We start from the raw sequence: 72089 nt of genomic DNA, 5'->3' as shown, positions 1-72089 counted from the left end.
AGCCATAGGCAGTAGGTGTTCTGTCTGTCCTTGACTGTGATTTCATGTGGGTTGTTCCACGACTATTACCTGTCCTGAGCTGAGTCAGCACTCCCCTATCACATGCACTTTACCATTGTAGCTCTAGACCGTTTTCCAGACCCTCATTTTAGCCCAAGAGTGAAAGCAGGGCTGCAGTCTGAGGTGAGTGAGCATACTGCTGCACTGTTTCACCAATGCCTCTTGGTATTCAGAGGCAGCAGTTTATCATGCTCTGTCTGATCTGAGTCACTGTCTTCAGGCAAAAGTAGTACCCTCAAGTACAGCCTGAATCCCCAGCAGCTTAGTCTAGGCTGGTACTCTGGCCAAGAAATCAAAGACCATGCGTTCCTTTCCTAATCCTACAAGTTGGCTGGTCCCCTTACCAAAGAGGCCTTTAGAACAATACTTACACACCAAGGTGATTTTGTCTTTTTTGAAACCTTCATAAATTCTCTGACCTTTTTCTATTTTGTAAAATATCCCTGAGTGTAGTTTACTGTACATTGATTTTAATAAGCATTCTCTACAGACCAATATGTATAATGTTGGAAATGGTATAATACAATTTTCCCCCACTGAAATGCTACAGAAAATTGCGCATTTTATACTGACATGTGCCACATCAATAATACAGTTTTTATATCTTATTTGTAGCTATTGATCTCAACAACATAATGAAAAATTGATTGCAATGAAGTGCACTACTTCTTAAGTGTAAATTTCAATGTCAAATTATTTTTATCTATGCTTCCCAATTATAGATGAAGCTTATACATTTATATATGTTTGCTTTTACAAAACTCTGGATCAGTAAATTAGATATGACAAGAATCTACTAGGTCAATAGAAACCTTGTTGCTCTCACTAAAATATGATTCCAAAATTAAATACACTAGTTCCCTTTCTTCATTATAAAAAGAATTAAAGTTTCTGTATGTGGTATCACCTTCTGGGGCAATTTAGCAATTTGAAATAGGGTCCTAAATCCTAAGGGGATATGGGCACACACAGTATTTTATTGTGTGAGAAAACACTGAAATTCACACACTCACTCTGGAACCTACGTGGCAAAGTAAAAAAGGAACAACATATTCTTTTGTTATCTCTTGAGACCTTATTATTTTTGAAGAAAATGTTTGTGTTTGGGAAAACCTGATGTTATTAGAACTGACAAAAAGTGTGAATGGCTTCCATACTGGGCAAAGGGAAGGCACTGGTTTCTATTTCCTACACTATAAAGACAGCGTAACTAATTCTGAACCTCCTTCCTACCCTTTTGGGAAGACTGGGAAATTCAGACTATTCTTCTACTGGGTTACAAGCAGAGGCTATCTCCAGAGAAAGACCCCTTACTCACTCTGTGTTCTGGGGTCTGGGGCACTTAGCGCAAAATTACCTTTGCTTGTAGAACTGCTTAGAAAAATAGCAAGACCACTGCTGATTTAATTAAAAACACTTCATATTTCATAATCAACAAAAGAATTAGGTGTCCATCTAAGCTAGTCTGCCTGTTTTTTTCTGCTCAGTGAATAGGCATGGTAACTTATGAGATAGTAAAACTGGTCTCTTCCTAAGGTGATGAGATTGAATTACCTTTCAAAGTGTCTGTCTCTTTGCACTGATGATACAGGCAGCAGAGAGGATTAGTCCAGACTACAGGCCTTTAGGGCCTATGGTTGGAGAGGATGGATCTCACCATAAGGGCCATGTAGTGGCAAGCAAATGTTGGCTTGCGATGATGCCATAGCATTTTTCAACCATGATAACATAATCAGTAAGTTCAGTTATCTTACTGTCATAAAGGTCCTATTGGAAACATCATATTGGAAATGTTTGTAGGACTTCAGGTGCAAAAAGGAGATGAGTGGTTTTGAGTGGTTTTTTGGATACCATTGAATAGTGTCCCAGTTCTTCAGTTTCTCAGTGCAGAAAGAAAAGTGTCTTCCCAAGATGGCTGTAGATGTAATACTGAGTGTGGAATGAAGATGGCAGATAATTTATAGCAATCTGCCTTTTTTAGCACTGCCAATAAAAGGAATTTGCCCAATACCCGGAGATCATCTCAGTCATAATCCAGTGTTCAATTCAAGATCTTTTTTTTTTATGTCCCTAGGAAACAATCTCCTCTCTCTTCTTCCGTATTTGTTTCTCTTACAGGGGATTTGCCTTTCTCAGAACAGGATAGTTGGTTACCTTTGTTATGACCAGTTGCTGTAAAGGGAGGAGTAAAAAGCCATTTCACATGCCATGGTACAAAGAAAACCCATTTTCTCATTTATTTGTGCTTTGTACATCTCCAAATAAAATGTTTGACAGTTAGGACATCAACAGTACTGCTCTACTATAAAGAATGTTTCGTTTTCATAAAGGTTGAATTCATGCTGAAGTCTGTTTTATAGTGGTAGTATTTATAAGGTCTCCTCCTGTTCAGCTGCCTATGTTCATGACATTTGTTGACATTTGATCCTATCCATCTTTCAAATTTGGTTTATATCTGTCACAGGTTCAAAATTGATTGGAAATCAAGTTGAAAATATGACTTGAGCATGGTGGCTATTGTTTGCAGGAAGGGCCTACATAAATATCTGGTCTGAGATGATGAGAGCTATTTTCCCCCTTCACTGCACAAGCCAAATTTTGCTATGAGCTGACACTGATGAAGTGACCACGCTCTCCCATGCTAGACAAGTATTCACTTTGACCCTGGCCTCAGGCCGGCAGCTGGTCCACAACTGTAGGATCTGCTGACAAAGAAAATGTCAAGCACTATTTAAATAAAGGCTGGATTTTATTGTTTCCCTGAATTTGTTTGAGAATGGAGTTTTACAACTTTGCAAATTCACTTCAGAACATACTGAAGAAAATGTCCTGAGAATTTGCATATTTCATGACTGATTTTTAAACACTGCCCACATAGGAACTTAAAAGCTATGCACATCTTTAAAGAGAAGATGATACTCTTACAAATTAGATAATTATTGTTATTATAGTTACGGACTAGCAATCAATGAAGGCTTCAGTGTGAGCTGGACTACATGAAGGATGCAGCAGCATACCCATGTAGAAAGAGAACTTTTTCATGCTACTTAGAGTCCTGTTCTTCATCTAATTCCAGGACATGAATAGGCTCTGTGCACCTAAAAATCTTCCCAAGAAGTTAGTCTGAGCTGCATCACCACCCACAAATATATCAGCCAATAGGGAAAACTCAAAATAAATCACAATAATCATATAGTGAAAGCCAAGATAATTTTCACATGACTCTTTGAAACCTAAGTGTGTCATACTGAGACCAGGCTGAACAGTATTTTCATCACCCTAATTAACTTACTGATGTTTCAAAGCAAAGAGCATGTCAACACAGCTGTATGAGGGATGAGCACACATGAGTAGTTGAAAGAACTATAAATATTAAAACCAAATAAACTGAGGTGGAAACTGGAAAGCTCCAGAAAGAGGCTGAAGAAAAGCTACTAAACTAAACTGGGGAGGTGTCTTTTGTAATACTGCTCCATTGTCAGAAGGAGGCCTAGAAATTATCTAAAGCAAAATAAAAACAAGCCATCAAATAGTGAAATAACTGTTGAGATAACAGACATGATAAAATCATGTTTGTAAGAAGGTAATTATTTAAAGGGATGTTCCCCAATACAGGAAGTTTTAAAAGAGCCATTTTATTTAATTACTTATTATTTATTATTTAATGCAATTTACTTGCAGACTGAATCTTTCATTGGTGTCCTGCATTGCTTGGCCAACTGAGATCGACCAAAGCCCAGCCACAAGGCCAACAACTGCAGCATCCAGATCCTCTGAAAAGACTTGCCCATGTAAGCCATGTAAGGTAAAAAGAAATAAGGAAAGACATATCCAAACCCTGTTAAACTCACGGTAAACCCTGTCAAAGAGAAAAAACTTGCTAATTTATGCTTCTGAGAGAAGGTCTCATTTTAACTCCCTTAACATTTTTCTAAGATAAAAATATTGATAGTATGATACATGTCTCCTCACACTTTCTATTGTATGCCAAAAGCTAGTGACATAAAATGACCCACTAGAAGGGGTATAAAAGGTGTTGCCTTGCACATCATCAGACTGCTTAGAGTTTGAGTTCAGTTCTCAATGAACACAGAAAAAATATACAGACAATTACTCTATTTCATCCACAGAAAAATATATTTGGCATACCCTGTCAGACACCAAAGAATTCAATTCCCTGTGCCCAGATCCTTAATGAAAAAAAAGATGTAATTCCTACTAGAAAAAAATCAAAGCTTTGTTGGTGCTTTTATTTCATGGATAACTGGGAATAGTACTGAGAAGTCTACAAACATTTTTTTAGCCTTCAAGAAATAACTGGGACAAGTTCACCAGAGAGGTTTTGGAGTCTCCTTTGCTGGAGATATTCAAAAGCTGTCTGGACACAATCCTATGCAACATGCTCTAGGGGACCCTGCTTGAGCAGAAAGGCTGGACTAGATTATCTCCAGTGGTCTCTTCCAGCCTTACCAGTTCTGTGATTGTGTGATTCTGTGTAATTAGAGTACTCTCAGTGTCCGATGGAGCAAGAAAGAGAAGGAATAACTATTTTGTTAACTGTGATCTTGAGTTGGACATTTCAATTAGCTGCTTTTTCATTCTTTCCATGAATCCTTTTCAGTCCCTAAGGAGCATATTTACAACAATAAATTAAAAAATCAGTTAGAGGGAGTGCACCAGCTAGCAGTGGCGAGTGACAACTAGACCAGCATTTTGCACATTTAGGCAGACTGTACATTGCTCATATATTGGTTTATTGCACCATTTTACACAGATAACCACAGGGACTTGCTGATATATTTTGAATGTAGCCATGCTTCATTCTGCTTTCTTAATAGAAGCAGTTAATCTGTCCATGAAGTGATGTAGCTCAAGCAGAGGCTGTGGCATAGGAGGACTGAGAAAATTATGTTGTGATGACTGAAAAAATGGAATGATTCTTTACCCAACTAGGGTATCCAGTAGTTACAGCAGAGTTGGTCTACACCAAATGTCTATAGCAACCTGTACGGCCAAGGGATGGAAAGCCTTAAAAATCATCCTATTTGTCACAAAGGGCTTCTCGATAGGTATTTGAGACTAGACACCTCATTATACCTATGCTTTAAGAAGCTGGACTCAGGCTTTGATAAAGGATATTAATAGCCTTGATTTGAGATATGAATGATACTTCTAGGCTGGAAAATGGAAGTAAAATGTTATTTTTCACTGGCCTTACCTTTAACATTCACTGATGTGATCTATACAGCATGAATAGAGTTCTACTAGTTCTCTGCTGCTTCAATAGTACCAAGGAAACCTTTTGGCATCATTGTTTCCCACTGACTTATTAAACCATTCAGAAATTCTTTTGTCTTTCCACATCAACATAAGTAGCAGGATAAGGGAAATATAGCAAGTTTCCAGTTTTAGGTTGTACATATAGGACTTGGTGAAAATTATTTCTGTTCTCTCTTGCTTCAATACATTCTTTAGAAGAGGGACTGTGTTGCTTTGTGGGACTGTGTGCAACTGTAGAAGGAAGCATTCAGTGATTTTATAGTTGTGTATCTGACCTAACTTGACTTAATTTAACTTGAAGAAATAGGAAGTCACATAATGGCCTTCTATCCTTATCCATAATTTGTTAAACAGGATTAAAAAGAGTCGTCTTTCTTCACAGAATGCTACAAAAACTAATTCATATTTCACAGAACTTTTAGCTGAACTTCCTACTTTTACTTCTAGAATTTCAGATCTCTCTTCACTTGTCCATTAACTGTCTTTCTGCCATACATTTTGACGTAGCAAATGCCATGCAAGTAAAAGAAAATGGACACTTTATTAAGGTGGCCTGGAAACATGACCAAGTATGTATCGGGAAAACACCTGTGAGTCTCTGAAGCCTCGTGCAACTCAAAAGCACTTTTTCCTCCCCTTGGGAATTCTCTTTAGCACCATTTTGTTTAGTCTGTAGAAGTTCAAGTTTCATCAAAGTAGTATTTATTTGTATAAAACTGTATACCAGATGTCTGCAACCACGAAGCCTATAAAGTATTTTGTTGCCAATGTGACCCTGATGGTTTCAACAATTATAAACTGAAGCAGGTCTGTTTACACAAGGCTTTAGTGTTAAACTATATGCAAACATAACTATGTGGACTCAGAGTCTCTAAGACAGACACATCGAGTTTCACAAATATTCCAGCAAATGAAATCTTGGAACTTGTAATCTACTAAGTATAGCACAAAGAACATGAAAATCACGATGCAGTAGTACTTAGCACTTATATATAGCACTTTACATCTTCAAAGTACTGTGCTAACAATATCTAATTAATCCTCCTCAACTAATTAATCCTTTCCAGATCAGGAAGCTGAGACACATTAATTACAATTATTATTTATGTACTTATATAGCACCATAGGTGTGCATGCCACTTTGCAGACTTATAGACCAGTCCCTCACTATTATAAGCAGCTAAAATTTGTCTTTAATACTAATAGGAGAAACTTTGCGGCATGCAATATTTGGAGGGAAGACTTTCCCTGGAAAAATTTACAGCTGTGTACCATATTCTGCCATCAGATTTTTGCATAAGAAAACATGGTAAAAGACAGCGGGATGTAAAGAGCTATGTTGACATTTTGGTTTTGGTGCCTTTTAAAGAATGTTTTTAATGAAAAAAATACTGTCATGTGGGAATTCGTTTTCAAGGGGTTCAGAACATGTCCAAGCCTCTCAACTCATGAATTATCAACAGCATCAACCATTACCAATGGTATGTATGATGTTGGTAGATTTTTATGTTGTGTGTCTTATCCGTTATGAAGGATGGAGAAAATCCTGAAATAATGAATGGATCCATTTTGTGGATAAAATATCTAAATGCTTATATTTGCAATTCCTTTTTAGAAGATAGTCTCAATTGTCTCAGATTTTGGGTTATTGTATTGAAGGCCTAGTTTTATTCATAGTGGATAATTTCCCAGTGCAGTACAAAACAGAGTTTATAAAACAGATTATTAATCATGATGTTAAAAATTACTTAATCTCTAGCACTATTTCTTTAGCAGAACTAAGTCTAAAATTAATGATACCCTGGTTTCCAGCCCTTAGATGAAGGAATGTTATGGGGAAAATAGAGAATATTTTAATAATGATCAGAGTGTGACCTATATCCCAATTCAGCTTCTATCTTATCCAGACAGTCCTTTTTAATAGCAGGACACCACTCCAAGAAATTCAAGGCCTTTGTAAGGAATAAGCTCTAGTAACAAAAACTTACTCAGGGAAAAATAATTGTTAGCAGCTTGCAAGCTGGATCAAATCTGAGCAGATTGCTTCTTGTGGAGCAATAGTTGTTCCATTAAATGTAGAGCAACATAGGACAATCTCCCTTCAATGTATTATAGATGGTCTAGAAATATCTTCAAAAACAGACAGAAAAATACATGTAATGGAAAGTGGTTTTCAGTCTGAATATGTGTGCTTTTTTCATATCCTATGATATTTGCTGCATTTTAATCTCAGACTTCAAGTCTGTATTTGATGTTGTTCTATGAAATTCTTCATATCAAGTGGATGGATTAAATCTTCTCTTTTACAATTTCCTAGACTGAAGGCCTTAGAAAGTATATGTCTCATTCCTCAGAGAATAAGTTGTAGCAAAAAACCAAAACTGGAAAAACTTTGGATTTTTATGTTTTTGTATTGAATATTCACTATTCTAAAATCTTCACTGCAGTTCTTCTGACAACAATTCAGAAGCCACACATTTTGAATATAGATAAATGAGATTCAACTTTTGAGCCAGTTTGCTTAGCTGGGACTAGATATACGGCTTCTATGTTATAGCTCTTGACCAGAAGTGAAGAACATATTTTGTCAGTTTTTTTCCCCACAGTTGAAGCTATAAAGCTTATTTAGGTAAGGAGAATGTAATTTCCTGAATTGGCATTTGTCCAGTACATGTGGTTTGACCTCCTTCTAATGAAGATTTGTTTATTTAAAGTAGCAGGCCACAATCAAAGACCGAGTGTATTTTCAGAGAAGGAGTTGAGGAAGTGAAAACAGGGAGCAACAGTAAAGAATTCTAATCAGAAATAAAACACCTAAAAGTGTATTGAAACAGTGTTCTGCAGTGCTTCAATTAATCCCAGGCTGTTTTACCTCATGCAACTGGTACTTACAAGACAAATAATATGACCTGACGCCAACCAGTCTCATGTTTTCATTAGGATAAGCCATTATTATGGAGTGCTTCAGATGTATTGAGTGACGGTGAACTTTCTGCTCTCATGGTGTTGTGGTGCAGCTCTTAGTCTTCCCATGGGCTCAGGCACCCAGGATTAAGCCTTGCTTTTGGTTTGTGTGGAATCTCTACTAGTCAAGTGATGCCGAATGAGTAGCAGTTTACTGAGGCTGGGAGTAAGTGTTGCTACTTCCTTTCTATCTTCTTTTCTGTGTTGCTGGCTAGTTAAGTAAGAATGCCTTAAGTATTAGAGTGTAATTGGCAGCTTAGAGCTGGACTGAAGTTGACCTCTTCTCTAGGCTTCTAAAGGACCCAGTTTGGGGAGAAAAAACTCAATGCCTGTGCTTTTACAGCTACTACTTTAAACCCTAATGTTTCAACAGCCTCAGGTGGACCCTACCTTCCTCTGGCTTTTCATGGACCTAATTCAAAGATCAGGGATGCTTTTACTTTCACAAACTTTCTGAATGACTGAAAAATCCAATGCTAAGGAATGCACAAATGCTCCATCCCTACTTCTCTGCCCCCAGGAGCTGAACATACAAATAAGTTTCATCATCGGGAATGAAAGTCCTTATTATTTCCTTGAGTGTACATGTATTACTGCTATTGCACGCCATTACTGATGGTATTTGAATGTAGAATTCTCACCAGTCCTCATCATTGATCAGATTAATCTAGCTCTGAACTAATTATTGCTTTGTTATTTACATCTTCTGAAAGCAACCACCTAACACAGGATTAATTTCTCTGCAAAAATCTGAACAACCTGAAAGACAGACACAAAAGCAAATGTTGAATATAGATCAGTGCAGGAACTGAGAGACAGCTTCACCATAGTCACTGATTATCCAGGTACCTATCGTGAATTTGGAGCAGTGTATCTAATAAAATGTGGAAATGGAAGAATTATATGGAGCATGACTGGAATTTTTAGGGGTCTGGAGGCCAAAGGAGTGTGCAGAAACAGGTATTGCACTGAGATTAAGGCCAGCGACTGAAGGAAGGATGCAGAAAACTGGGAGATGGAAAGTACAAGTGACCAATTTAGAATTGCAAGGAAGAGAAAAGCCACTACTGATTTGTATAATTAAAGGGGACCATCAGAGAAGGAAGAAGTCCCTAGCCATATGTTTAGGGTTATGTAAGATTGATGGAATGAAAAGAAAAAGGCACATAAAGACAGGTCAGCTATAACTTATTCTTTGGACCAGCACGTTGTTACGTTTCAAGACAAAATACCTGAAAGTGAACCTCTCTTGCCACAAGTCAAATGTCTGAATGAAGGCAATGCATTCATTTCAAAGGAGGATTTTATATCAATGAAAAAGGAGAAATGATGAAAGAAAAGGAATTTCTGAGGATTGGATCTATTTTCTGAGAATCTGCTTGTTTTTTTCAGCTGTCAGTCATGAGCTATAGATGAGAATTTTAAGAATATATGGGCAAGATGACCCTCTGAAGATGTCAAATGGAAGCTGGGGTTTAAGTGGTTGCTTTCTGCTTCCTTTTTCTCTCCTCTCTTCACATTTCCATTCTTCCCTTTCTCCCCCTTCCTCCCTCTTCCCTTCTTGTCTTCCTTGTTTCCTTTCTCTTCCTCTCACTATAGGTTCACACCGTAGAGTTTTTGAACAGCATGGCAACACATCAAGAGCAGGAAGCTCAGAGACAGTGCTCAGGTCATTCTCCCAACCTGCTCCATGAAACCAGCTAGTTCCTGTGCACTGCTGGCTGATTGTAGCTGATTCTTTGTTGATGAAGAAGGGTCAACATATACAATCAGATTTGTGCTATTCCTTCCCATGATCAAAAGGAAGAGGTTCCATCTTCCCTCATTTGAAATCTTTGCTGAAGTACACAGTCAGCAAACCTCCCTACTCAGTGCCTCTACAATTATTACAGGTTTGCAGATTTTTTTCTTTCCTCACTCACCTCTGCCACCCTTGATAAAAACAGAAACTGTGGATTTCTATCAAAGCTCATGAAGGAATGTAGCTGAAAGGAAAAATCTTTCTCTGCATAATTCCAATATTGATGAATTAAGGCCTAAAATGCCTTTTTGTATTTCAAAAAACACTCAGAGTCCATGCTTAAAATTGAGATTAGCTCTGTCAAGAAGCAGTAAATTCAGCAATAAGATTTAATCTCTGTGACACTCAAAAGACAAGATTCAATTATATTCTGTGATCTTAATTGAATTACAAAACCCCCCTCAAAAGTAATGACATTATTTTATATTTTCCCCAAGCCCAGTTTACTTGGATTGTAAAGAATTAAATAAGCCATGGTTTGAGAAAAATATGTTTGTTTTTGCTGTCTAATAATTCACAGCTTTGAGGAGAAGCTAATATCCTTTAAGTAAAAGACTAATATCTATCTCTGGAAGTGCTTTTTTTGACCCATCTGGTTTGTCAGAAAAGTCTCCTACCTCTGATATTTATACAATATCATGCAAATGTCAAAATCTGAATGTCATCTTCAAAGACCCTTTTATGTCAGGCAACCCCTTTATAGGGAAAAAATAAACAATTTTATGTATGCATGCTTGATGCCAGTCCAATTAATAAAAGCCTTTTTTGCTATGCTTGGCTACAAGCAAGTTTCTCTTTTGAAAATGAACAGAGGGAGAATGAGATAAAAGGTCTGTATTGTTTCCTTGCAAATTTTACAGTTTCATTTTTAATTTGTGTTTGGATGTGAGGATCTTGGTGCAGATGGTGTGATAGTCCACAGTATGTTCTGAGAACCTGAAATGATAACAAAGATATGCAAATTGAGAGGGTGCTTTGGATGAAAGCCAGGATATCCAATTTCACAATAGCTGAAAACAAATTGATGTGCCCAGCAAACTACACAGAGTAGCACTAGGAAATGTAACAGTGCCAAAACAAATTATATTAATGACCTGAGCAGTTTGTTGAACTCTATTGGCTAGCTTAATGTTGGTTACATTTGTCTGCGTTGGCACTTCATTTACTGCACAAAACAACTTTTGTAAATGAAAAAATAAAAAAACCCAACAACAAAAAAGCACTTAATGAAAAATCAATCTTGGTAATTGCAAAATAAAGTTATACAGGAATTATTTTTGCATCTGAGAAATGTCCACCATAGTTCATGTGAAACAAATTGAAAAAAGTAGATACTCTTGAAATTCAGAAATAAGATTTGAAATTATTTCTATGAGGAAACACAAATCTCATCCTATTTAATGTTTCAATCTAGATCAACATTACATTTAATATTAACAAAACAAATTATAACATTTATATTGTTTGATAGCAAAACATAAAGGAGTTGCCTTCAAAGAGAATATATCGGTGTAAAGCCACTGTCTGAAGTAATTCTTAAACAGTAACATGATTCACATTATTGCCAATGTTAAAATGAGAACCTGAGCCCTTGGCTGTCATTTCTGTCTTCCCCTCCTCTCTCCTTTAAATGAAAGATTCCTGTCTTCAAGTGAATCACATTAAACAGACTTTAAAAAATTGTTCTTCCCCTAAACTATGCTTAAATAGATGAGAAAAAAAATTCTGCCATGAATAGTTGTAGATTGACTGTCCCTTAACAGTTCATATATTTTTACGTGAATATCTTTCTTCCATTTAGAATAGAAAGTCAAAGACACTTTCAGTTTTCATAAAATCATACATTCACAATGCAGTGAATTGAATGCACCTTTCATATATTTCACTACTCCATATTGAATAACATATTTGAACTACTCAGATCTATAATCTGAATCTTTCTAAAGCCTAATTTTGAACTCTGTTCTAAAGAGAAAAAAAAAATTTATTTACAAATACCATAACTAAGTTGGGCCTACTAGTGGATAAAGTAAACTGAGTTTTGCTGTGCTGCCCCTGCAGTCAATAGGCTGCCTCCCCAGCTGGAATAAGAATACTAGAGTTTCAGTAGGGAGATACCAGTCTAAGGCCCTCAGACTCCAGTGAACTGCATATTTTGTTTTAACTTCCAGAAATACCAATGATCCTTTGTCCATCTAAAAAAGTAAGAACATTTTATAACATACTAAATAAAAATAGTGGTAGATGCACATCCCATCTCCCCCACTTTGTGTACAACTGTAAGTTAGAGTTGTTGTAAATTAGTGTCATATATTAAAATGAGAAACTGTTAATTATTGCTTGTAACTGTATTTTAATCTCTTACAAGAATGAAAAGAAATACTGGCAGGGAATTCATCGACCATTCAGTATGAAGACAATGTGCCTCAACTTTTAAATGCCTCCTATTGCAGATACACTTAGATTTGTCCTACTGCCACAAAACTGTTCTTGCAAAAAGCACTTGCAGTTGTATTTTGCACTTTTGTTGACTTTAGCCTTCCCTGTAATGAAAAAGTAGGTAGTTCAAGATAATGTCAATACCCTAATTTCAGTTATTGCAATTTCATAGATAAGCATAAAACAGATCTGCAAAAAAACAAACCCGTAAACAAAGACCCCCAATCTTCCACCCCCTCAAAAAAAAAGTCCCAATGCCCCAAGACCCTTTGCTGCAAGTTTTTTTCTCTCATATTTTGTTTCTTCTTCAAAGATCTTGACCTTGAATCCAGAAGGATCCTTCTCCACAAATGAATTTGCCCTGGCTATCAGATAGCAATGTCTCACTAAGTCCTGCACCACCACTCCTGCACTGGTCCTGAGTCTAGAGGTGCTTCCCATGGGTGATTTGCCATGGGAGAAAATTGATGGGGAGTTATAGTAATTTGAAGGGGATTGAGGTGGATTGGGTAAATAGAACAGAGAAAAAGGGAGAAGAGCAAGTAATCTTCTCTGTCTTGGTCCTGAGTGACTTAGAAAATGTAGCCCAGATGTACAGCTCCTAGATCAACACTTTCGGGGAATCTGTGGTTGAAGTTGATAGTTACAGGTTGAATGCCTCTTTTTACATGAAAAAACAACACGCTTAAAAGGCTTCATGACCTCCCCCTCAGAAAACAAACCCCATCCCTTTGACAGGGTAGCAGTCACATACGTCTTCAAAAAAACGTGGGAACGACCCACACCATTCCTTAAGCCTTCTCCTCTGCTTGTGATAACAGGAGGAGGTGATCTGGCTCTGTGGTTTTTACCTCATCCAGCATTCAGAATGATTCATTGAGTGAACACGGAAGATTTAAAAGGTAGGATAAAGGTTTCTTTACTTGGTGGTATGCACTGCATGAAAATGTAAAAGTTTCCTCAGCTGGTTGGATGGAGGGAGATAACACAAGTCAGCCTGGGAAGTCCCTATAGGCTCACACGACTGATCTGGAGAGATGAAAGATAAATTAAGGTCTGTGGTTTTTTTGAAAACCACCTCAAGAAAAATTCCCATACTCTATTTAGAATTTTTTTGCTTTTTTAAGGCCCATGTCTCCATTTATTTTGCTTTTCCCCTTATCACACCTGAGTGTGATAGCCTGTTGAGAGCCTGGATTCTCCTGAATGTATCTGTGCAAAAGAAGACATGGAATAAAGGGAATAGAAAGGTAAGAGACTTGTGGAGTTTATAAGCTTTGATGTTTTTCACCACTTTTTATATGAATTGTGGGTTTTAGTTAAGAAAGTCCCAAAGTGTAAATTTACTCCTTGCTTACAAAAGTAGTGGGGTTTCCTGGCAGTGGCACCAATGCAGTGAGTTCCACGTGCTGCTCCAGGATCGGTTTGGTAAAGTGGGGCTGCACTGAAGCTGTAGGCTCTGCCTGGAGGGAAGGTCTGCAAGACCTCCCCGTGCAGCAGGTTACATCTAAGTGCTACTGGGACCTGCCCTTGTTGCAGAAGGTGCACATCAATGGGCAGGTCCCACCACAGCTAGTGGAGAAATGTCTGCTCCCCACCACAGGCATGAAATGAGGTCAGAGAGTGACAACCCCAGCTGAGACAGTCCTTGCTCTGCAGCGGTGGGTTGCAAAACCTAGACTTTCAGTGGAAAACTGGGATCAGCTCCTTCTTGCATGAAATGTGTAATGTCTCTTTTTAGCCGTGTGCTCTCAAGCTTGAGGTGCTTGTTCCAAACACTCTCATCTCCCACTGACTTCATTCCTCTGCGTTACTCCCACACTCCCCTCAGTAGGTGTGCAGTGCTGTGCCATTTATATGTTGCATACAATGTGTCTGAGAGAAGTTTAGCTTTTCTAATTAGGCACCGTGCTATTTTAAAAACCTTTTTTTCATAGCAAGTTGAAGGTGTAAGTGCAAATTTGACACACATTTGTCAAAGGAAATAATAATAATAATAATAAAATCCTCACAAAGCAATTAATAGCTTTTATTAACTGATGTATCTATGTAAAAGCAAAGTATAGGTTTTAGATGAGCCTGAAAAATGACCCTTGGTAAAGAGCTTGCTAAAAGGAATACCTTCGAGCTGTCCATCAGTTGCACAGACGCACACAAATCCTGAGCAGCGAGGCAATGTACTCTCTGTCTTCATGCATAATACATACAAAATAGGTGAAGTGGTATGTAAAGTGAATTTTAATTGGTTATAATTGTCATTTCATTTAGTAAAGTATTGTCTGGAGACCAGGATATCAATTAGCACTCTATGGACTCTGTTACTTATGAAAATATGCATATATAGAGATGATGTGCTCTAGCAGCAGATATACTTTAATTAAGAAAGTGGTACAGTAAATTAAAGACCTTTAAAGTATTAATTAATTGGTGTATAGATCAGTTCTGAGTTTCAACTTGGTAAAGTTAGATAACTGTATCTGATTTAAATGAGATAAGGAATAAATGTGCATTCTGTGTTGTTACTAGCTTTTTAAAGGTGTTTGTTGCCACAACCATGTTAGCTTAAAGATGAAATAAATGTACCACTTCCCTATATGGCACCTAAGTTTTATCATAAACTGGAGATGCTTAAAGTTATCATTTTTTCACACTAAAACATCAACATGAAGTGTTTTGTCAGGAGTCTTTATCCTGCTCTTTGTGTATATGTCCTTCATATCCCTTGGTATTAATAAACATCCCAGCATTAATAATCTAAAGAGAAGTGACTGATGTATTCCACACTATTATTAAGTTGTTGGTAACCAAGGCAGGTATGTTGGTTAGGATTTTTTACCTTCTTCTTCTTTTCCATGGGGGATGAAGAGGGACCTGTCCCTTTTTAACCACTTGCTCTGAATGACTTTTATACCCAATATAAGTGAGAAAAGAGGATGAATGTCACCTCTCTTCTCTTTCTCCTCCTGTCGATGCATACTCCTTCTTTTGATTGACAGCTACTAATAACCTTCCTGCCCTAAGTGCCATGGAGACACTTTATTAGGACAAACAGCCAAGGAAATCTAGGAATGAAGCCAAGCCTGCAGTGAGTTATTATCGGGCTTGTATTTATCTCAGCTTTGTAATTTTTTTCAGTGATATGCAAATCCTGAAATAGATCTTCTTCTGTTGAAGGACAGGTCCCTCTGTTAATTGATCCACTGAGATTCAGCTTAACCTCTTTTAGCTATCAGCCAGGGAAACAGGCTACATAAAAGAGTCTCAGCGCTGTATACAGTTCACATAAATTCACTGTGCATTCTACAAGGAAAACTTGCACACAGAAAATGCATTTTTAGCTCCTGAACATATTTTACATATCAGTGTTATCTGCATAACAGATCAAACTGATTTGTTTATTTGTTTATTAGATATGTATGAGGGTACATACTCATAATCAAATGCGATTTTAGATGGATTTTCCTTTCTTTCTGGAATGATACACCACAAACATGTATTGTAAAAACACATTAAATGAAATTCAGACATAATGAAAATGCATTTGTTCAAAATCACCATTAAAAAAAGAAAAGCTACATTATAGAAACACTTTATTACTGAGCAATTTGACTGTTTGGGAATTAGCAACACAGGTGCATCTCCCACATGCCTTAAGATTCTGCAAACATTTTTTGTTTGTGTGTGGAGATTTGCAGCAAAGAGGTAACATTGATTCAAATAGGTTTTTAATAGCATATTAATAACAGCAGCAGGATAGATTTACTTCTGTTTTGTCTTTCTATAGGGATAGGTTCATTTAGTAAGCAATCTATTTGAGTAAACAATCTATTTGACAGAGAACAGAACTGGTAACAACGGAAAATATCCATGGAAACACCAATAATAATAATCATTACAATCACAGTGATATCAAAGAGTCCAGAATGAAAAGGGATCAGCACTAGAAGTAGCATTATTTTTAGATTTACATAGCATATCTTGTCCATATGATGATCTTCATCAAGCCCTAGTGTACTGGCGTCAGTACAAGTGCGGCTATTGCTGAGACAGGAAAGATAGCCCAAGAGGGGGCAAATTGGGAGCTGAGTTCAAACTCTGCTGAAGAGTGAACAGGAGTCAATAATGCTCACACAGTGTGGACCAGCTTTCATTCTGACACCTCATCTAAACCATGAAAACATGAAGTACACGGGAAATCTATTACCAAAACCTTCCTGGTTTCTCAACCTGAGAGACAGAACGATGTGCAGTAATGAGGTGTGAGGCATGAAAGCCTGCGCTCTAATCCCAGTTCTGCCCGCCAAATTATGTCATGGCCTTGAGCAAGTCATTTCACCTCTACTACTTTAAAATGAGGATGATAAGCCTTACAAGGCTCAGTCTATGATTCTAACTCAGCACATGTTTGTAAAATGCTTTCAATATGAGAAATACATATGCAGGTATGAATAATTTTTGTGAGTAAAACAATACTACCTGGAGTGAGGAGCTCCTGAAGAGGCAGAATTATTAATGTTGGCAAGGATGCAAGAGAATCTGAACTTCAGCTTAGATTAGAACACAGACCTCCTAACACTGAAAATTATAAATTCCATAGACAAATTTCATGCCTCGTTCTTGTGTCTCCAGTAAGGTAATGGTAGAACCTGGACAGGAATTCTTTCACATGTTTGGGAGCTGAGATCTAGAACTAATGTGCAACTACAGCACTTTTGGACAGGTTTGATTCCTGCTAATTTTAGTCACATTATGACCCATGTTTATAGCCGATGTATTTAGGGCTGACAATCGTGAAAATCAAAATTGAACTTCTAAATTAACTGGGTTGTTTTGTGGATTTCAGATGCAATGTATCTTTGAACTTTAACATGCTGTTGAAAATCTAGCTTTTCTGAATGAGGTGATTTAGAGATGGATTTTACAAGTTGAGCTAGCTTCTACTCAAGTCCTTTATTCTTTCCATCTGTCCTCAAAGAATTCTTCATCAATTATTGTGTAGAAGTCAATTCACCAGGCAAACCTTTGGTTCTCAAAGCTCATTGCATGTTGCTCGTATATCTCATGGTGCCTTGGCAGTCCTAGATAAAATGTCTGTGTTACATTAAACATGGCACTACAGCTTGAGAGATTTTAATAATGGATTGTGCAGATGACTACCAAACTGACATTGCAGGAGTTTATTCCTTTGTATTTTTCTGGCTGAGGTCATTCCTGAGTAATGAAGATGTGAAATAAAGTTATTGCTCAGCCCTCTTCAGATTTCTTCCTCTTTTTCTTCTCTGCAATTTCACTCTTCCATTTCCTCTCTGGTCGTTTGCACGCTGGTGTGTTAATAGCTTGAAGGAAACGTCTAGCAAATTATATCAGTTGAGGGGCTAGGGCTCTGCAGAGGAGTAAATACATCAATAGGAGATTTTATAAGATTTTTTTAAAAAGTGTAGAGGGGGGTATTTCAGTAAAAATTTTGTGTGACATTAATCACTATGTATAAAGATTTAAGGGATTTTATCTTCAAGAAAAAACAGGAGTCTTGAAAGCAGATTTTCAATCTACTGGTTTTAACAGAAAAATTAAATCTAGAGAAGAGAGCACAGAATTTCTGTGAAGAAGTGTGTTTTGAAAACAAACTTTTCTTTCTGTGACTTCTGTTTTGTTTGAGTGAAATTTTACCAGCTGAAATTAGCAATGTTTTTGTGCCTAAACCCAGAAATTTCACAGAATTTTTTGGAAGCAATTCTTTTTCAAGAATGAGATGACAGTAAAAGGCAAGCATCTCACATTCCAAAGAATTTATAATGTAACTGGAGGGTTCTGTACAGATACATGAGGACAAGTGAATAAGAAAAAGGGTATGCAACTAGAAAGTCGGCAACTTAGTATACAAAGACATTATAGTCTATGTACTAAAACAGCACTAAAAGTGAACATATACTTCGTTATGTTAGACACTAGAAAAACAAGGAATTAATTAGTAGACTTTACTAACCTGATTCTCTGGGAAAGGTGATTTTTGTATGGAATCCTTGTGAGAGTGAGTAGGGCTTATTCCTGTATTTCTCTTTTTAGTATTTGATTTGTTGTAAACTAAGCCACATAACCCGTGATAGTTTTAAAGGACAGAGAGTAATTTTCTCCTTCCTTCCCTCCCTCTCCATTTTGTATATAAAATGACCTTCTCTATATACACATATACACATATATATGCATTTATTTGTATATAAACACACATATTTGTGCAGATTATATTTACTAGCTTATTGCCAATATCAACTGGGAAGCATATTTGGTCTTTAATAATACAGTGAGGTTTTCTTGAAAACAATTGGCAAGGCTCTCCTTACTTCTCTGGGATCACAATTAAGCCAGTGGTTAAGTGTTTCGGGAACAGCTTCTTAAGTAGTGAATAAATGAAAGAATATTATGACAAAACAGTGCTGTCTTTCGAAACCTACTAATAAATAAGACATCCTAATTTTGATTAATCAGGTCAGTTAGAAGCTGTAAGTATAACAACTTTTAGGAGAGATTAAAATCTGAGAATCCCTTTTTCTGGAAATGATAAGCCTCACTAATTTTACATTTATTTTAGTTGACACATAGACAGCCGGGCAGGAATCCATCATAACACCATCTGAACAGGCCTGTGAGGGTAGTTTTATTGGTATTGGTTTCAAACCAAAGGCAGTGCTAAAAGGTAGCACAATTTAATCCAACCAATGCAAAACATAGTGGGATTTTTTTATTGATACTGCCTTTTAGTTTTTATCTACTCACAATAGTCTGAGAACAAAGAAACTGACAAAAAAAAAAGGCTCTTTTAAAACCTGGGACATCAGAATAAGGCTAGTCAGCTTTCCATAGTGGACAAAGTGAAAGAGAATGTTCTATTCCTTAAAGTGTGAGGAAGTAAAGGTTTCTCAAAGTCAGGGCAATACAGCAGGTGACAGAGAGCACATAGCCTACAGGCACGTCTACAGGCCATTCACGTTTTCCTCACACATGCTGTTAAAAGGATGTTTTGTCCTGAGGCAAAGTTACACTGAAAGAGTTAAAAACCACTTTAGAACATCATGTGTCATGTCACAGTGCTTCAGAAAAACTGCTGAAGTGTTGCAATGCATATAATTCTTTTTCTTCATTTCGTTTATTTTACCTAAGAAATTGTGCTTAAGCCTGAGCCAATGCTTGGTCGATCCTCAGCACTTTTTTTGTTGTATTTTATTTTTTTGTATTATTTTCTTTTATCACTTATATCAACAAACTGTAGACTAAGCCAAATAAATTTAGTATCCCAAGCTGAAAAACATTGAAAATATTAAAATTGCCCCCCAGGTTAGGAATAACTTTGGCCAGTTATCTAGCAGCTGAAGATTGGCATAGGTCCATGAAACCAACAGTACTACACTGATTTACTTCATTTGAGATGCTGTCAAAAGTTATTTGGGGGATAAAGAAAGAAAAAACTAAACCTAAAAAATAAGCACATAAGGCAAAACGAAAATGACCAGCACTTTCACAAAATTTATAATGTATAAAAAGACAGATTCTCATGATTTGAAACAGCAGGGAAATTACAAACATTAACGTTCAAGCTGCTATAACCGATGACAGTGCTAAAAAAAGAAAGTGAACAAAAAATCTTGTTTATATCAGGATAGTATGACCCCAGACCTTTCTCTGCCCTTTGAGAGCATCTCTGTGTGAGCAGCTAGTCAGGAGTCCAGCTGAAAGACTTGTGAGGAAACAGGCTACTGTTATAGACCGTTTCTCACAAATAGGCAGAAACAAGTTTTGGATCTAAAATACAATAGAATCTGTCAGAGGGGAAACTAAAAAAAAAAACATTTAGTCTCTGTTTGCACATGCATTTTACAATCTCATGCAAGCTGGCAAAGAAAAAAGCAGTGTTCTAACTGTCTGAGTCTGGGAGCAGGCTTAGGGGGAGTTGCTCTTGCAAGAAAAAGGCAGTACTGAGTGCTGTCACTGTTCACCATCTGAGAACAGAGGAAATCAGGTTGCGAGAGGACAGGCTGTGTAGAAAAGGCTATCTGAAGTGACTGCTCTTGTTTAGACCTGACCCCGAACAAATTAGGACTCTTTCCAGGCTGAGTGGTCCCTGACCCTAAAGATTTTTTTTGAGGTAGTCCAGAGCTTGTAGATATGTATAGAATGCACTATCATACCTACTTAACCAAATCACAGTGGTCAAGCCGAACCCTTCTGGGCAAAGAGCCTGTCTATTTGTTACCTTATGGCTTTTGCCACTCAGAGCTTTCAGCCCGGAGAGGAGAAAGGAGGAACATCCACCCTTAGCTATGTGGCCTTTGGCGTCATGGAATCATTCAGGGTAGAAAAGGCTTATAAGACCTTTGAGCTGAACTGTAAACCTAACAGTGTATGGGAGTTGTATTCACCAGAGGTTATTCAATATTTCCTCTTTAGTCTTTGTGCACAGGTCCTCTAGTTGCCTTTATACAGACAGAAAATGAGCACAAGGATCTTTGAAAATATTTGAAGGTGGTCTTAGATAAATATTGTTATCTTTGCTGACACCACCAACATAGTTAATGTCCGCTCTAAAAGCCCTGTTTAATGCGAACATCTGGCAACATTATGCAGATGTTAACTGGAGTGAAACCATCATGCATGTTCTGTATAAATGGCTACCTTTTCACCTAATAACAACATTTGACTCTTAATAGTGTGTGTGCTTTCAAGCTGACCCTTATCTCAGAACTTTTTCCCAAATATTAACAACCCCTTTGGCTTGTACAGTTCCCAAGAGTATCTCTTTTGTATGGTATATAGCTTGTTTAGTTTAAGTTTTTGCACTCTACACAGCAACCTTAAATTGCTTTCTCATCTGCTGCTGAACCCATCTTTTTCATCTCAGTGGCCAGAAACAACATAAACTGTAATACAAGTGTGTTTCTACAGAAAAGTAAGAATCCCTCTGGCTAATCTGACGTTCCATGCTGGATCATCCTAGATATCTTGTACTGAAACTGTCAGAAATTACAGTTACGGCCCAAATATATACAGCTTCTCCTATGCTGGACCGCTTATCAAGCCATGATTACTGTTTTGACTTGGATGAGTAATAGGAAAGAGGAAGGGTTGTTGGGTTTTGTTACAAATAACATACCTGTCAGTGAAGTGAAAGGCATGCCACATCCAAAAATGTAATGTATGACATGCTTTTCACTTCACCAGGAGGGATAGAGGAACAAATAAACTACATGTTCCAAATGTCTCATCTTCCACTCACAATTTGTCTAAGCAATTTCCTTGCTATTGTTTTCCACAAAGTGCTTCAATCAACAAAGAAATTGTGTTTTAGTCTATTTAAAAAATGCAATGTGTTGACTGATATGCAGTTCTCACCTTTGAAAAATACAAGTGAGTAAAAGCCAATATAAACAAATGCACCTGTTCTTGGTAATGGTCTACAATGAAGTCCAACCCTAAAGCTGAGCACTGCAAATCTGCATGAGGAACCTGGAGTTTTTGGAAGATTGAAGCATGGTTGGGCATTGCAGACACTGCAGGCAGCAGAAAAAAATCTCTGAGTCCTCTGATGAGAAAGCTGTGTTGTCTCAAGGGCTGCTACATATATGGACAGTTTCTTCACAGCTCACCATCTCCCCTTCATTTCCACCTTCCTTAACACAGTTTGCATTGTTTTCTTTTAACTGCTGCTATAATTCTATGAAAAACAATTTGGTTAACTTCAGTACCTTAGGTGTGTTACTAAATTCCGCAAAATATTCTGTACAATTGTGTTCATAATTGAATAATCTAGATTTTACTTGAGGTGACCAGAAACAGATGGTTTGTTTTTAAATCCTTCCTGAGATACAAATGCTACTGTGAATAGAGAGCTATGATTCAGAAGCTGCAGAAACCCAGTTCTGATCCCTGGTTTGTCTGCTCTCTTTGGTAACTGTCTTGCTGTTCGCTGCAGCATATTAATTCTGAAAGTGATATAGTGCTTTCCAGTCAAAGGAAGTTAGAAAATGATCCGGAAATGTAGCAGCTCAATAATACCTCCATAATAAATGTTTCACACTGGATTCCATTATAAGTGTCATATTCAGTCTTACGGCTCTGCACAGGAACAAATTTCATGATTACTGCCAGGGTACAAGGAGAAAATTTTCTGGCAAACATGCCAAGCCATTTATCACAGCATACTCAAGGTATGGAGGACTAAAAAACTGTGACACAACTCTGGGTTGCTAATTATTAGAAAAGATTTAAAAGCAAGGAAAGAAAAAAACTGATTTCGAAAAAAATATATATTTTAGAAGTATTGTCCTTATAGGTAGCTTTTCCTAGATAATTATTTTGATCATCCATCAACCCAGGCATGCTTTTTTTTATAGGGGAATTTATTTAACTGAACACTATAAAAGTTCAATGTGAGGTCTTTAATCTTCAAGCACATTAAAAAGAACTAGGAATCCAAGATATGCAATTCATCTAATCCCAAGGCAGACGTCTACAACAGGTCAGATGACTCACCACACCCATCTCTAATCTGGGTAGCCAGATCAATTCAACAGCGATTTCTGCCCCAAGGTAGTACCAGGTGAGAGCGTTTGGTGCATACAGCTATGGAGAGCCCCCATGTCCATGGGGGCTTTCCTCACCACAGTACAAATCAGCCTATAATATAATAACCACTATAATACTATTACTATAATAATATAATAACCACTATAATAACCACTACATTTTTCTCCCTTCATCACCCTACAATTTCTATGCACCTGCACTTCAAATATCTAATCATCATTTATGGTCAAACATCGTCAGTGCAACAGGTACCAGGAGAACCTTGTACATGGCAGGGAACTCCCAACAGGCAGCCAAAAAAGACAAAGGAGCACATATGAGGTATGAGAAATCTGTTGCCTTGGGAGCAATCAGTACTAGAAAGTTTGAAGTTACCAGATCTGTGTCATTTATTCCCTTTCTCACACCCCCAGGCTAGGAAATAACTAGTAGTGTTGGCAACACTCCTGAAAACTGCTGGCTGATTAGTGATGATTTCTGTGTTTTAAGCATCAGTTTCTGCTTAATGAGTGTCCAGTTACTCTAGTTGCACCTGGTAACTATGTAAAAACGCCTGTATTCAGCCAGAATGAATTAAATCTGCCTGCTTTAGACAAGTACGTCTTAGGCATTTCAGGTAGGATTCATATGCCCATCTGTAGACACCTAGTGTACACAGACTCAGTGCGTAGCAACTTTACCCTCCTTCATCTATAAGTGGAGTGAGAGATAAAGAGATTTTTAGTGCTTGATTTGTTATCCTAGAAAACCACCTTGATATGGGATAAATTGCCTTCGTGTCATTGACAGTAAAAAGGACTTGGATACTCACTTCAGCTGGTGCCTGCAGCTGGCCACAAATCAGAGGCCAGTGTCAGAGAGTATGAATCCCACCCCAGAAATGCTGATGACCTCTCAAAACTCTTAGGAAGACAAAGGATTTCCACAGAAAATAATATTGCCTCCTAGAGCTATTTTCTCATTTAAAATGAAGCAGCATGTGCCAAAAAAAAAATATTTTTTTACCCTACTGTGCACAAACCTGATAATTTTCATTAAAATATAACCCTGATCAAGGTTATTATTAACCTGTGTAACACATGTAAGTAGTGGTCAAAAAAGTTAGCTTAACCTAATCACCTCAAGTCTCAAAAGGATCTATTAGTCATTGCATTTTTTCATAACTCTCAGTTTTTATGCTTTCTTCATTTTTACTATTTTTACATTTTATTTTGTCATTGTCTTGTTTGCATTTTCTCCCTTCCATGCAGCAGTCATTTACAAGCTGATACCTGTGGGTTTGAATAGCACCTCTTAATATAAGTTATATGAATAAGATGTACTGCATGATTTGTCAGTGTACCTTACTCAATAATTGACCTCCCATAGATTATCAGTTATTCATGGCCCTTTGCCTTAAAAAGGGTCCTAAACAATCAGTCACAATTTAAAACCATATTTTTCTGCCTTAAACACATCTATTCACAGCATCTTTCACAAGTTATTGGCTATTTTCTTTCTCAGAATTAAGGATTATAGAAGCTTTTGCAATGAGAACTTTGTTCTTCATAACTCATCCTCTTGCTTATGCAATGAAGCATTATAATGTGCAGGTAGTTGTTTCAAAGGAGTTAGGACTTCACTAGCTGTATAAAGGGGAGGACAAAGGCAAGTCAAGAGGAAGGAAAACATTTACAACACAATGAGAAGGTAAATCAACTTACATTTGCTGCAAATAGGTTGATGGAAAATACCAGTAATGTTCCTTTCCAGCTGTGAAGATGAAGTGCTTCTACTGGTCCTTTTTAAATTATAATACAGTACTTTATGTGGTCTTTTTGTTTAGGTTGGAGAGTGAAGACTTTGCATACATCTTTCCTTATCTTTGGACAAATGTTAGAAGTTGAAAAAAAACCAGGGTAGGGAATGGACTTAATGAGAATTCCTCGTAGAGCTGTGGAGGGCTCCACCACTAGAAACTTTGGAGGTTGAAAACTCTGCAGACCATCTGCTAACGTTCCTGGAGTTATGCATATCATTGTTTTGCATCCTATTTTCCTAATGGAAGAGAGTGGAAACAGTACCAACATTCTATGGGCATATGCAGGATGGCAAAGGAGGTGTGAAGCAATAGACTACATTTGGGGAATCATCCTTGTCCAGTCAAAAATAGTGTTGGTTTTGCCATCAGAACATTTCTGACATCTCCCAGCTAAAAAAAGGCATGAGAAATTGCAGTGCACATTGATATGTTCTGGAGTCAACACTCAGTATGCTTATTAATTTCATCCCACTTACTCCCTTGTGTTTATGGGCTTTTTCATCCTGGGCTTTAGTAGAGCTCTTTGAGATCTGCAAAAGGAAAGGAGCAAGAACTGCTAATTATTATTGTTACTATGGAAGATTGCAATAGGCTTTAGAAATTTTTGGATCAAGAGTTGAATTACTGAGTATACTTTAAAGTTTTTTTTCACTCTCTCTCAATTTAGAAGTATATGCATGCATACATAAACAACTCCACAAAGACAAAGGTATGAACTAAAGCCTGAGCAAAACTAGCAACTTCTCTTGTTGTGTGTGTCTCATATCCTTGGCTTTTTTTGTTTAAATGACCCTTGTGTGGTAGGATAAGAAAGAATAATATATGATTAATTTCTATTCTGAAGCCTTGTTTGAAAGGTGCTTTATTTGCATTAGCATTCATAATTACTTAATGACAAATCAGATATGGTTCATTGCTAGTAAGTGTAGAAACATGTTGTCTGAAGGATGTAGTTTAATTAGTATACTCCTAAAAACATGTCCCTCATGACCATTGGATGTAATCATTATTTTATGTATTTAACTGTGAAATTTATGTTTACTCAGCAGGCTCGAAACCATCCTTTTTTTTTTTTCCCAAAGCCATTTAATGCAATACATTTAGACTTTAAAGAAACCCAGAAAATTTCCCCAGCAGCAGGTGCCAAATAAACAAAAAAAAAATTAAAACAACTATTATTGCAATGAAGCTGATATATTTTTTTTAAAAAATATAACCCACATAATATTGCATCCATAAAACATACCAGGAGGAATAAATATGCAGAGAAACTCATTTTAATTCCTCAGTTAATAACTTAGATGGAGGAGATGCACAGTCTCCTAGATCAATGAGACAATTTGGGCATTCTTTTATTGTTGATTAGTGAACGTGAAAATGACCTCATTTCAAGGGCATCGAGCGATTTCTTTTTCTCTGCACTGGTATAACACAAACGAATGCTGTGAGGACTTTTCCTACCCAGACTGCTATAGATGCACCTTTCCTCTGTGACACACAAACAGTGACATCAATCAGAAATCATCAGGACTTTGTGAAGAGGTCTCTAAAAGTTACATAGACTCTTTAACAATAATCTCATTTTTCTTTAAAACTCACCCTGGAAAAGACCTTGTTCACTGAACATTTCCAGTGAGCTACTGGAAAGCAGTTAGGGAGTCAGGTGTTACTCAAGCTGGAATCAGTCTCACTTTCACCTGCAAAGAGGCTACAGTTGAAAGAATAATTTTCTTCCACTCCCCTGCAATGCATATTTCTAGAATATTCATATTTTTAGTATAATTTGTATAATTTAAGGATTTTAGCATACAACTATTCATAGTTTAAAATACTTACTATCCAATACAATTTCTACTTTATTATTTCTACTCTGATTATTCATTGACTTGAGGCTACGACTGTTGACAGAGATAGGTGCCTTTTGCTCCTGTAAGTACCAGACTGTTAGGTTTTAAAGTCCTTTACCTTTACTAGGGTTTGCCTGTTTGACTAGGCACAGACATCGTAACAGGGTTAGGGGTGTCTCTGTGCTTCTGCTACCCCAGCTTCCCAACTGCAGCGCTCACAGCATCTGGCTGTGAGTGCAGTGCCTGCAGTAATCTTCGCATTGTTATTATCACTTGCCTAGGAAAAGCATGGGTGCTAGGCAGGGGTGAGAAGCAAGAGCCTCCTACCTGAACATCCCCCACAGCTGGAATAACTGTGCACCCCTTGACAAGTTACGAGATATGAAAAGAGGAGAAATATGGTTCCTCTCCTTTGCAGATTGTCACTGTGTCTGTGGCTGCACTTATTTTTACATTAATTTTTTACATTAAAAAAGCAAGTAATAAATGGACCCATTAAGCTTGGGTGGCAGTGAAGAACACAGAAAACTTTTGAAGCAATAATATTGTAAACATGACAGGATGTTTTAGTAGTTCCTTGGTCCATGGTGACCTGCTTCTCTAGGGTTTGCTGGAAGATGCGGAATGCTTTTCTTCCCCATTCTCCAAGCAGGCCCTGCACCCATCTGTGTCTCCCAGAGGATATAGATGTTCTCCCAGAGGGTATAGAGGTTCTCCCAGATTATTCAGTAGTTCAGACCAAGGCAGAAATGCATGTGTTTTCTAATGCCAACAAACAACAAATATGATAAATGAAATATAAATGAAAACTAATGTAAGGATTCCCTCAAAATCACTCCAACTGAAAAATGTAAAACACAGTCATAATCCAAAATAAAAGGTGCTCTGTTATTTTGTTTTCCTTTTTAATGTTCAGGAAATGTGTCCTTTTGCTTTGCTTTTTACAATATGTACCTGAAGTATCGTGTAGCAAAATAGGGCATCTTAAACAAAATCTCCCCAAAGAAAAATCTTTTGGGAATGACACTTGGGCATTTTCTGAAGGACACTTCTTTTTATGAAGAAAACAGAATTTAAAATGCAAGAAAGAGCATTTCCCTAACTGAAAAACAGATTGAATAGCTGAAGCAGGGGTGTGTGGATGAAGACTGTAGCTAGGAATGTACAGAGAGCCTGTTGAAGGGGTGGAGGGCAGGTGGTACAGATTGGCAAGATTGTTGGATGTGGGCTGGTAGAAATGTGTATTGGGACTAGTCATGAAGGAGACAAGAAGTGTTGCTCACACCAGAAAAACTTTTTGAGGTACAGGATGAATATCATGAAGATTCAGAGAAATATTTTGCCATAAAACTTCGTGCTTTTATCTCAGCACTCAGGACATTTTCATATTCATTCATTCCTCCTTTCTTTTTTCTTTTAGCTTACTAAAATAAAACCAAAAAAGTAAGCTTTAACAAGTCCTCTTTTTTTCAGGAGAAAAATTAGGAGAAAAAATAGAAGTGTGCTGAAAGGCACTTAACCTTGTGTCTTTCTTTGTGTTCCTACATGTTTTGTTTTTCTTTACTTCTGAAGTAGAGGAGTAGGGTTCATCCCACACAACAGGAAATGTACATTGAAACTTATATGAGTCTGTATGTCATATGAGTTCAACAAGTCCAAATCCTTAATGACAAAGCATCAGCTGCCTTGCTGTGGAAAATTGCCTGTTGTTGCAACTGCAGGTTGCTTTTCGTTATTTAAAGAAGAAAACATTTTGTTTTCGAACTTCTCATATGTCACTAACAATGAGGGAAATATTTTAAAGACAACAACCAAAATAAAATTAACACAATAACACAGCTTTATGCCACTCAGGGTTTCATAGCAAAGAACAGCGAAAGACATATTTTTAACAAATAAAAATTCAGAACTCAGTATTAATACCATGTTATCTGTTCAGAATTATATGGTTGTATTGAGGAAAACAAACTAACTTAGATCAAGGACTGTATTTAATACTATATTGAATATGAAATAGAAAATTTCTAAGACAAATTACCAGACAATGAAGGCATTACATACATTGCAAAGTTTTTATCAATATTGATGGATACTGAATACCCTGTCAAATTAACCCAAAGCTGTCATATGACTGATAACATTTGCAAAATAAACTAATGTAATTATAGTCAGTCTTTTATTTAATGAAAACCTCAAATCCTCCATAATCTATCAATAGGATATTCTGTTTAGCTTCATCAGAGGTGCCTGTTCTAAAGATGAACTCCCTGAAACTGAAAATCATCCACAAATTTCACAGATTTTATCCTCTGTCAACACTGAAAGCTAGAAAGGTGTCTGTTGTACAAAACAGATATGGTTGCCAGCCATGGTCCTGCCACTGCCATGTAATGAGATGAGCTTCAGGAACATAAAGGAATTGTATTTTTTCCTACTACTGCTGAAGACAATCAGCATACACCAATGCAAAAACCATGCAAAAGAAGAGATTTGGGGTTGTAGGTTACACGAAAATTCTGTGCAGTCTCACCTTGGCTGGTGGCCAATAGCAGATCCAACAGGAAAATTTCACAAATGATACTTCTGCTCCTAAATCTCCATACATGCAGCAACTTGTGTTTTGGGCATCTCCTGACAGAGATTGCATTTTCAGCCTGTATTTAATGGCTCCTCACAGCCTTTTCCACCATTAAATTAAATTCAATTTGTATCCCTATGATGTTAATACCTGTGACACAAGTAGCATGACGCACTGCCTGTTCATTGTTCTGACCAACCCAGGCAACATGTCCACTCATTCATGTTGTTTCCTGTTCATCATTAGTTCCAACAAGGTAATTATCTGTAGAGTTTTGTGGGACCCAGATGGGATCCAGTGCCTTTTAGGATTGTTGTTCTTTCAGATCAGGGATTTAGGTGCAAAATATGAAGGGAAGGCCTTGTATAGTTGTACAGCTCCTAGTACAATGATAGTAAGTAGCATGAACAGCCTCTGGCAGTGATTTCACTCTCCTTTGGTTTGCAAGAGCTTGTATCCCTTACCAACTTGTTCTACCTAGTTCCACTGCAGATGCTATTTTTATTAACATAATTGCTTTATCTTTCTTGAAATTTTCCAAGCAGCCCTCAATTATTATTCAATAATAACATACAGTGGTCAGTTCAACAGGCTAATTATAAGATGCAATGCCATAAAAAGTTTTTCATTTTATCACTTCTACATTTGTTGCCTTTTCCTTTCACTCAATGCCCTCTGTGTCTTACTGTAGAACAGAGTAGTGAGGACTACCCACTGTTTTCTCCGTACCACTCATTATTATATATGTCATCTCCTATTCTTTTTGCTTCACACTAAATAATCTTTTCAATTTCTTTTCATATGAATACTCCCTCTCCAACTAATATGTATTTTCTGCCCTTTTTCAGACCTTTCTTCTTCTACTGTATCATTCTGAAATGTGACTGAAACCCGGTAGAGTATTCAACATGAGTATGAAACCTCCAGTTATAGAATGACATTATAATAATTCCTGTATTAGTCTCCATCCCCTTCTTAATATAGCCTAACATCTGAGAACCTTATCAAAAAGTGAAATGTGAAGCAATTAAATCTACAATATGTAAATCTGAACCTGACAGGCCTATAAGAAAGATATCCTTTATGTGAAAAAAATAAAACTCACTCTGAATTAAGGGAACAAACAAAAGATGATGCATGGGGAGTGTTAAAGAGGATTAATAACAAGAAATGGCTGTAAGACCTTCATCACAAAATCCATGAGCTAAATTCTGCTCCCCATTACAACCTCAATGGATACTATGAACATTAGTAACCTGCAATTATGTTGTATAAAGGCTGCTGAGTCGCATTGTAATTAACATCCTTTAGGGTGACCACAGTAATTTTAAATGTTATCATTGAATATACAAATGAAAGTGGAAGGTGTTGAATATTCTATAGCAAAGTTGAAGCGGATGTCAGTTTTATATATATTTCTTTTTCATATCACATTGTGATAAGCAGGCCCCCACAGAAGGATTTCTCCCTTGCAGAAGTGCAGTGAACCACAACTTGAAAATTATCCAAAATTTTTTTCAGTCTTGTCCAGATTTATTAAATAATATCAGCTTTAGATTTTGAAATTAAGATGGTGATAAATACTGTTATAATTGCAGAAGTAAGCCCTACTTACACTGTTGAAGTGGGACACTTCATCCCTAAGGAAAGCCTCAAGGCTGATGTAAAGCTGCATCTTCTAGTGCTGCCTGTTGGCAGGGGTTACCAGAAGACTCATTGGGTTTAGAGAAGAGAGATTGTAGTCCACCTATACTACCTTTCCTCTTTACAGGGATTCATGATTCTGGACAAAATTCCTGCTGATGATTTGGGGACAACAGTTTCATTTTGCAGTTATCAAATATTTAAAGCAAAACCTGTGAAAGCACATTGTGAGAATAAGAAGTGCATCACAAGTGACTTACATGGTTGCAGTTCCAAGCTCTGTCTAATTGTTTCAGTGGCTGAAAATAAGAAAAACAACTAAAAACTGCAGTAAATGAGGAATTTTAATACAGCTATGAGGTTTAGCTCAAATGTACTTCAGCCAGTAACATTTATAGTCTTCAGAAGGGCCCAGATATCTAGGAATGTCTGACTTTTGGTGTTGATATTAAGACTGTTTAGAGAGCCAGAGAAGATTGTTTGAATTTATATAAGGCTTTTTCAGCCTTATGAGCTCTGTAGTGTTCCTACAAGCACATCAGAAATAATAAAAAAAAACTCCCAAAAGGAAAAATACATGTCTGGTAGACTAATGCTGCCTAAAACACAAAAATCTTCACAATTTTTCCGACAGTAATTTGAAAAGCTGCAGATTAATTTTCACTCTTTTTTTTTTTACATTGTTATTTGGTCTTTCTATCTCTCTTCTGCTTATCTGTACTTTTCTCTTCTTGTTTCTCTGATGAGAACTTTGGTCTGTGGATCTGTGTTTGGTCTTTTTTGGAGACCATTTCTGTGCTGTGGTGAATAACCTGCTCCTCGGCTCACTGCTCTGAACTACTGAGGGTTTTTGCTGCTCCATGAACGGCTTGAACCTCAGCTCTTACACCTCAGTGAAGTTTGTAAAACAAATTTGGGTTGTCCTATAAACATTCCTTTACTTCTTGTTAGCTCTTGATTTTGTCCTTTTACACATACATGGAAAAGAAAATAATTCCTTCAGTATATAAACATAGAAGCTGTTTCACTGCTTGACAGAGCAAAGCAGTGCTGCTCAACAAATGAAGAGGGGAATATTTTATCTAATGGAAACATGACAGTGAATTCTTCCAGTAGACAAAGTATAGTTTTTAAGGGATTCTTTTTAGGCATTGGACTTTGGCATTGGTACTGTCTAAAAATTCCAAACTTGTAAGAAGTTCCGTAGGACTTATAAACCCTTCAGGCTGTCAAGATGGTCTCTTTTCAACAATTTTTCTGAATATGAAAGCTACTTGGGCAGACTAAAGATTAAATTTTTTTCCCAGATGGAGATGAAATAAACCTTTTATCTGAAAAATCCTTAAATATGTGCTCAGCTTAAACATGTGAGTAGGTAATTTGAAGCAGGATGTGTCATATGTAACTGTAGTGAAAGACTGGAGTTCTAGACTGTAGATAACTCTGCTTCTGCCTTTTTCAGGTAATAGAAATAAATTCTAAATTCATGCCATATCATTTGTTACCATTAAGAAAAAAATAAAAATGGGAGAATTCCTAAGTAAAAATAAAGGAAGGTGCCTTACATATAGACTTTGAGTAAAACTGCTGACGTTTTGGATTGATAACTCTTTAAATTAATGATACATTTAAATAAATACCTAAATTGCAATGGAATTTCATGTTACATCTACATTAATATTACCAAATGAATTAGTCATGATTAATGCTATAAAGAATATCAAATGAATTAATAATGATTGGCCCCTTATTGCAAAATGGGCAACACTTTATAATAAGTGGCAAATCATTCTTACTTCCTTTGGTATTTCTTGCAATAATTTTAATCATGATGAATTCTTTTGGTATTCAGGCATATATAATGCAAGATTCCATAGGAAGTCCATTGTAATTGAACATAATCTTACTAAAAGTATTCATTTTTAAGCCTGCCACTATATTTGGGGCCAGATCCAGGGTGAATTTAGGTGCTTTGAGGTTTTTCCATCTGGCACAATATAGCTGTCATGGGATGTTCCTCAGAGTCGTGGATACTGGTGAAGTGGGTAGGTGAGGAAGTCTCATGAGTGACTGAGCCAGTGTGTTCATGATAAATGCCTTCTACGAAATCAAGCTTCTGATTAAAAATCACATTGTTATGGTACCTATAAAGGTATCCGTTTTTAAAAATATATTTATAAATTAATAATTAATACTAATAATTTATTTCAGTCTTAAGATCGTATCTAATAAGTGTTGACAGTCTTGTGATGCCAATTCTTATGTTAGGGAATTCTGTTTCCTGGGATCCCTCATCTTCCCGTAGAAAATCTCTGCTGAGTTGATTTTTACAAATATTTGATCTGTGGTCGTGAACCTGTGGTGAGTGGGCACATCACAAGACCAGCAAAACAATGCTTGAGTGGACTTAAAGGAGAGGAGGACTTGGTAAACTTAAAGAATGTTTTATTTTTGGTAACAGAAGGGAAAAGAAGAAGGTGTGAGCAAAACTAGAGGTGACCGTATACTAGACATGCCCTAAGTCTGCATGTATGCACAAATGCACCCACAAACGTTACAATCTCTAGAGAAAATTTTTCTAGTAGAGATGTTTGTGGTGCTTTTAAAAAAATACAAATAAAGAAAGGAAACTCTCAGATCAACATGTACATTGTGCTGTCATGTAGGAAAAGCCAAGAATGTTTTCTTGGTGGATAGTTTGGTTTGTTTTGAGGCTGTAGGCAGTCAACACAGGCAATGTTTAGAGCTGGGAGCCTTTCCCTGGTCTGCATGCACTAGTGTGGTAACAGGCTCCAGCCTAACAAACAGCAGAGCACAGATTTCCCTTCACATAGCATAAAACTTACCAGTTAAACATCTTTGTTTGTTTGTTTGCACTGCATTATTTTTTTTGTTAAAAAATGTCATTTAGGTACTTTCAAATATACGTCATTTCTGAGTTCATAAGAAAAAGTGTTGTTGTCAGATAGTCCCCATCTGAGTACAGCAGAATGTTGCCTCTGTGGTGATGCCTCCCAAATGGTATATCAGAGAAAATACCTCTTCCATCATGGGAAACATCTTTATTTCTCTATCTCCTGAGTTTGGACTTATTTGGTTAATTAACCTTGTTCCCATATGAGGTGGGTTAACCTTGGCTGGATGCCAGGTGTCCACCAAGCCACTCCATCACTCTCCTTTGCAGCTGAACAGGGAAGAGAAAGTAAGATGGAAAGGACTTGTAGGTTGAGATAAGGCAGTTTACTAAAGGAAAAGTGAAAGTTTGCATGTGCACAAACAAAGAGAAAAAAATAGGTTTATTGTTTACTTCCCATGGCAAGCAATGTTCAGCCACTTGCTGGGAAGCAGAGTTTCAGCAGGTGTAGTGGTTGCTCTGGAAAGCAAACATTGTCAATAACAATGACCCCCTCTTCCTTCTCCTTTCCTTAGCTTTTATATCGGACGTCGTAAGGTACAGAATATCCCTCTGTTCAATTTGGGTCAGCTGGCCACGTTGTGTCCCCTCCCAGGACCTTGCCCACCCCCAGCAAGTTCATGTGGGGGAATAATATCAGAGAGACAGTGCTGATACTGTGACAGTTCTCCTCAGAAATAACCAAAACACTGATGTGTTATCAACACCTTTCCAGCTACCAGTGTAACACACAGCACTGTGAGGGCTGCTGTGGGGAAAATGAACTCCAGATCAGCCAGACCCAATACACCTTCACAGCTTCTATCTTTCACAATGGCGTCTTAAAATGCATTTCTTGAGCAGCTTTACAACTTCTTGCTGCTGGACTGATTTTGTTCCATTTTGGCTCTACACAGACTGAAAACTGCATTAAGATCAGCATTCTTAGTGGACTGATTTCAGATGTCCTATATGTCTAAGAAGGCCATATTGCTAGCTTTGGTTTCCTTCCATTTACTTTGATAAGTTGGATGAAACCACAAATAACTTCGATCCTTATTTTACTACTCAAGACCCCCATCCAAACATCTGGGGTTCTTTTCTGGATGTAGGAATGGAATGCATTAGAGATAAAAGCTGAACCTAAAGTGAATCCCTCAAATTTAACAGCAGATGAGATAGAGTCTTTTGAGATTTTCTTAACCAGCAAACCTATAATTTCCTTAGAGGAATTTTGATCTCTGCTTTTCCCAAGGGACAAACTGCCTACAAACTCTGTCATAACATCTTTGAGTTGAAGGCTTAATAGGTTTTGCAGGTAAGTCAATAGTTTTTTCTTAAAATACTTAAGAAACAAAAGAAAGGGGAGAGGAGGAAAGAGGAGAGAAGTGGATGCAAGGCAAGGCAAGGCAAAGCAAAGCAAGGGAAATAAAGGCAAGGGACCACCAATGCAAACCACCTTTTCTTTTTTTTTTTTGGCACTGATACTGTAATCGGGTTTGCATTCATTGTGGGAATTTTTATTACTGGGACTCAAGAACTGACGCTTCATAAAATTATATTTTCCACCCCCAAAAATTTATGTTAAACTCTGAAAGATATGCATGACATCATGATGCTACCAAACTTAGTCATTATATATAGATTTCCTGGCAAGTATATAAAAAATAGATATAAATGCTCCCAAATTCTGTGTTACCTATATGAAGGTAATAAAATGCTCCTTTATTTTTTAAGCTTTTGGCTTTTCATCCACAAGGCTAAAAATCAGAGGTAAGCACAGATCAACTGCCAGGTGTATGACTTTTTACCCACGTTTTACGCATACAATAATAATCACTTAACATGAATAAAAATTACATTAGTTCTTATACAAATGACATATCTTAAAGACAGATTATTTTTAAACAGATTCCTAAATAAAAACATGTGCACCTGCAAGCTTAAAGGACCACTGTAAGCTATCAGCATGTAAAGCATCACCTACAAACAGTCTGTTTAAAACAGGACTGCATTTAACACCTGTAATATATTTAAGTTTGTATTTTAGCAGTTTTATTTGTTTTCTGTCAGTAGCATGTAGCTTTTTTTTCTTCAATTGACTATTTCCATATTATATATATAGACCACCACTAAATACTCATATGTGTTAGCTTAAGTTGATCCAGCCTAGCAGGAAAAGTCAATCAAACCAATTATTCGATAGCTGAAGTAAACAATTTCTATTAAAAAATCAAGATAGGAGATGATGAGATACAGACAAACACACAAGTTTGGCTGGCATTTCCAAATCAGGTTAAACTCTTTCATTCTTATAACCAAGGTATTTCTACCTTTCCTCAGCACTGATGAAGTTTAACCTTCTGCCATAATGGTATCTGCTCGTCCAGTTCTTACTGGAATAAGACAGCGGTATTTGTATAAAATGCGTTAACCCATTTCAGATTTTTACTTTAAGATCAAAGAAATTACTCAGACTACTACATAATCATTTTAAGGAACATTTCTTTGCCTTCTTAATCAAAACAAAATAGCAAGATAAAACATAAAACCCACTAATTGTATGTTCATGTTCTGCCTTAATAGATATCATGGCTCTTTTGAAAAAGAACTTTGGGAGGTTAATTTTTTAAACACTTTAGATGAAAACTCAGTATTTCTCAAACCAAGAAGACTAGTTTGTTGATAATATTTAAACTAGGATTGTGTCTGTTTCTTTGCAATATAGCCCAAGAAATTTTAAACTTTCTTCAATTTACCACAATCTTTCAATAAGTTGTAAAATACAGATGTTTTTTCTGCCACTGTGTAGTACTTATTTTGATATATTTTTTCTGCCTAGATTGTTATATTTAATATGAAAAGGGTTTTGTTTGCTTTTATTTTTTTAAAGTTGAACATTACAGAAAGTTTCTTTCTTCCACCCTAATTTTTTAGAATCCAACTGAAGGCTAAAAACTGAGGATTTATTCCTCTGCATAACTTAAGCAAAAATGTGTCCTGCTTCAATGGAACATAGGTGATCTGACGGGGCAGCAGAATAATTTATCATGAAGATTTTAGAAAGGAAATTCTTAAAGGGAATATACCCAGAAACTCTGAAAATGTTAATAAAAGGTTCTTCACTCTAAACCACTGGTGACATTTGCGGGCAAAACCTTTTGAGTTTTGATCTGCCAAGGTCAGGAAATACAGACTCACTTCCACATATTTCTCCCATATCTGGAAGGAGAGTCTAAGAAATTAAAATGCTCTTGTAGATATATCCTTTTCTATTCATTCTTATTGCAATTCTTATGACAAAAACAATCTTTACTAATAATTAACTTTACCTGGGTCTGTGAAACCAACTAGTTATATCTTGCTGTTGTTCTGTAGTCTGAAAAGCCTTTCCATCTGTGTGCATTTATATTTATTGTCCAACACAGATTGGGGCCATTCATTAAGAGAAGTATCTTTATCACTTTGACAAAAAGGTGATAACCTTGCCTTATTCTGGCCCAGGTATTTATTAATGACTCCCAGATACCATTTTCCAGTTCTATGCACTGCAGTATTTTAATATGATGGTACAAATGGGATAATACAAATGTCCTCAAACCATTCTTACGTCTCCCAGTGATAGTGATGACAATGTCCACAATGCTCTGTTAGATTGTTCTTGATTGCTGCTCCAGCCAGCCTGCTTCATTTGGAGGCACTTTTGCAGCCTTTCAGGGCCTCTGGACTCCTTCAGCCAAGTTGTGTTTCCTGCTGGAGGGGATGCATTGCCACACAGCCTAAACTTTTCCAATACCCATCCTGTACAGGATTTGTCTGCAGGAGATTCATCCCTGTCTTCATAGATCCTTATGTGAGTGACCCAGGTTGGCACAGCCTGGTGGCATCCAAAAAGTTCCAAACTTAGACAATATCATCTACAGCAGCCCGAGTTCAAGGAAGGATAGATGAGAAATTAGGAGCTTCAGATGCTTCAGTTAAAGGCATAAAAAGTTGCCACCAAGTGGGCAGTGGTCCTTTCCACAGTGCTGGTTATCTAGCCTACCTAAAGGGCTGTGATCTTAAGATGGGAATTCATGCATATCTTCCCTAGTTATGAGTTAAAATTATACTTTGCTGCACTCTTCTCCGATCTGAAAGAACAAATTTCCTGAATGCTTGTTTTGATGGGAATCTTGAATCTGTTAAAAATGTTGATGCTGCTTTTCTCCCTGGGACTTTTTCCTTTAAAATATCTGGTGCTAGCTTAAGAATACAGATGTGAGGAGTTAGCTTTCCTTAGCTGGCAGGAAGCTGTATCTGCGCTTAGTTAGTATTTTCTTTTCAATCATACTTTACATACATTTTTTTGAAGACAGACTGGCACTTTGGTCATAGAACTCTATCACTGAAGTCAGCCTCTTTGCCTTAGAAAGCACCATCATGATATTAAACTTTGACAATAATGGGTATAAATATTAAAAGCAAAAAGAAAAATGAAAGAAAAATGAAGAGAGATCTGAAGATGCAAACTGTACTAATGCTGTTTCTTTCTCTAAGTATATGGGATGGTTTCTTGGGGTAGGAATCACTTGCACATTCTACTGACATATCCTTACTGATATTGTATAAAAATTACTGAGGTATTTTTGAAAATTAAAAGAATTTAAAATATTCCCTCAATAAGATCTTATTTTCAATTCTTTATTGTTGTGCTAGTGTCAGGGGAAAAACCCACAATATGTGATTTCTTTTCAATATCAGCCAAACCTCTTTTTCCTTTTTTTTTTTTTCATGGATTAAATCAAAGAAAGATTTAAAAATGCTATAGAATATGTTGATGAGAATCTTACTGCCCATAATACATTAAGAAGTTAATGTTTTCTTACAAATAAAGGATCATAATAGGCCAATTAGGCTTGATAATAAGACTGAAACCTTTTGTAAAGCTTCCTTATATACTGTACCTATACCACTGTTCAAGATGTAACTCAGATTCACATAAAGATGTGTAATCTAGAAAGCTTGTAAGAAGTTTGAAATTTCTTGCTTCTCATAGCAATTACTAAAAATGAAAGAAGTGAATTTATGTTCTTGTGGGATGGTATCAATCAATATGAGCTAATTCCTGGAACACACCATTACAGAATGCACTACAATTGTACGAGATAAAATGCAATGAAATAACTGTTATTTTATTGATATACACCATTACAGAATGCACTACAATAGTACAAGATAAAATGCAGTGAAATAACTGTTATTTTATTGATATATGATCTAAAGTTTTTTTATACTGGATTTCCACTCCAGTTTCAGACACCGAAATGTATTGTCTAAATGTATTTTTCACATTGATCCTACATGTCTAAGCTACAATTACAGTCACTGGAAATATGTAGCTTGACTTAGCAATCCACACATATACATCCAGCAACATCATGTTTTCCTTGTACAGCCTGTCTGTGAGTAGAAATAGACTTTTTCCAATTTGACAAATAGTTCTAAAATTATGTTTTACTGGAATCTCTTTGACGTCAGGTCCATTTTAAGGATATGTACTGTTTTTCACTTGGATGTTTTTCAAGTTTTGCTTCTATATTAGCAGAAGAGCCTCAGTATGAGGAAAAGATGTTTCTTTTGTCTACCTTAAGGTAAATGCAAAATTTTGAATTACATTTCTTATTCATCTGATATGCTCATAGTGCAGAAGTTAAAAAGGCACATGTAAAGCACAAATAGAGTTCTTTATGGGAAGAGGTAGTCAGTGAATCCCTCTTGGCAAAATTTTGAGAGTCAAAACACTTAGATAATTTTAAACACCTGCGAACTAGGCAGAAGCTATGATGTCACATCTCTCCCTATTCTATGACAAAAATACTGTCTTTTGACAGCCTGTTGGCATCAGTGGAGATGATCAGAATCATATGAGCTCTAGTGTAAAAAACAGCGTCAAGACATTTATTTTCTGTCCCCATGGTGTACTTTCATATGAACTCTGTCTCCCTTATATTTATTCATCTCTTTGGGCCACTGAAATTGAATATTGAATACCCAAGTCAGGTCTCTTTGTGCACCAGGAAGGTCAGACAACTTGATTACACCAGCTATAATCAAAGAGTATTCATTTTTTTCATATCGGCTCACCATTTCTGTGAGAACTGAACTTTGCCAGAAACAGCAGGATGGATGAACAAATCTTTGGAAAAGAGTAGTGCAGCACTGGGGATCTGCAGCATTTGAGGAAAAAAATAATCTCTATTACTTAAAAAAAAAAATTGAAAAGATTAAAGTGCATGTGGATATGTTTATTAACTATAAAATAAATGAATTTTTACCCTATGCAGAAACAAAGTGAGAAAGCTAGTGCAGAGACAGGTCATCATGTGTGAAAAAAAGTTAAAGCTCATACCAAGCAAAGCTGAGCTTTCTTGTCGGTTTTCATTCAGCGGCACTCATCTATAAAAGAGCTATTAAAAACATCCATTAGCTGTTAATTTAGAATACTTCAGACAGTGATCCCTAAACCTTCATTGATATCTTTCCAACAACCTCCTAATCTCTGAAAATTGTTGGCAAGAGCTTCACTGAATCAGCCAATCATCAATCCTGGCTTTCATTATTTGAGTTAACACAGATGCACGACCTGCAAACACTTAGAAGAAATACAGATCTTCCTTTTTCTTGAAAGGCTTACTTACAAGCAGAATTTGATTTCATGAATGGAACTGCTTCTCTTATCCACGTCATCTCAAATTAATGTCAGAAAACCAGCATAGAACAGCAGTAAAGTCGGAAACCATCTATGTGCAGTTTAGAAAGATAAACTCAGGAATTATTTCTAAAACATTGCTAAAATCTTTAATTTGCCTCTACTCTGGATATTGCTACTCACAAAAGAAAGCAAAAAACCAAACAAAAAACAAAACCAAGCTAAAAAACCTCTCTGACAAACTAAGTAAAATTTTTATGTATTGTGACATTAATTATCATTTTTTCCAGTTCAGAAAAGTTCTGTATCCTACATGCACAGAGCTTAGTACAAAATTTAAAATGCACCCTTCTTCTTTTTTTTTTCCTGTGGGTTTTACCGTTTTTGCAGCAAAAAGGTATGCTATAATACTATTAAACAAAAAGAAAAAGGAATGATGTGATATTTTACTTTCTCTAATGTAATAGATGAAAAATACACTACGATGACAAATCAACATCTACTGAGTTGCTAACGATGTAAATAAGGTTGGGATGGAGCTCGATATTTAACTTTCTTTTTGAATTTAGAAACCTTGTAAATGAATAATTCAAGTAATTGAAAGACAAAAATCAACTACTAGCATCCTTTGTGATTTTTTTCTGCTACTGTCTCATTTTTATGTAATATTTGTAATATACATTTGTAATATGTATTGCAATATGCATTGGTCACTATTGGTAAAAGAGTGGATTGGAAAATATTTTACCACCAATTAGAGGGACATCAGTAAGAGAGAGGTTTTAAGGAATATTAACATTGAGAGAGTGTCATTTAATTACCTTCAGTTATCAAATATAAAATTGCCCCTATTTTTAAAGGATAAGTCCATCCTTATACACCCTGGAAACTGGAATTTCTTCCAACTTTTGCTTCTGGGAGATAGGCTCAGTAATACTATTTATAAATTGTTCTTAGTACAAACCACAGAGTGCTCTAAAGGATGTCATTTGTCCTACCATCCAGTCTACTGTCATGCCTGTTTCTCTCTATTTTTCTATTTGCTACATTACTAATCTGCAAATGTATTATCTGTACTTCCTCTGCTTGATCCTCTTTTGGGACAATGTAGAGGTAGTTTTCTAAATTGGACTAAGGAGGACTTTTTCACTGTCATTTCCTAGACAGACCAACATCTTCCTATGGATTCAACTGGGAATACAGACATTGGCTTTAAAATGGGTTATCTATTGACAGGGGCATAATGTTTCAAATATTTTTGGGGGTCTACTTAAATTAGGTACAAACACTTACTTTGTTTAATCTAGGCCATATCTTTTATGCTAATAATGGGTAATACATTAGCATTGCAATTCATGCATCAATCTGAGCATTTATTAGTTTAAAATGTTTCCTTAGACCCTAATAGCTATTTCTTATTTAAAAGAGCATGTTTTCCTTCATAAATTCTAGCTATCTACAAAGAAAATTTTAACACAAAATCCCATCTGGTGGAGGATAATTTGCTAGTTGCCTCAAGATCCCACCTTCCCTCATATGAGGTAATTTTTTTTGATACAACATTCGTATGGGTATTGCAGGTACTAAAGTGGTTGTCTTTGTAACCAGTGCTGCTGCCTTTTGCTTCAGCAAACAGCCCCCAATACACTCTCAATTTGATTAGTTTTGGAATCTTAGAACTTCTGAATACAGAAAAGTATGGAAAAAGTGGAAAAAGTAGACTTCTCTTGCTAATTCAAAATATTAAACTTGGGAGAAAGCAAAATATTTAGAAAAACATTTAAAGATATGTGGGGAACTATGAATTCAGAGACAGAATTCTGATGAACAAGTGAGAAATCTTTCCAAGAGACTCAACCATGACTTAGATTTTAAGATGAAAGTTCAAAGAGGTTTTATTTGCTTTGAAAAAATGACGTACATTCATGCAGAATTTCATCTTTCATATTATAATGTAGAAACACCGTATCTTGAACCTGAGAGGCTTTTTTTAAAAAAAAATGCTTTTTTAAGCTCAGCAACTTTGGAAAGACAGAAGCACAAGCACACATTTATATTTGAAAATAGTTTTGGACTTCAATCAGCATGGACTTTTTTCATTGCATCACAAAACTAAGCACAGTTGTTGGTGTCCTCCAAGCTAAATTTACAGAGCCAAGTATGAGAAATTCATGCAGAGCTATAAATATTAATCTGAATTATACACAGAGGATGTCCACTAACACAGATTCAACAAACTAATGTGAATTTATTGCTTGTTTTTATAGTGAACTGTACTAATGTAATTACTTATTGTTCTAAGTAAGAAGATATGCAATAATTTTAAATAATCCACGTATTATCTCCCTACTTTTCACTACCAAGTGGGTATTAAAAAATGCTACATCTTGGTAAGATAAAATGGAATTTCTTTGCTCTCTCCCAATTTACCTTTTGTTTGTTTGTTTTCTTTTAGAATAGCAGTTTAAAACACAAAGAACAGACACATATTAGTAAGGTTTGAATGCACATGAATATGTTGGAGCTCTGTTCAGGGCATTCTTTTTACATCATTCACCATATTCCCCAGCTTTAAAATTAAAATATGTCCCAGAGGTAGCTGCAGATTAATTTATTAAGCAGACATTAAAGTGTAACATGATTCCCTGTTTCTATTTACACTCTTGCTCTGGCTTCCAGCCTATCAGAGGTAGAGGATCTCATTTTTCTTAAATACTATTGATATAGGGTACCAAGTTAGTTGATTTTCCCTAGAAATCTGCAGATGGAAGATGAACAAACTCATTCTTAGACACAGGTCTAGAGGGGAAGCCCTCTAGACCAGGAGAACCTGAGGTCACTTGGTCTGTTCAGCCTGGAGGAGACTGAGAGGAGACCTAATCGCAGCCTACAGGCTCCTCATGGGGGGCAGCGCAGGGGCAGGCACTGATCTCTTCTCTCGGGTGACCAGTGACAGGACCCAAGGGAATGGCCTGAAACAGTGTCAGGGGAGGCTTAGGTTAAGCATTAGGAAAAGATCTTTACCCAGATGGTGTCTGGGCACTGGAACAGGCTCCCCAGGGAAGTGGTCACAGCACTAAGCCTGAGTTCAAGAAGCATTTGGACAATGCTCTCAGGCACATGGTGTGACTCTTAGGACTGCCCTGTGCAGGGCCAGAAGTTAAACTCAATGATCCTTGTGGGTCTCTTTCATCTCAGGATATTCCATGGTTCTATGATTCTCATTAAATGCTTTTAGGATAAATTGCAAGCCTTAAATTCATGAAGTCAAATAAGAAAGAAAGTAGTAATAGTACAATGAAAAAACCTCACCACTGAACATTGCAATGGCACTGAATAATGGCTACTAGGCAGCACTTGAATATTGTCTGAGATGAAAGGAAGAATAAAAAAAAAAAGAAAGAAAAAGTCTTTGGAATACAACTGGTACAATCCAAGACAGTTTGGTATTTCTTGTATGCACATAATTATGTATTAATTTGGATTGTCTTCTTACCCTTTCTTCATAACCTACCTTGCATTTTATATATCCAAATATGGGTGATCAGGAAGCTAAAAATGGCACTGAACATCTTCAAAACATCATGAAATCTATGGCCTTTAATATCAGATAAAAATAATAGGGAAATTACAAGATAGTTAGGTGCAAGATGTAATTGTTTGAAATCCAAATGTGTTAGTAACACATATTTTATGCTCAGTTGTGTGCCTGATTTGTGGGTGCAGTTACTGTGACACTGGTGATAACACCTTTTTCCTGAAATCATATTTTGTTTCTATTATTAGTAAGATTTGGAAACAGGTCATGATCTTCCATGAGATATGAAATCATGGCAAATTTATATAAATTTGACAGTGTGACATTTTTTGTTAGATTCTAATGTGTGTCTAATTGAAAAATCAGATCCCATGTGCATTTTTTTATATCTCATATGCATAAAAATGCATAAATACATGCATGTGTTTTAATCAAGACTTTTATTTAAAGTTGACTCAATAATAGAGAAATGCAATAATAGATAATGTCTTATTATTTACTTCTTTAACTGGAATGGAGAAAGTTCTAACTTAGGAAAGCAGTCAGTTTGTTTTCTTGTTTCTTATTTTTCCTTCACAGTATGTTATGCCAGGTGAAAACCATCTTCTACATAAATCTGTTTCTCCAGGATATATGGATATAAAATCTCAGAGGATATAAAATCTCTTGGGTCTCAGCTTCAGATGGCACAATCCTGATGAAATCAAAAGAACTATAGCAAATTATGTCTGTAAAGGATCTGGTTCAATTGCACCTGAAGATAAAAAGGAAGGAGTGGTTTAAAATATTACACAGACATTCACAGATACGTACAGGAATTGCAAAGCAGTTGCTCCAGGTCTTATTAAAATGGCATTAAACACTTAATGCTGCAGACATCTTTCTGACAGATCACCTTTCCAGGCCTTGACAGCCCCCACGTGCCCAGTGAAACTCCTTGACGAAATATGGGCTGTAGAGACTCTGTAGTTCATATGCTGCAGTTATCAGTGTGACATAACAACATGGACTGACAGATGCTATGGAATTTAACTTCTAATGATTCCTTTATCAGTATCAGTATTTACTGAACTTTTATATTTGATTTCTAAGCCATACAATATTACTCCCTTCTACCTTTTTCTGCTTCTTTGTTTCTTTCATTTTCTCATCCAAATTGCCAGTTACTCCATAACTGCCACAACCTATTAATTGACATTAACCTTGGGTGATCCCTGATGTTTGTCATACTAAAAATGTTCAGATCATAATTGCCCTAAGTTTAATAAGGGATACCAAGGTGGAGAGAGGCAAGTAGAGGCTACATTAATTTTCTTGGAGTGATAAGAGGTAAAAACCACTTTATCTTCAATTGAAGACATGACCTGAATCTCTACAGAACATTACATTATTTTATGATTTGTTCTTAAAACCAATACCAGGTGAGTTCAGCATCCACGTGTATCACCCTCTAACATGCGATAAAGTGATAGGAAAAATTAAAAATAGAAATCAGCAGGAAGAATACTTGAGATGAACACAAGCAACAAAGATCAAATAGAGAGATGGAAAGGAGAAAATAAACTTATTTATTAGAGAAAAAAAAAAAGGGGAATGATGTTCTTTGGCTCAGCTGAGGGAAGCACTTAAGCATATACAAAAATTTATCTATATTAACAAGCATACTTGAACTTGTGACTTCAATGGAACCTAAGCCTGGGTTTCACTCCAGCAGCATCCTGAACATAAAGAAGCCTTACATTGTCAGGTTCTTCACAAAGCACAGCTGTCCATAAGCCAAACACCGTCTGGGATGACCTCTGCCTCCAGAACAAAGTTGCTCTGGTCTCTGTATATGTGTGTTTCACTGCAGCACACAGTGAGTGAGACCTGGGGCATGCTTCAGTACTGGAGTCAAGAGGTCTCAGATGATGAAGGAAGAACTAAAACATCTGTATTACCAGAGTTTATGTGAAACCAGAGAGAAAGAATATCTTTGCATTAGAAACCTGCTGACTGCATGAAGGGGACTGTTGTGTCCTTTTGCACAGCAGTATGGGGCTGTAAATTGCTAAAGGTTGTCACTTTTGAAAGTGAAACACTGTTCAGAAAATAATTTCATGGAATTACATGGCTATCTTAGGAAAGGCAAGTTTCAGCCAGTGTGGTTAAGCTTGTCTGACAAATGAATGTGTAATCAACTGCAGAAGATACAGGTGATGTGGTGAAGGAGAGAAAATGAGCTATGGTAGAGTGGTAGAGTGCCCTCAAGGTAGAGTACCCTGAAAAAGAAAAAAAATCAGAGTCAGAAAGGATGGCAGTATTCAGCTCATATGAGTTATGTTTGAGAAAAAGGCAAGACCAGCTATTAGAAAAATCATCAACATTATCCTGTTCATTGTTTACAAGGTTGAACTTGCAAAGAAGGCTTGGATCTCCACACTTGAAAAGATGCTAGGAGCTGGTTTGCATTGCCAGGAGCTCAGCCGGCATTGTGTTAGGTTGTGGGAGAATTGGGTGCTGTCCTTATCCTTCAGAGCTGGAAGGGAACCTGGTGGGAAGAAGGGGACAGTGAAGAAAAATAACACTTAGGAAATCCACAAGTGTAAAATCAGCTGGGATTTGCTCTTTCTGATGCATATCACAAAGGAACCAGCAGTTTTCTCCAAAGATGCTATGAGTATGTCCAGAATGACACAGTTTCATGCTCCCAAAGTGGAACTCTTGAGGGATACCCACATCACTGGCACTGGCCATGGCTGGGAATCAGAGAGCTTAGGAGTACCCAAGTGTGCAGATGCTGAGAGTCAGGAAGTCAGTGCTTTCATGCAAAAAAGGCACCTAGGAAAAATTGAAGCACCAACTTAATAAACTGTGGCAATGACTGGGTGGCAAAAGGGACCAATCCCTGCAAACAGTTGAAATGTTGAGGGAAAAAGATAGCAGCAAGAGATGAGAACAAGTTGCAGGGATCAGTGGACCCCAAAGCCTGCATATACAAAGAAATAAGGTTTATGTAGCAAAGTGTAATTCCAAATGCATTACATTGTACGATTTGTTAGTTAGTAAATAGATTCTGGAAAGAGAATCCCAGTTCAACTCAGTTCACATGAATTTCTCCTCTGTATCTCTGACATAGTAAAAGCTAAAGTTGTGTTAGGAATTGAAAGCTCCTTGAAAACTTTTATTATCACTGGCATGCTAAGCTTTAAATGCCTCTAAAAATGTTGAAAGAAGACAGCAAAATGAAGACAGAAACTGGGTTTTCATTTTGCTTGTTCTGCATCTGCTTTTAGTTTATGATTAAAGTATTAAAGATATGTAATTTTTCAGACTTCTATTCTTAAGCTTATTTAATATAAGAATTGAAGTGAGTAGATCGCTTCCATCCTCCTGTTGTTCCTCCAAGGACCATTCACTTTATTTCATCAAAAGAAGTTGCACAGATTGCCTTCCAGATTTTCAAAGCAGGTTTTTTTTGTAATAGTTATATGATTTCTCTTATACTCTTCCCAATAGAGAGATATATTATTTTAGAAATACCTATTGCAACTTTCAAAATTATTTTCAGCAACTCTGTGAAAGTACTGAAGTTAATTTAATCAGTTTCCATTTATTAATCAGGTCTGAAAAAACCTGTTGTTACAAACCAGGCAGCAGCAGCTAACTATCCTAGCAGTCTCTGCTGTCTGTTGTTGCATAGAATGAAGATGCAATTAATAATGAGCCTGACTTCAGGAGAACAGATATTCACCTAAGCTGGGAGGATAGAATCACAGCTTCAGTGATTTAAATATATGTACTGTAATGTCATAAGGACACTGAGTAGGAAGATTGCTTCCGTTGGGATCACAGCTGTTTTTCTTGGAATAGTATTTTTAAATTGTGGCCCACCAGAAGAGACATCCTACAAATGTTCTCAGTCTCTGCCCCAAGCCACACAAGAAAAGGATGCGTAGGATGCATTATCTGTTGGTACCTCAGGCATTCTGAAAGGAAACTTCTTTTCTGATGTGGGAAAGACTGACCCTCATCCCCCTCTTTACTCACAGGCTCTTCCTCTAGCCTCTGGCATTTTTTCCCCAAGATTTCCATCCTGAGTACCTCCTTTAAAATTTGGTACTGCAATTCTGAAACTTGCAAAGTAGACATTGAAGGGGAATAAAACTAACCTTTACTCCCTCCACAAGTGGGTGGTCACCTGGATAACGATATTTGGCTCATTTAAAAGTTCATTAAAAGTGAAAGATTACCAGCTAAATAAATTTCCCTTCCTCCTTATCTAGCGGAATATGGCTTTACACAGATTTTAGAGCATTTGAAAAAACTTCATTTAGGACTTGCACTAGAAATAGTCACAGACCTGGAAAAGGATAGGGGAATGGATGTGCAAAGAGGGAAAAAGCAGCTGCACAACCTGCTTCTGCAGCACTCGGTCTGTCAGAACGACTTCTTGGGGCAATGGGGCACTGGGAGGGCTGGAGCCTCCGTTTCGGTACTGGTGATGCTGCATCACATGGGCGTGTGAGGAGTGCACACAACTGATGTGGCAGCCCGGGGGTGAGATGCACACCCAGGGCTGGTCACTTACAGAGGGGCTGGATGGTGCAATATCCAACACTCTTTTTGAACAGCTCAAGCAGACATACAGACTTTCCTGATGTATTTTTGTCTACCGCAACTACCAAAGTTCAGAGCTGATAACTCGCTGACCCTCTACCACACTACATTCGACTCTAAATCACAAAGGCAAACTCAAAACTGGTTCTTTCACACGCTGGCAAATGAGTAAATATAGAGTAAATTGCAACTACAGGAAGTAAGGATATTTTTGTATCATTCTGGAACAATTCAATGACAAATATAAAAGGAGGCATATATAACACATAACCATGTGTTAATGATGAAATACAACATCAAGAATTTTAATTTTACTGAAATTACAGTTGTCAAAATAATTGCATTAGTTAATTTAAAATTCTTCATTGGAGAATGGCCCAGGCTATATCTCTGTTGCTTGAAATGTTTTATTGTGTAATCACTGCGCTTTTTTTGATGAGCAATTTCTTTAATGTTATGCTATATATATGTATGGCAAAACTGTGAGTGATCTTTGTTTTTATACTGTACTGTGTTTTGCATATAAAATACATTATGCATATTCTCTCTCCCTGTCTCCAACTCCTACCTTCATACAGCAGAGAACGGAGATCCAGTGTTCCCTAGTGTCTGTGATTGCTTTTTGGTTTGTTCAAGCCTTTGAACTTCTTTGTTTCCCAAACTATCCACCTGTAAAATAACTGTAACAATCTCAAACATGCAGCTACTTCAGATGCCTGGACTGAGGACTGACACAGTGCATTAGGTACAACAGCCCCCACCTCCTCCCTTTGCTTCTACTCTTTTCCTCTGTTACACTGGCAGCTTGGAGACTAAGCAGGAATTATTTCTTGCAGGGGAATAATCTGTCCTGGACTGCTTAAATTAACTTTATGCAGAAAATGGCCATGCTACATCACAGCCAGGCCCATATGTCTTGACAGAAAAGGATGATAAGTAGTCCCTTTTCTCTGATGGCATCTTTCCCTATCTCTGGATGCTGATCTTCTGTGTCTGCCTGCCTGCTTTATTCACACCAAATGGTATATTCACTTTCACTGAGCTTCCTCAGAAAATACACCGACTTACTCTTTTCAAAATACACAATTTATTGGTTTGTGTGTCCGAGGATGATCTGGATGATGTTGGCAATGGTTTTGCATTCCAGTAAGCTCAAGGATGGTGAAAACAGATACAGTAGAGGTAATGGCTAATCAGGAAATGCTGTTTGGCTGCTCTGCAATCAGCTTGTTCGATACCAGACATCATTTGAGGATGAGGACATGGAGCTGACATAGCATGGTTCAGAAGAAAATCCATGATTTAAAATATTTTTTCTGGTGTAGTTTCTTCATCTGATTAACACAGCAGACCATTGCTACTCTGTTTGGCTGTATGTTGCAGAGCAGGTGGAGCAGAAATTATAACCTACAATGGGAGGTGTAGGTAATGACAGAGAGACAGATACAGACACAAAAAAGGATAAAGTTCTGTCTGGGAAATCACACATAACCTGAAATTGTGTGTTAAGTAGTGGACCTGATGGTGTTGTGATGCAAACTGTGATGCCATGTGGATTTGCACTAACTTACATCCTCTGAAGATTTAATCCCCAGACTATCAAACTGTTCACGCTGGAATGCCAGTATTAAACTAACCTTGGACAGCTACAAAACCTGCATTAACAAAACAGCCCACAGAAACCTGGAGGGCAAAGTAGTACAGCAATTCTCAGCAGCACACTATGATGTACACAGTCTGAGTGTGATGGAAATAATTAATTGATAAATAAAGCTACTAAATACTGTCTGTGCATTTAGACAGTACATTGAAGGGTTTCTCATTGTGCAGAGGAAATAGGTACACTTCCAGCCACCCTGATTCACCCTTGGACATTTCATGACTATGTCTTATCGCTCAGTTGAGCATAAATTCATAGATTTTACGGTTAAGGGAGCTTGAGATGGGCTGCTATATTTTCAGCACTTAGTTCTGCCACTTCTTATTGGACCATCTGCTGTCACCTTAAAGAGACAAGTGTGTATTATAAAGGTAAACATACAAATCATCCCAGTATTTGATATTAAAAAAAAGAGAAACCTTTAAAAGTATTGATCCAAATGTGTCAATAGTGTTACAGAGATAACTCCTGAAAAAAGAAAATAACATAAATATGCTCTGTACAGATTCAAACAGGATATTTTCATCGCAAAAAGTGTTTGCTGTTTAGCGAGCTTTAAAATTTATTTATTTCAATGGAAATGTAAGATTCTTTCTATTTCCAGTAGAATACTTTTTAAAGGTAGGAAAAGAGAGAAAATGATAAGTTTATCACAGTTATTTTAGAATTGAATGGTATTATCTAACACTATGATTAAAAGTCAATCTTTCAGGGTCTGAGTGCATCTGAAAACAGATAAAGACACTGTAACATTAATCTGTGTTCACACAAAAGAGATTTATATACACAAATATATGTGCACACTTGTAGGCAGGCTTAATACATGCCATAGTTTCAAATTCTAGAAAGAGAGATGCACATGACATTTATTGTTAGGGGAAGGATCATTGAACTTTGAAGCAAAACTCAATCTTGTCAGTGTTTATATACATATTGCTACATAAGACTCTGATGGTGCTATGAAACAATATTTATTGTCTGTAAGGCCTATGGCATGAGTAAATCTTCTGACACACTCCCTTCTGTATTTTCCATCATTAACACCTTGACCTCCTACACACACACACACACACACACACACACACACACACACACGTACATGTATGCACAAATATATATATTTATCTGCAATCGTTGTGTTGGGGTTTTTTCCCATAGAAAATACACTTAACTGTAAGATGGATACACTGAGTCTGCTTCTTTCACAGATGCCCAATTCAATGGACACCTAGTATAAGATATGTGATAGGCAGATGACAGAACTGGTGGAAAAATAATTGTAAATAATAGAAATAAAATAAATAATGCTAAAATAAATAAATGTAAAAACTGTATTTGTACATAGCATGCTGTAATTCAGAAAATGTATTTGAAATTAATTCCCTTTTATTGTCTAGACCAATACCATTGTGATTAGTACTGATTAAAATGGAAACATTTATAAACAAAATATACTAAAGTTTCTCAAATTAATTTCCCCACCCCCTAAACATTTAAAAAATAATCCACAAAAGAGTTTGAGCATCTTGTTTCTTTTGAGGCAGTGTAATCATACATATTTTTATTCATATCTGATACTACAAAAGCTGCAGAAAGATTCTATTGTTAGTATGTACCATATTATTGGTATTAACACACTCTAAATATGTGGAAATCTCATTCCAGCAGGGTTTTCTGTTTAATTTGTTCCCCTGTGATAATTACAGTTTTTGTCTGAGATGAGAGTCTTTTTTGTTAAGCTCCAGTGCTTCTGTGCAGTCCAACTGTTATCCTGAGAAGTAAATGAAAAAGCCTGTGCTCGAAAGCAACGGAAATAGGCCTCAGTACATTCATTTTCAGGTCTCAGCTCTATGCAGAACAAAAAGACACAGTGTGATTTTGAAAGATTATGTCCTATCGCTGTGTCAGAAATTATGGGAATTTTCCATTGAAATATAGGAGTCCCTCCAAAGAGTTAATTTTATTTTATTAGTTTATTTGGTTCCCTTATTTATTATTTGTTTGTATTAGGAACAGTTTAAGCGACAAATACATACCTGTATACATACACATGCATGCACACTTAGGTATATTTATATATTAGAATGTATGTAAAAAGGTATGTATTGCTCTTTACCCTAGTTTCATTTTACCAAGGTAACATGAAGTAGGGTGGTAGGTATTAAGATTACCAACCCTAATCAAAAATTTTCCCATGGACAAAGGTCAAAAACAGTACTGTCCAGGGGGGTAAAACCTTTCAAAACAGGCAGAGAAATATTCTCTGCATTCTAGGTTCCCACAATCAATAATCAATACACTGGTTTCCTCAAGTATGATCCATTTCAGTGAGTGAAAAAATGGTGCAGAGCAACATTGTCACCTAGATGACATCTGTCATCTCATTCTGCTTCTAACACATAAACCAACATCAGATACACAAAGGTTACGCTCCTCCCATTTTCTTCTTTCATACAGGTACATGGATACCAACACACACAAAGAGTGATGGAATGGAGAAATATCCTTAGTGACCATGCTAATGGCAGGAAGGTAGGAAGAACCACAGCACATTGCAAGAAAGGCTGAGAATTCAAAATGACCTTGACAGATTTGCAAAATGGTCTGGAAAAGAATACAGGGTGGGAGTATGAAATTCAAGAAGGACAAGTGCAAGTCACTATGTAAAAGATAAATGTTCAATAAATACAGGATAGAGTGTAGCTGATCAGACAGAAATTTTTATTAGAAATTGGTAGTTATATGGGTCATCCCTACTGCAGGCTTGATGTGTTATGAGCATCAAATTTCTGAAGGAAAAATAAAATTTATTCTGTGGTGCAAATGCAAGAAAAAATATACATAATATTTAAAACAAAACAATTCTTTCTGTTTTCTTTGTGTTTGTGAAGGCATTAATAAAAGTTCTTGAATATCACACTTCAGAACTGACATGTATCTTTTTTGACAAGAATGATCAGAGGCCTGCAAACACCTTCAAAATGGATTGGATGCATTTAGTTCATCTAAAGATGCTAAAGAAGGGAATTACAGTTTGTTTTTCCAAGAACAAGGGAAAAACCTGTTACTCATATTCCTGCTCAGTCTGAAAAGAAGGTCTGGACTCAAAATCCAACAAGAAAGATTCTGCTTAAGGATCAGAATTTTTGTAGGCAAGTTGTTTTGGTTCATGGAGAGACAGTTTTGTGGATACAGGTACTCATGGAAGGACACAGTCAACAAGAGGACTTGAACACCCTCCAGCCCCCCTTTCATGACATTTGCACAGAACAGAGTCTGCTCCAATGTCTTATTCCACTGCCTTTACTTCAAATGTCCACTACATGTTGCTCCCCTTATTCCTTTTTTTTAAAACAGGGGGTGCATCCCTTCCTTTTTCCATGACACTGATTCTGTCTTGCTCTCTTGCTTTTCTTCTCTGTCCATTTATTTGCTCCACTCTAAGACGTCCAGTCTTTCTGTGTTTCTTCAGTCACAGCACATCTCTTTCCCTTCTCTCTTAGCTCCTTTCTGTCTCCTCTCCCTTTAACTCTCTCCTTCCTTGTCCTCTCCTGTCTTTCAAGAGGGAGGAAAAGCCTCGAGCTAGAGGCAGTTATTCCTCTTCTGGGATTTCAGAGATGGAATGCAAGGGGTCAGACCTGCTGGTCTTCCCAGTTCTCGGGTTGCAAGGTGGTCAAGTGGCATCAGTCACAGAGCAGCAGGATCTGCTGTGGAGGGAAATGCAAAGAGGAGCCCATTGAGCCCCAGATGTTGCTGTGGACGGCCTCTTTCTGCGCCAGCATGGGGGTGGCAGCTTAACCATGGATTATTTGTTATAGGCGAATCTAGACTACGCTTATTTTCACTCTTGCTGGATTTCATCCCCTTTACTATCTCAGGGCAAAGAACTTGGTTTCAACCTTCAGCCTCTCAGGAGTACTGCAAGGGAACAATATTTGTCTTTTAAGGCGTTTTTGGGGAAAACCTTTTTTTTTTTTGGCAGGTTGAGGGGAAAGATTTTTCTTTTCTTCTCTTCTCTAGTTTATTAATTCCTCCTAGTCTTGATTTAGTCTAGAGTGTGTTTTTGCAAGTTCCTGAGATGGTCTCTTCCCCTGGGGAAAAGCACGGGTCCTGCTGATCAGACTACAGGAAAGCTCTATCGTAACATATTTGATTCTTCCTTTCCTGTTTCATAATTGATATTGGTTATACAGTAGTTTGTACACAGACTCCCAGATCTGTTTGAGCATGTACTTGGCTCCAAACAGCCAGCATTTCCTCAGCAGGCATACAGGATTGGGTGTCGTAGCCCTTCCTCTCATCTCTCCACTGAGACTCTGTGAGAATGCCCTGACTGCACTGCTACTCCCCTATCCCTTCTCACCAGGGCTTTCGCTTGCCAGCTGGTGCCAGGAACTGGTTTAACTGGTCCTGAAAGATTAATTCACTCTGGAAGTGTGTTAACAACATGGTGTTCTCCTTACTGCAGCGTGTCCTCTCTGCACAGTCACTTGGATGTTGCAAGCTGGGACTCCTGACGCCAAGAAAATCAAAGACCATGCATGTATGTAGTCTCTTTGCTGCTCAGAGTATGTGTGGTATGATGTCCACTCACCAATTAGCAAGGAACATTCAGGGGGTAAAGCTGCCAAACAACAGTGAAGGTTCAGTAAGTCCCTTACTAGCTGCTATAGAAAATATCATCTCCTTCGTGGGAGCTCCCCTCTCTGTGCTTGTACTGCCACGTTGGTGCCAGGACCTTAGTCCCAAAAACCTGCCAAAGAAACTGGCAAAACGTTTCCCACTGCTGGCCCTGTCCTCGGGTCCTGTGCTGCAGACAGGCTGGAGCAGCCCTACAGGGTGGCAGGGCTAGCCCCTCAGACCTGCCAGCTGCCAGCACAGCCTGACAGGCAAACAAACAAACAGAAATCCCAAAATAAATAAGAGCAATTGAACCCACCCACACCAATAAAAGAGGCCTGAAGGGTTTTAGGAAATATATTTGTCACTCAAAAAAAGAAAGTAAAAAGCAGACACCAACAAAAACTAGGCATAGCAGATTCACCACATCACAACACCAGCCCATTTTAAACAGGCTGTGGTTACCTTGGTTATGTAGTGGGTACCCTTTGTGAAAACCAAATAAACAAACAACACACACACTCCAGTAATGCAGGAGCTGCTCTCAGACTGCATATTGGCTCTGAGCCACATCTCCCGCAGTAAGGGGAGTGTGGAAATGCACAGCCTTGGCAGCAGCTTCCAGTGCCTCAGGCTCTCACAGTTTATTTTATTTATTTATAGGATTTTCTATGGCACTCGTCACCCTCATATCTAAGCATCTTAGAGGTATTAGCAGACTTACCCTCACAACCCCTCTTTGTGATACAAAAGTTATTATCCCCATTTTATAGATATAGAACTAATAGGTCACTAACTTGCTCAGATTCAGAAGGTGAATCTGGCAGAATTTGGGACTGGACAAGCCCCTGAGTTCCATTCCCAAACTTTAACCACAGAAATTTCCGTCCAGGGGCATTAATGAAATTGAAGAAATACAGAAAGCAGACTGTCATGGATATATTTGACTCCTGATTTTTTTTTTTTTCAGTGTTGGGTCTAGCAGCTGTTAAATACATAAAAAAAAAGGTAAAATTCTATTTTCACTTTTCTTCATTGCTGAGATCTAAATGGGGTTATCAATACAGCACACCTTTTTCATTAGTGTTTCTAATAAAAGCAACTGATATACTTTAGACTTGCATGCAGCCAAAGCCTAACACATTTTTGGCATGGCAGTAATCCTAAATTAGTTGCTCTATGTTTATTTTTATTTTTTGATTCTGTTTGTGGTTAATTTTTCTAATTTGAGGACAATCTGGTGCTGCTCTCAAGTAAGATTCTTTTTTCATTCCATTTTTTCCCAAACTCCTCTCAGTTGATGATTTCAAGAATTAAACTGCCTGTCATGCAGCTATTTTGGTGTTCAAACTGGCCACTGCTATAAAAAGTTGTGCCTCTCGCTCTCCATCACTGTACAGAGAAGCAGCAGATACTTCTGTGTGTCAAGAAACCAGGAGGATCCCATGTCACTGCAAATGAACCATGAATTTCCAGGGTTCAAAGGACAACGAGAAAGGATGAGTCATGTGACTTTTGTGTTGCACCCTGATAAATGGCAGGTCAAGGAGGGTTGTGTTTAATAGTATATTCCTCAATGAAATGTCACTTTTTCCTCAATGTGTCCTCTGTGTGAGCTAATTAAAATCATGTTTTACTGCAATGTCAGCACATGAAGTTGCTGACTTTCTTGTTGTCTTCTACATAGTACAAAATGAATGTTGTCATTTGATAAATTCAGGATCTTAAAGGTTCTGTCCGATGGGGTCTAATGTATGCCGCTCTATATATGTTTAATGCTTTCAAACTGCCTCTCTTCCTTTGTTCAAATCACAGCATTCATGACCTGTACATAATGTTATCTCCTGGCATACTTAAGCCTCACCCTCCTCAAAATTAACAGAATTTTTAAAAATATCTCAAGCAGATATTGGCATTGCTTCCCTTCCAGACTGTTTTAAATTAGTTTTTAAACCATGTGTCCAAAAGCCACACTCATATGCCTCCAATGAGAATTGGCTGTACAGGTGCAAATTTCTTACAGGTTACTTTTATATTGATATCATGGTGTGTTTGTTATGTTCATTTGGAAATAAACTCTACCACCTTACACTACATCTATAATAAGCAGTAGTTAAAGAGTATGATTATAGAAAGCATGATATTAATTTCTCTAACCAATAGCAATTGCAGGATTGGCACCAGGATTCTTCTTTATAATGCTCTATAACTGCTGTATAGAAATATGAATGAGAAAAATAAACAACCTACTATTGCATTAACTTTCAGTTTTACTATTTCTATCCTTGTATCCTGTAAAATTCCTTTTAACAAAAAGCAGAGTCGGTATCTCTGTATGTTTACAGTAAATGACAAAGAGCAAAGTTTCCAGCTTTGGCCTGAAGCTGTATTACCTTGTGCTGTGATCCACATACTTCTCATAAGTTAATTTGGGACTGAGTAATTTCTTCAGTGAGAATTGTCCACATATTAATTTATTGATAGGTGCTACAGCAGTGAGTGGTGGAAATTCAAGCCACTGCTCTTACAAGGTGTACTTTCACCCTCTTCCCCACACCCATGCTCATCCAGCTCACTTCCCTAGCAGAAGCTGTGCTATGCAGACTTCTGGCTGAGATACAAAACACAGATCTCACAGAAATTCTCTCACCTCCTAAAGACCTTATCCGAAGCCCATTAAAGCTGATGAGAGCCTTACCATTGACTTCAGAAGGCCTCAGATCCAGTCCCCCAGGGAAAAGATGTTAACACTTGTGCATCCTTAAACCAGCCAGGAGAACTTCTTGAAATCAATATCTCTCTATCAATATTGGTACCTAAAACCCCTAAAACACAACAAAGACACGTCATGTGAGTCCTGCCAGCTGCAGGGAAAAAAAAATTAGAAAACAAGCCCTTGGGAGACACCATTACCTAAAATAGGGAGCTGAGTCTGAGCAGTGACCACAACAGCTACAAAACTATATCCTAACCTTTCTGTGTTTGTACTCACTCAGCTTTGCTTTACTGTACTCCCAGCTCCACACTGAATGCACTAAATGACTCACATTACACACACTGCAACAAAGGCAGTTATACCCCAATCTTCATTAAGGTCTTAATGCAGCAAGGTACTTAAGCACATGCCTAACTTTAAGTACAAGGGAAGTCTAATTAACTTCAATGGGACTGCTTGCTTGCTTTAAGCCAGGCATGTGCTTAAGTACCTTGCTGAAACTGAGGCGAAGACTCCAGGTGCTACCATTTATACAAGTGTCATTAAACACAGAGTTAGTGTACTTAGATACACAAGCTTCCTAACCCCTAAAACCACATCATTAAATTATAGCACTTACTAGAAAACAGCAAAGGTGAGCATGTTGATGAAGCATCACATACATCAATAGACATACATAAGCATTAAAGAGATCAAAAATACAATATCCCATGCACATTTTCAGCGCTCCACATGTGGTTTGTACATGTGTACCTGTCCCTTCAGATTTCAGGTTACTATAGCCAGAGACTGCAGACTTATGAAAGGCCTGAGAAAAAGACCCTGATCTGAAAGTAATACCATCTGTGACTTAGGTATAAAAAACCAAAGAACTGAAATTGGAAATGGTTAGTACCTCAGGGGCAAAGCAAAAACTGTTTAGGTTCCTTAGCAGTCCTTTTTTGTACTTTCAAGCATTTATGTTATTTTTCAGCTGTCTGAATTTCTTGTATTTTTAGTGCCCATTTAATTGTCATCAGATAGAAGTTAAGCCACTCGCTGTGTGACTGCAGGCAAGTCGCTTGACCTTCTTTTTGGTCCTCTTATCTGGATTTATAATCCAACACAAATGGGAGCTCACTAAAATCTAGAAGCTGTGTGTCTGCTGAGCAGAAAAAGTTGGCTAGTCTGCTGGTTAGTTCATCAACAATTTTGTCAGGGTCCGGAAAAATTTACTGGGAAAGGACAACTTGTCTCAGATCAGGAGGTTTTAATTCTGCCCATTCCCCATGACATTTTTTTGAGCTGTGTTTCTTCATTAGTGGTTAGACTCCATGATCTTAGAGGTGTTTTCAAACCTAAATGAGTCTATAATTTGTTAATTCTATAATTAAGAGTTGGAGCAGAAGCCCATGAACTGCATGTTTGGAGCTGCACAGGGGTTCCTACTTAGAAACCTAGGATCTCAAAAAATTAGGTCTCCTTTCTCCATTCTCAGTGCAGCTTACAGCTTGACTAAGGGACTGGCATCATTTCCCTGTGAGTATGTGGTTAAGAACCCAAAACTATGCACAGATTGTGGATTATTCTTGGATATCTCTATTTGGTAAATGCAATTGTTAAATAAAGTTTGCCTCATGCTCAGGACAATATGGAATGACTCTCTCAGACTGAACATGAAGGATTTAGCCCACAGGGAATAGTGCACCTGAAGGAGATCAGGGAAATTTGGTCTTTAGGATGAGGGGAGAGAGATAATAGACAAAGCTAATTGGTGTGACTCTCATTTTATATATGACAGTTAAATACTATGGTGATGAGTATAGAACTGAGTTTTTCTCCTTTCAATTGATTATCTGATTTTTTTGCTGAGGTCAGTAGCAAGTGTCTCTGACCTCATTGTTTGCTGAAGCAACTGTATTGTCACCAGCACTGGAGTGGAACATTGCTAACTGAATGGATTAAGAAAAGTGCTCATAAAAATGCTGAAATGCACTCAGTCTTTGGTGACCAAGATCATTACTATATAAAAGGAGATACTGAAAAGAGCATTACACTGGACAATTGCTTCAAATAATTTGTTAAGTATCAATTTACCCACCTGTTATTCTACCTACTGCTCAGTGTTGAACTGTTGGATGCTCTAAAAAAATCTTCAAACACTTGAAATTAAGATTTATTTGAGGAAAAATGACAGGGAAAGCATTTCTAGAGGGTATTTCACGGCAAAGAAAGCGATGTATTTACAAAGTTATGCAATTACTTAAACAGTATTCAAGTATGCTTTGAAAACTGTTAAAAGAGAAGAGGAGAAAAACCTGCTGTCTTAGTTCTTTTCAAACAGAAAAGTGCTTTGCTTGATTTTATAAGCAACATGCTGTTCTGTTGTCAGCCTTTCTGCATCTGTTATATCATGGGTCTTGACAACATCATAGGCCAATGTCCCTTGTGATTGAAGTAAAGTATTAAATTTTAGTATCCAGAACAAGGTGATATTTCAAAGGCCAGACCGCTATTGAGCTTGCAGGTGATAAGTCTCAAATTCTGAAATTCTGCATTTTATAGAGAAGCACAACTGCTGACTTCAAAAATAAGTTTATAAGAAATTGCCAAGCACAAATAAACAAAGTTCCCAATGCTCTGGACCTGATTAGAGCCAGAGGGTTCCAGGGCAGAGTGCAAATTACTTTTCTTGAGCTTCTCTGTGGCTTCTTCACTTTACAGAATGCGAAACACCTGCTGGTAGTGGTGTTAGAGAAGATTACACTGAAATCAGGCCTAAGCCTTACTTGAGGTCACAGAATAAAATTCCTGTAGCTGAAATCTATTTTGCACCAGTAATAAAGCCTCAGCAGCACAGCTGAAATAATTGTATAATATCATTGTAATACAAGGTAGAGAAGAAATATGAGAAGCTCCACCTGGATTCCATCTCTGGGGCACCCAACATAAGAAGGAGCTGCTGGACTGAGACACAAGGAGGGCCAGTAAGATGATCAGAGGGCTGGAGAACCTCTCCTGTTCAGCCTGGAGAAGAGCAGGCTTCAGGGAGAGCTTACAGCATCTTCCAGTACCTAAAGGGGACTAGAAGAGAGCTGGGGAGGTTCTTTTTGAAGGTCACATAATGATAGGACAAAAAATAATGGCTGCAAACTAAAAGAGAGCAGGTTTAGGTACAAGGAAGAAATTCTTTGCAGTGAGGGTGGTGAGACACTGGAACAGGTTGCCCAGAGAAACTGTGTGTCCCCCATTCCTGGCAGCGTTCAAGGCCAGGTTGCATGGAGCTCTGAGTAATCTGGTCCAGTGGAAGGTGTCCCTGCCCATGGCATGAGGCTTAGAACTAGGCCATCTTTAAGGTCCCTTCCAACCCAAACCATTGTATGAATCTGTGATTCTATGAAGTTTGATGATTTCCTGAGGAATATTCTGCTTGAGTAGATTATGTGAGTGCAAACATCTCTCGGTGTCATTAGGACAGAATTGTCCCATTTTCAGGCTGTAAACAGTGAATGCAAACACATTAACCTTCGGAATCATTAAGCTGCAGATGCTGGTCTTTCCTGCAGGGAATTGCTAGACTAAGAAGTGTCATACCTGTCCCTTAGAATGGATGTACGTTTGATCTGAATGGTGAAGTCTGCATTTTTTTCCCCAAAAGTATGGAACTGGCTAGTGCTGTCAGGAGAAATAATGTGAATTGCAAAAGGTGAATACGAAAGGTCGGTGTTTGGGTAAACAGCCAACACAAAATGCTGTGGTGTTCACTTCAGCTATGGAATAAACCAAAATCCTCTCTTCTATAATCCTTCTATAAATAAGGATTTATAAAAAGAAAGAGAGCACCTAAAACAAGTTTTCACACCTGGTCCCCAGAAAGGGTGATAGAGCCCTTGACTGACATCACAGTAAAATCACAGGTAAAAACCATTTCCTTTCCTAAGCAAGATTCATGAGATCAGGGTCATTCTGTTCTATACCACCCACTATCGGACAGCAACTACCTTCTCATGAACCATTTCATTCATTCCATCTTCCATCCAACGGCTCCCATAAAAATTCTGTTTCTATAATGAAGATGGAGGGGGCTGTAAAAGACAAGAGAACATAGAAAGATAAAAACAACTTGACACTGAAAATTAAGGAGGTAAATAATTTAACAATGAATTTCTGCAGAACTGAGCTGAAGTCAGAAAAAAGCCAACCTTTTACAGAGTAAAGCCAACCTTTTTGTCTGCTCTTACTACAACTAATGAAACATTAACTATAATACATAACCATTGGTGATCATATTTCATTTGATAATCCATTAGGGCCTCACATAGTTCTCTGCTTTTTCATATAAAGCAAAATACTTTAGAGGGAGGGAAGCTGGCAGACAGAGGCGGAAGAGGATTTGTACTCACACTGTGTGCTGGCACAATAATGTTCTTCCTGCTGAACTAATGGCTCTTCATAGGGTTTAGGTCAAAGAGTTTAATGGAGCTTAGCTCGGGATGTCTCAGTAACTTCTTAGATTCTAAAACTAAACTACTTTAGTCTTAAAATACAAATGATGATAGTCCTAATAAGAAGACACATTCCCAACTAGACTTGAGAGTGAAATATATGACGAGAATGCTAAAACAGATGATATCTACCAACTAATGCTGAAAAAGATGTCGGTTCCTTACCACAGATGAATTCACTATTTTCCTGCAGTTCTCCAAAGCAGAGGAGAAGGAGAGCATGTTTGCACTGAGAATATTTGTACCATTTTGTTTAGCCCCTGCAATTGAAATACATATATATATTTTAAAAAATACTGAGCTCTCATATCTGCTTATATTTTGCTCTTTTTGTTATGCGGCAGCATGTGGAGAGAATGCAGGGATCCCCTCACCACATTGTATTCCAAGATGCAACATAAAATACCTTACTTCTATGTCAGCCACAAATGTGACATTGAAAAAAGTAAGAGGTCTCTATTAAGCTGTTTCATTTTTTCAGACTTTCCACTGTTACCTTTGTCTACCTCTCTAAAAGTTTCTCCTCATGATGTAGAACTGATATTACAGACAAATCTACTTGACCGTCCAGATTTCTTTAGCATCATAAATCTTCTTCTTCCTCCTGATTTTACTGAACACTGGAGTCTCTTTATATATGTCCTACAATTGTACTTGAATCCACTACAAATTCCCTATTAAAGATATTTTGTTGTTCTCAAACAGAAATATCCTGCATTTTCTTTCAATAGAAAGAAAAATTTATTTCATCTGAAATTAGGAAGGAACGAAGAAAACTTGTAATTCTCTTTCACAAAATTGATTGGGTTTTGGTGCGGTTTTTTTTCACCTGGGTTGGCAATTTCTGTCCTGACAGATCTGTATAGTCATCTTGATCAATTGATATAGATATGAAGAAGAATAGATATGAAGGATAAGGAGAGCAGCTGCCCTGACTTTAGAGAAGAGAAAGAAGTCTGTAACATACCTTACCAATTATATGTTAGAAGTTTCTGTTATAGCATTTGTGCAAGAATGAAAATGCAAAAAAAATTATTCTAGACAGCTTTTGAAAATTCAGAGTGTAAACAGGGAAAAGAAAGAGTCAGATTTTCATACTACTGGACTTTTTTAGGCAGTTGCATCTTGGTAAAGAAGCCTAAAGTAAGGTTAAAGCCTTATCATGTTCCTCCACTAGTAGCTATCACTTTGTGCAGAGGAAGTGCAGTTGCAGTTGTGCTGTCTGGTTTGACAGAGACTAGTCAGAGCTCCAAGAGGCTGAGGCTGAAGCAATGTCCAGCAATGTGCAGCAAGGCTGCAGAAGTTTGATCCAGCCCTTCCACTGCTGGATGCCTCCAAAGAAGCATTGAAGAATGACTGAGCTAGGTAAAGGGAGCCCACAAGTGCTCTGATCTAAGGAAAAACTGTCTTTGCAGCCTCTTCCATGCAACACCACTGTTTAAATAGAACACACTAGTTTTGTGATTCCTGTTACTTCTCTGATGATAGGGTACTTCTCCTTTCTATACTGCCTCATGTGTAGAAGATCACTGCCTGACAGGTAAAAAGAGGGTCATTTAGCCATTTTACAATGCTGAGAACGGGCTGCGCAGAATGTGCTGGCCACTGATCCGTGTATAGGAGGCACTGAAGGCCTGTGTGGAAAGAGAAGACACTGATAGCTGGGGTAATTATTAGCTGGAGCCCTTAATATCTAGCTAGTGCTTATATGCTAAATTGTAAGCACTGCACTTGCTCAGGCTTGAGGTAGATTTTCAGGAACTCTTAAACGGGAGTGAGAGATTTTACACGTTTTCTCTACAGGTATATGCTCAGCTTCAGGGGTGTCTTGTGCCAGCTTTCATACACAGTCACCTAAGATCCCACCAGCCCTTTTGTTTCTCTTGAACGTCCTCAAACAGCAACAGGGGGACTTGGAGACTGTAAGATCCTTGTGAACTGCTGTGAGTAGAGTCTGATTCCCTCCTTCTTTAAAGGGTGTAAATTGGGAATGTAGTCTTTCAACTGCATCTTGAATGAAACTGCCTCATCAGCCTCATAAATCCAAGGAAAGAATGGGGTGCAAAAGGATAAACAGAAGGAAAGAGATGAGGGAAGACGGGGAAGCCCATCCTTCCATTTCCTGCCTTAACTCCTTAACTCCTTTTTGCGGCAAGGAACAGTTGATGAGCAGTTGATCTGCATTTTCTAAAAGGGAATTATCCACCGAGTTGGATACCAGGGTTCATTTAGTATACATAAAACCTAGAGTGAAGGTTATGCATGTAACCTTTAAAGCAAAAAAACCCTCTTTCTCTCTCATTGAAAATGCTGTTGTTTTGAAGGACCTCAAAAGTATGCTAGGTAAATTACAGACATATTAGACTGCTGTGACTCACATCTAAAGCAATATTTATGGCTTTGGATTTTGTTTTACTTTGTTTGGTTTTGATTTTATCTACCAGTCTATGTAGGACACAAAAGGTCTCCATAGCAGCATGATGTAAGGATACCTTGATCTTCTTGAATTAAATATTTGCTTTCAGGTTTCACTTTCAGTTGTCCATTGTGCGGGGAATCTGAAGCCCAATTTTGTGTGTGATGAGAAAGCTGAGTAATTTTAATGATACAATATAGGTAGGTTCTATTCCTCCTCTAATGTTTTGGTTGTAAGTTATTGTCAATTTTGATAGTGTTTTCTACCACTGCTCAATTAATAGAAACAGTTCTTTAAAAATACTTAAATTTGCCATATTTTGTTTTAGTTTGACACCTGTGTTTTTTTGGGACTTTTTCATTCCCTAGGGGAAAGAAAAAACACATTAAAAGAGGTAAAAACCTCCTTAACTATACAGAATTTTGTGCTGAGTCATCATGGTTGACATTTCTGAAGAAAGCAACATTTTGCGGTATTGGAAATCACCATAGCTCTTGTAAACAGGTGATAAAAGTGTCTGTCTCGGTGGTTATCAGGTTGTTCATGTGCATAATTACTTCTTACAATGCACTAACCCTCTATGGCCTGACAAAATTGGTAAGGATGTTGCATTTAATTTATATTTTCAAGAATATATTTGAAGATAGGTTTTATGTGTGTGTGTGTAAATCTACCATATAGATGCAGCACTGAGATTTCCTTTCCTGAAATCTAGAAGGAAATAAAGAAGAAAATGGTTACTAATAGACAATAGGGACAAAAATAGGAGGGCAAAATAATAGCAAAAAAAAAAAAAAAAAAAAAAAAAGATATAGGGACTGGGTGCTGGGAGAAAGTACTGAGCTACCTATAATACCTCCAGAATATAAAAGAAAATATCAAGAACGTCCATGATGCAGAAATCCATTAAAAAGTGAAAAGAATCAATTTCATTTATCAAATTAAATAAATGAAAAAAAAAACAATGCCAGACCTAACACAGATGTTTTGCAGTATAGTGGGAAAATGAAGACATTTTCAAGCAGCAAGGCTTGCAAGTCATCGTCTTGAAATGCTTAGATCAGGTGGCACTCTCTGTTAGAAAAGTAAGCTCTGTAATGATATTGATTGCTTCCAAGGCCATATTAGAGATGAAGACAAGTCCCAGGAGACAGGTTGTTGTCACCTTGACCTTGGGTCAGAGCTGGACCACTGACCCCTGACACTCAGGACTTCTGCATTGCATCGTGATATCTTTCATGCCTACAGACAAAGTCAACAGGGGACATGTGTCGATGTGGCCCTTGCCAAATCAGAATTGACTGGCCTGTAGGAAGCTGGAGAGCAGCGGGAAATGTGGGTTAAAGTATGTCAATAATGTTTCACAAGAACAATTTCTCCCAAGAATTGTAGCTGTTGGAATGTTTTGACATTTATTCGGTAGAGAAATGTAGCATGTTTTGTGAAGCACTTCAAGAGAGCTGCTGCTAACTGCCGCGGTGTATTGATCTTCCTGTTAAATTGCATGGGCACACTTGGGAGATCATTGAGATTCAGGCAACAGGACAGAAAGGATCGGCTGCACCCGATGGTCACTAATGGTAATTGGTTTCGATCCTTGCACTTGAAGAAGCCGTGATTTACTTGGTTCACAGATGAATTGTAGACACTAAATATTTTGAAAAGAAAATATACTGTGATTTCTTTTTCTCATGTCATTTACAAATTATTGCCTCCACTTCGAATGTTTCACATAAAGTATAGAAATCCACATGACTCAATGTAAGAACATGCTAAGCAAAATTTCAAGGAATTCCCCGTTATCTGTAAAGCTTGTATTAGTGCAGAGCAAAAGAACTTTCTGATCCTAGTATAAATGAGTTAATTAAAAAATTATAAAAAAAATTTAGCAGGATCTTAAGAATCCATCAACACTCTTAAGCCTCCCTATCATCACAATAGATCATTTTTACACTATGCACATTCTTCTCTCTATCCCATTTGGTGGTGTATCATCACAGTCTTAACATAATGAATGTTAAAAAGAAGTGTATTAAAGGCAACTACAAAAGTAGAACAATGTAGGTAGGTTTGGCTAGCAATGTAATATTGCAGTAGATTATACTGGGATAAAGAATCTGATGTGAAAATTGGATACTAACGTTAATATCAGAGTAAATTATTGCTACAATACAGGAGCTGATATAAAAATTGGAGTATACTTCCAAAAATGAATGTGATGATAATGCTGCCAAAATTCATGCCACACATGATTTTCAAAGCTGATTTTAAAGGGCTTCTGTAGCTTTCTGCTTTATACAAGATACTTTGCTAAGTATATGTACATAATTACATGAAAGCAAAAACATTCAGTAAATGAAGGCTGCTTTAATACAAAGAAATTCATCTATACTAAGATTCTGGGAAGGAACCAGTTCTGTACTTCTTTTAATCTGTTTCAAGTACATGTGTCCTTTATGATACATACTACATTCCTACGGGTTTTTAAAGGACAAAAGGGTTTTCAGTTTTTGTTTTGTGGTTTTTTTCCCTTCAATGGAGAGGTCAGCAGTTTCTACAAACAGCTGAGTTTCACGCATAAACTTGCATAAAATATCCATAAAATCTATATAGCACCTTGACAAATAGAAAATAGCACAATATAAGGTAAAAACCTATATTGTTTCTTTGTTAACTGAGATCAAAATTATGCTTATCTGTATACTTTTGGTTAAAATGACTGTAAATAGATTCCAAATTCAATTACAGCTAAATCTTGCGTTGTAGAATTTGTATCATCCAGAACTAAAATAGATAAAATAGAGAAAAATGAATGTCTGAATGCTACTGAAAGTTCAGTATAACAGCAGTATGGCATTTTCAATTGCTGTACAAGTCTCAAATTTCTGAAATATTTACAAACCTTAGATAATGACAACCTCAGGAGAAAATCAAGAAAACAGACGGTATACAGGAGATAGCCTGAGGCAACCAGTGATGAGGTCAGATCTATACAGTATGTGTGCTTTACATGAAAAACGCTCTACTAAAAAGCCTTTGCGTACTGTGTAGAGCTTTGGGATGTAGCAGGTATTCACTAGGGGAGGGTAAGGATTATTTACTAGGATCAGTAACATGGAATTCAATATTAAAACCGACAAAGGTTATCATCTATTACACATTAAATTCACCACAGTTGTTTGACAACTCTCATAGCAACAGATTCCATCCTTAACAATTCAAAGCAATCTTTCAGATTAAAGTTCATGTGATCGCTTTAAAGAACTATTCATTGTTAATCAAGCAATATTGCTTCAGGCATCATGTTTGTCTTTCACTTCAGGCTATTTGGTTGATTGCAGAAAATGCTGAGTTTCTCTGTGTGTGTGTGCAGAGCTGTGTGCCTGCTAGGTGGAAGTGACAGGTGAGGCAGTGGGGAAAGGGGGATATGGGAACTGAGTGAATAGACTCTGCAACAGTGATAAATAAAGTCCCTCTGGCTGACTGTTTTGGTGGGTAGGATGAGAAGTATATTCTCCCTTAATAATTGCACAATTTAATTTTTCAGGATATTAACCAATGATGGTGTCTTTGAAATACAAAATATTTCTTTAGAACACCTAATTCTACATGTATAAATAATATATACACATTCATATATGCTTCTAACATTGCCCACATCTTGATCATGTAGTACTTTACATATTTTCTAGTCAGAGCTGTTACTCAAAGAAAGGTACTTCTCAGAGGGATTAAGAAAATCCAATTCCAACATTTCACGGCATAGAAACCCATTTTTTTTCTCCCCAGTTGTGCAGCATCTGCTCCAGGCATGTCTTATTCTTGATCTAACTATACTCCAAAGGTCTAACAGATGCAATACCCACAACAATGACATTATAGAGAGGAAAGACTGAAGATGCTGAGACTGTTACATGCTCTGACATCACTGTTGGAGACCCCAGAATATTTACTCAAGTGACCTAACACCTGTGACAGTGTTCAAAAAGTTTGTCCATTTGAGGAAAGCTTTCATTCTACAATGCTGCCCTAACATCTAACCAGGTGCTGAGTCCAAGCTCAAGGTGGGAAGCTGCTTGCTATCAGTCAGTGCAAGCGGCCCATCATAGGTTCATGCAGATAGCAGTAGTAACCACTGCCATCAGCACAGAAGGCAACACAAGTGCTAGAACAAATCCTCTATCAATGTCCATTAAGAGTCCTGCTTGCAGGTCACAACATGACCCTTAAATAGGAATGAAAGATAACTAAGTCATACTGCAGCCTTGTAAACACTGGAAATGGCTGTCTCATCACGATCTCTTCAAGAAACAAGGTTGAAACCCTACAGCAGTGTCTGAAGTAACTTGTATTTCTTGACTTAAAGAAATTCTGCCTTCAGAAACCATCTTTAACAATATTTTTTTCATTAGAAAATGACAATTTGTTTGAAGTGGAACTGAATGTAGGATAAAAGTTGTTTTGAACAACTTTCTGGTTCAAAAGTCTTAGACACAAAGACTTTTTAAGTGGTCAAATATCCCATTTAGACATTTTTAATAAAAAGTTCCAAATTTGGCTCCAGTTCAAAATAATCTTCCATTAGACACTGTGCTGAATAGGAACTATTTATAACCAACTAAACCCTAAAAAAATGCTGTGAAATTACTGGCATTATACTTGGTATTTTACCCAACCACATTTTTCCCCACAGTTCATCACTTTCCATAAGTTCCTCAATCCTGAGAGAAACCAGCCATTGGAAATTCCTACTGTTGGGTTAATACTGTGTTACTCAGCTATCCCTACCATGATGGTTTTCAGGAGAAAAGATTTCATTAGGAAAGCCCTCATATTTTTATTTTGGAAGGTTACTCACAAAATCATCTTTTTCTTCTGTCCTTCTCAACATTTTTAGTTGTAGTTTCTGAGATCTGAGAAAGGGTGATCTTATTTCAGAATTAAGTGAAACATCAAAAATGAAAACTAAGCAAAACTTTTTGAATCTTTGCCATCTGCTTAAAGTGTGCAAAATAGATATCTGCCTCATAATCTTCCAGTGTTTACCCCTAGTTAAAGATATTCTTACAGTGAGAACTCTTTAAACATGAGAAAATTAAATAACAATTCATTACTACTAAAACATCATGATGTGTACTTATTTTACTCTTTCCTCCTTTAGACTAGGCAAAATAAACAAGGAAGCTGCTGACCTTGCCCTCTAGAAATGTTTTCTAATTGTCAAAATCATTCTAGAAGAATTAAGTAATTTTTTTTTTTGGTATTTTTTTTCAATAGGATGGTGTTTTATTTTAATGGTGCTTTGAAATTCTTTTTTAGCCAAAAAAGAAATCCTGTTAACTGTGGAAGAAAATTCAAATCCTGATGATAATATCCTTGACAAGTCTATGCTTCTCCGGAGTAAATGAGATTTTACTGTGTTTTCTTTCATTTTCTCTTTTCATATTTCAGAAGAATGAAAAATAGTTTCTAATGAATCACTGATCCTTCTTTTTCCCCCCTTGTTATATTATTACCCTTACTTAGAAATATTACCATAAATGTATATCTTCTTTTTCATGTCTTCCTAAGAAAGAAAAAAGCATTTTACAAAGATTTCTATGGTCATCTTTTCAGTTTGAATTACTGCCTGTTTTCACAATATGCAGATTAATTCATGACATTTGGATTTTATTCTTTAAGCTTCTTTAAAGTGCACCTATTTATTTCATATGTGTGTATGTGTTCTAGCACAAACTCTATCTAAAATAAATAAATACACATCAATAAAGCTAAAAGTAGAAAGATGCTTTGTATCAAAGAGCTCAGCACAGAGTGGCAGCAGTGCAGTAGGTATGACAGAAGGATAGCAACAAAGGAGAAACTCATGGCTCTAGTTAACAAAAACATGCAGTTGTACACGTGCGAGTGCGTAAGTCAAATATCATAAATACCTTTCACGTTCTTTTGGGAAATGCAGGTCATTTAATAGCTCAACTGGGTACAATGCTCACACCCTCAGGAGCCCCAGGCGAAAGCTTCCAAATAAGTGAGCAGTATTCAGTCTGCTAGAGGAGTGAGGCTTTTCTGGTCAATGTTTTTGGATATAGCTGAAGAAAATGTTGCCAGTCAAGAAGTAATGAGATGTATCTGTAATTAGAGATCTCAGAATCATAAACTGAGGCTGTTTAAAGCTTAGATGAACAAAAATAAAGACGGAGCAGGTAGCTCAGTATGCAAGGAATTTCTATATTTGTAAGGTTTGGGGTTTTTTTGAAGAGACTGCAGAGGAAGTCTCAGTAAGGGTTTATTACAAATATTACCCTTGTGGGTTGTGTCTTCGTGGATAATTTTGTCTATAATATTACAGAAGGGAAGGAGACAAGAAACAAATACGGGTAAGAAGGATCTTCTAATACTTCCAACCTAGCTGCAAGCACAGGGAGTACTCGCTATTCTCTTAACTTATGAGCATGAATAAAACATTGCTGTTTTACAGGCAATGATGAAGGACATGTTCTCTTGTGACCATTGTCAGGCTTGTGGTAACAACAAAGACACCACTGTCATGATGTTGTCACACAGAGTTCCTAAAGATGTGCATTAAAACTCCTAAAAGGAGTATGCAGGGTGTGTGAGCTCCTTCTCATTCTCTAGCAGAGAGAGATACAATGACTATAGGATACAGTATATTGTATACTGTGAAAAAACTATACCGTTTTCTCCAGGCTCCTAGACTCAAAATCTCCCCTTGTGGTGATAGATTGCTCTGCATGCTCTGTATGTTTCCATTAATTACTTCCTGCAAGATCTGGACAGATAGATTGCTCACCACAAAACATGGAATGAAAATGTGACTTCCCAACAGAATGACTTAAAAAAGTTATTCTAAATTGTCATGTCCAAAGCACTCCCTTTCAAGGGAAAAGAGATTTCCAGATCAAAGGACAAGGGGAAACCCATACAACCGTTTTTTCTAACTCCCATCATTAATGCTGCTATGCAGAGAATTTTATGTTTTGGTTTTTTTTAACTGTAAGCTTCCTGATAAGACTAAAGTATGTGAAGACAGTGTCTTCAAAATTCATATATTTGATATTGTTAATGCTATTCCTAGATGCTTTCAGTACTACTGATTTCATATGCTGTATTCTCTTTATTCATTATGGGCAATTCTTGCTTCAATTTTATCTTCTGTTGAATATTTTGTTCCTATTTTTAACAGTACACATGTGCCTAGAGGAAAAAAAGAGTACAAGGGGTTTTGACGGATTTCTTGAGATGAATAGTCACCCTTCATGATACATTGTTACCTTTTGTGAAGAATTTAGCCTAAAGTTGATGCAATTTACTTTCCTAGGCTCTGAAAAGGAACACTCCAACAATACTGTTTAATTAATAATGGAGTTATGGATAAGGAATTCATATTTAGCTTCATTTTAAGGATGTTAATATTTGAAAGACTTTAGAATAATTTTCTTGCTAGATTGTCAAAATGTGG

This window comes from Aphelocoma coerulescens, chromosome 1 (assembly GCF_041296385.1).
Source record: "Aphelocoma coerulescens isolate FSJ_1873_10779 chromosome 1, UR_Acoe_1.0, whole genome shotgun sequence".
Classification (NCBI taxonomy): Eukaryota; Metazoa; Chordata; class Aves; order Passeriformes; family Corvidae; genus Aphelocoma; species Aphelocoma coerulescens.
Note: the sequence above shows the minus strand (reverse complement) of the source record.